This window comes from Oncorhynchus mykiss, chromosome 15, assembly GCF_013265735.2.
Source record: "Oncorhynchus mykiss isolate Arlee chromosome 15, USDA_OmykA_1.1, whole genome shotgun sequence".
NCBI classification, from domain to species: Eukaryota; Metazoa; Chordata; class Actinopteri; order Salmoniformes; family Salmonidae; genus Oncorhynchus; species Oncorhynchus mykiss.
Window position 1 is genome coordinate 12482711 of NC_048579.1, and position 72089 is coordinate 12554799.

The window sequence follows — 72089 nt, forward strand, 5'->3', positions numbered from 1 at the left end:
GACCCACAAACCACAAGGTGGGAGCCTAGCAACCAGCTGACTGGTTGGGAGAATTAGGTGAGGAGGTTAGCAGTTTGAGAGGTGTGTGTTTGGTCAAATGTGAGGCATGAGGGGTAATAGTGAATGCCAGTCAGAAGGCAGATGTTATTATGTGTTCACTCCCAGTGACTAGTGTTGTAAGACAAGGGATGATGGATATCTCAGACCACTGTTTGACAAATCCTGTGTGCTCTCTCTCTCTATCCCTACATCCTCTCTCTATCGTGGACAGTGTAGAGGTTTTTGCCTCCATTAGGATGGACAGACCAGAGGCCTTGTTCTGGCACAGAGGGAAATTACCAAAGGGTTCTCTCCTCTTTTAGGATGGACAGACCAGAGGCCTTGTTCTGGCACAGAGGGAAATTACCAAAGGGTTCTCTCCTCTTTTAGGATGGACAGACCAGAGGCCTTGTTCTGGCACAGAGGGAAATTACCAAAGGGTTCTCTCCTCTTTTAGGATGGACAGACCAGAGGCCTTGTACTGGCACAGAGGGAAATTACCAAAGGGTTCTCTCCTCTTTTAGGATGGACAGACCAGAGGCCTTGTTCTGGCACAGAGGGAAATTACCAAAGGGTTCTCTCCTCTTTTAGGATGGACAGACCAGAAGCCTTGTTCTGGCACAGAGGGAAATTACCAAAGGGTTCTCTCCTCTTTTAGGATGGACAGACCAGAAGCCTTGTTCTGGCACAGAGGGAAATTACCAAAGGGTTCTCTCCTCTTTTAGGATGGACAGACCAGAAGCCTTGTTCTGGCACAGAGGGAAATTACCACAGGGTTCTCTCCTCTTTTAGGATGGACAGACCAGAAGCCTTGTTCTGGCACAGAGGGAAATTACCACAGGGTTCTCTCCTCTTTTAGGATGGACAGACCAGAAGCCTTGTTCTGGCACAGAGGGAAATTACCAAAGGGTTCTCTCCTCTTTTAGGATGGACAGACCAGAAGCCTTGTTCTGGCACAGAGGGAAATTACCAAAGGGTTCTCTCCTCTTTTAGGATGGACAGACCAGAAGCCTTGTTCTGGCACAGAGGGAAATTACCAAAGGGTTCTCTCCTCTTTTAGGATGGACAGACCAGAAGCCTTGTTCTGGCACAGAGGGAAATTACCACAGGGTTCTTTCCTTCTCTTTCTATTATCATTATTTCTATTCTATCTTCCTCTCCAATCTTCCTTCGCTACCGTTGCTAAGGTGACATGAGACAGACGTTCTCTTGATTGGCCCCTGGGCATTTTTTTACGTTTCACCTGGAATATCAGTAAAATCTTTCACTCCGTGTACGGTGCTGCCCCTCCCAAAATACACCAGATAAGGCATGTAGCTGTACAGTATGATACAATGAGTGACAATAGAGGGAGAATATTTAATGTGGGTAAAAGTTGACATTTCTGGAACTGATTTCCCTGAATCGGTGAATGAAACTATTCTGTTAAATTCTCTGATCATCTTTCCCTCAGCTCTTTCTCTGTCTCCCCTCCCCTCCCATCCCTCTCTCTCTCTCTCCCTCCCTCCACCCTCCCATCCCTATGCTCCTCCTCCCTCCTCTTGACATGTGTGACAGTGCGCTGTGCGGCTCTGCTGGGATAACTTCCAGATTACACGCTGTAGTGTTTCTTTCCTGTAATATTAACCAGGAGAGCTTACAACATCAAAGCCCACTACAGAAACACACACACAGAGACACACACACACAGACACACACACACACAGACACACACACACACACACACACATACACACAGACACCAGCTGAAACACGGATACTATTTCTGTGATGTGGCTCCTTTGATCTCCCCTAGCACTCATAATTTCCCTGGTCACACACACACACACACACACACACACACACACACACACACACACACACACACACACGCACACAGACAGAGAGAGAGAGAGAGAGATCATAATTACTCAAGTGACATGCATAGACACACACACACACACACACACACACACATGCAAACACACACAATCGCACTGAAACACAGACATATATTAAAAAATAAGGCAGGGCAAACCATGAAATGGCTGCGCAGGGAGTCATTGACACCATCAATAGGGAGTCTGTAAATGTTAATTACACCACCAATAGGGAGTCTGTAAATGTTAATTACACCATGAGTCTGGAGTCTGTAAATGTTAATTACACCATTAGTAGGGAGTCTGTAAATGTTAATTACACCATTAGTAGGGAGTCTGTAAATGTTAATTACACCATAAGTAGGGAGTCTGTAAATGTTAATAACACCATCAGTAGGGAGTCTGTAAATTACACCATCAGTAGGGAGTCTGTAAATGTTAATAACACCATCAGTAGGAAGTCTGCAAATGTTAATTACACCATCAGTAGGAGTCTGCAAATGTTAATTACACCATCAGTAGGGAGTCTGTAAATGTGAATTACACCATCAGTAGGGAGTCTGCAAATGTTAATTACACCATCAATAGGGAGTCTGTAAATGTTAAGTACACCATCAGTAGGGAGTCTGTCAATGTTAATTACACCATCAGTAGGGAGTCTGTAAATGTGAATTACACCATCAGTAGGGAGTCTGCAAATGTTAATTACACCATCAGTCTGGAGTCTCTAAATGTGATTTACACCATCAATAGGGAGTCTCTAAATGTGAATTACACCATCAGTAGGGAGTCTGCAAATGTTAATTACACCATCAATAGGGAGTCTGCAAATGTTAATTACACCATCAGTAGGGAGTCTGTAAATGTTAATTACACCATCAATAGGGAGTCTGCAAATGTTAAGTACACCATAGCTCAAGTTATTATGTGTCGACTCATTGTGACTACTGTTGTGAGACAGTGAATGGAGATGTTATCATGTGTTGACTCCTAGTAGAGATAGATGTTATCATGTGTTGACTCCAAGTGGAGATAGATGTTAGTATGTGTTGACTCCTAGTGGAGATAGATGTTATCATCTGTTGACTCCTAGTGGAGATAGATGTTAGTATGTGTTGACTCCTAGTGGAGATATTTGTTATCGTGTGTTGACTCCTAGTGGAGATAGATGTTACTATGTGTTGACTCCGAGTGGAGATATATGTTATCGTGTGTTGACTCCTAGTGGAGATATATGTTAGTATGTGTTGACTCCTAAAACTTTCCACCCACTCCACTACTGTCCAGTCGATGAGGATAGGGGGCTGCTCCCTCTGCTGTTTCCTGAAGTCAACGATCATTTCCTTTGTTTAGTTGACATTGAGTGTGAGGTTATTTTCCTGACACCACACTCCAAGGGCCCTCATCTCCTCCCTGTAAGCTGTCTCGCCATTGTTGATAATCAAGCCTACCACTGTGGTGTCGCCTGCAAACTTGATGATTGAGTTGGAGGCGTGCATGGCCACCGAGTCATGGGTGAACAGGGAGTACAGGAGAGGGCTGAGAACACACCCTTGTGGGGCCCCAGTGTTGAGTATCAGCAAGGTGGAGATGTTGTTACCTACCCTCACCACCTGGGTGCGGCCCGTCAGGAAGTGCAGGACCCAGTTGCACAGGGCGGGGTCAAGACCCAGGGTCTCGGGCTTAATGAGGAGTTTGGAGGGTACTATGGTGTTAAAACTTCTTACGGGCAGGTGGGACGGTAGCGTTCCACATGGCCCACATCCGTTAAAATTGCAGAGGGCAAAATTGAAATGACAGAAATAGTCATATTTAACATTCATGAAAATACAAGTGTCATACATCAGAAAAAAGCTTAACTTCTTGTTAATCCAGCCTCTGTGTCAGATTTCAAAAAGGCTTTATGGTGAAAGCACACCATGCGATTATCTGAGGACAGCGCCCTATTTGATGAACAGCATTCTTACATAGGTATTCCTCTTGTCCAGCTGGGTTAGGTCAGTGTGCAGTGTGATTGTGATTGCGTCGTCTGTGGACCGATTGGGGCGGTTAGCAAATTGGAGTGGGTCTAGGGTGTCGGGTAGGGTGGAGGTGATATGGTCCTTGACTAGTCTCTCAAAGCACTTGATGATGACGGAAGTGAGTGCTACGGGGCGGTAGTCATTTTGCTCAGTTACCTTAGCTTTCTTGGGAACAGGAACAATGGTGGCCCTCTTCAAGCATGTGGGAACAGCAGACTGGGATAAGGATTGACTGAATATGTCCGTAGGATTGAGTGGAGATAGATGTTATTATGTGTTGACTCCTAGTGGAGATAGATGTTATCTTGTGTTGACTCCTAATGGAGATAGATGTTAGTATGTGTTGACACCTAGTGGAGATAGATGTTATTACGTGTTGACTCATAGTGACTACTGTTTTAAGACAGGGGATGATGGATATGTCAGACCACATGTTGACAAATCCTGCGTCCCGTTCCTTTTTAATCTCTCCTCCTCTCATCCTCTCTCCATCTTCATTTCCTCTCCTCCTCTCATCATCTTTCCTTTTCATTTCCTCTCCTCCTACCTCCCTCTGACTTTCTCCCCTCTCCACCAATGAGAAAACAGACATTTAAAGGAGTAATAGATCTGAGCAATCAGCTCAATAGCATAGAGTTGTACACAGGTAATAGTTTACTATTTAATAGCAAAGTATTAAACGATAAAAATGGTCATGTCGATAAGTGAATACGTGTCTGAACTCTGGACCAGCCAGATCGGTCTCTGTCTGTCCTTAGCTGCTCTGTTGGGGAGAATAGCATTACTGTATTCCTAAAACCATTAGAAAGCTATTGTAGTTGACACACACACAGACACACACACACACACATTAAAAAATACAAACACACACAATGAGTGCTCAGCCTTTCCCCTGTTTCTCAACCACAGCCCACCCAGTCGCCTCCACCCCTTTCCACAGTAAAACAAACAGTGAAACACAGTCTGTGGGTTTGAGGGTTTGGCTGGGACAACACACACTCAATAAATACAGTATGATCAGCAGCGTGTGTGTGTGCGTGTGTAGATCGTGTGGTGTAGTGGAGGAGGCGGACACGATTACGTAGCAAACTTTCCTTTGTTTATTTAATGGAGTGACTGTCAGAAACTGTGAGTGAGATTGGCCAGTCTAAGGTCCTACTGTGATTTTCAGATTGCTGTTGTCAAGCTGTGCTTCTCAATCACACCCAGGCTTTGAAGTATGGCAACAACCTACCATCTATCACCATCTATCTCCAACACCACACCCATATCACAAAAAATGTATACACACAGGCCAACAGACCAGGGATTGGAACAAGTTCAGGGAACAGAACCGAAAACCGGAAGAACCACATTTTGAGGAACAGAAACAGAACCGTAAAAGAATGTGATCTCTAGTGTTCCCGGAACAGAACCATTGTTTTACAAGCATGGGAATTGGTTAAGATTTTTCGCGCAGAAATACCATCGAAGCGCCTACGCAAAGCACTCACTCTTTCACTGAGACACTTCTCCTTCCAGTGTCTGCCTGCCAGCTATTTTTCTAGGCTAGTTCAGGAAACTATAGTTATCATAGATACATCCATTCCTACTGCATACCTAGAAACTGAGTGTACAAGATATTAGCAACACCTGATCTTTCCATGAAATAGACTGACAGGGGAATCCAGATTAAAGCTATGATCCGGTATTGGTGTCACTTGTGAAATCCACACAATCAGTGTAGATGAAGGGGACAGGTTAATTAAAGAAGGATTTTTAAGTCTTGAGAATATTGAGACGTGGATTGAAATGTGTGTGCCGTTCAGATGGTGAATGGGGAAGACAAAAGATTGAAGTGCCTTTGAAAGGGGTATGATAGTAGGTGCCAGGTACAACGGTTTGAGTGTCAAGAACTGCAATGCTGCTGGGTTTTTCACACATAAAGTTTCCTGTGCGTATCAAGAAAGGTCCTCCACCCAAAGGACATCCAACCAACTTCACATGACTGTGGGAAGCATTGAAGTCAACATGGGCCAGCATTCCTATGGAATGCTTTCAAAACCTTGTAGAGTCCATGCCCCGACAAATTGAGGTTGCAACGCAATATTAGGATTGTGTTCCTAATGTTTGTTATACTCACTGTATAGGCTATATTTGCATACACACAGTTGGGTAAACGCTGAGCAGGTCGAGATAACCTTTTGGAGAGCGAAGTAAATGCTACTAACAACGCACATTTTGGGAATGCTTAATAAATGCTTTACCCAAAAAGAGAATCTGTGCCTACTGTAAATTGTGCTTACTACTGAGATGTTCCCAATGTATCCACAAGATTAGTTCAATGTGGTTTCAAAACTTTTCTTTATGCCAACACTGTACTAATTTGGTATGTAAGGGAAAACCCCCCTGAAATGGACAAAAATGAATGGGAACATATTGGCAGTGTATGAAACACATACAGGATGGCAAATGCCACTCAATTGGATGCCAATTAATTCAAACCATATTGTAAATGGCATATGGCGAATGCCTAGTGTCATACAGCAAAAATCCAAAGGAGGGCTAGCGCGCTTCACCGTAAATGTTCATATTGCAAATGGACATCAAGTCAAGACCCAAGTGTCAAATTTTGAAAACATTTTCAAAAATGTATCACCCTCTAAAAAGTGCTGTCTGGACTGTTTTTCGAGATTCTTTCAATTTATTTTGTCAATTATACATATATAAGAATTGTATGGACATACCTTTGTCATATTTTATTGTCATGTTTTTTTTACTTGTCCATAAGGCATATGTTTTGTCCATTTCCAATATGATGTCATAGGAAGTCAAAAGTCGAAGTCAAACGTCAGTGAACCATGGCCAAATGCCATAAGAAATGTCCAAATGCAATATGAAAGCATTGAAAGTCGGTTTCCAAACCCAAAATTCAGTGAACCATGTCCAAATGACATTTTACTGCCCAAATTATGTATAGCACAATGTTAAGCCATGAGTCAACCTAGAAGGTCTATTTGTCATGTATGATGAGGGAGAAGTGGGACTATGTGGGATGATTTTTTTTAAACGTCCAAAATTACCAGGGGCGCCCCCTATTGGATGGGCACGGGTGGGGGGGTGCTCCCTACCCAACCATGGACCCCTTGCATCCCCCTAAAGGCATTAAAAACCATTTTAAAAATGTGCGAACGGCTGTCCATTTGCAATATGTTTCAATGGGCATTTACCATCACCAATTTGACATGCTCAAAAATACTGCAGAAATTGAAAATTGACTGGCCCGATGAACTCGGGATGGCTGAGCAGTGATTATTGAGCCTCTCCATCACTCGTTGTGTTGATTTCATCATGTCCATTTGGTGATATTTTTTCACAGTTGAATCTTATTGCAAATATACTGTCCATTTGCAATATGTTTCAATAAACATTTACCATCACGGATTTGAAATGCTCAAAAAATACTGCACGAATGCGAAATTGACTGGCCTGATGAACTCAGGATTTATTTATTTTTATAATTTTTTTATTTCACCTTTATTTAACCAGGTAGGCAAGTTGTGAACAAGTTCTCATTTACAATTGCGACCTGGCTAAGATAAAGCAAAGCAGTTCGACAGGTACAACAATACAGAGTTACACATGGAGTAAAACAAACATACAGTCAATAGTACAGTAGAAAAATAAGTCCATATACAATGTGAGCAAATGAGGTGAGATAAGAGAGGTAAAGGCAAAAAAAGGCAATGGTGGCGAAGTAAATACAATATAGCAAGTTAAAAAATAATAACAATAATTGGAAAAAAAAATGGATGGCTGGGCAGTGATTCTGGTTCCTCTCCATCGCTCGTTGGTGTTGATTTCAGAATGTCAATTTGGTGATGGTCTATCACTGTTTAAACATATTGCAAATGGACAAAAGTCAGCCAGCAATTCACCATCAGTCAATTAGATATCATTCTGACACCAAACTGATACAAACTGACACCACACCCACTTTTTCCAACTCGTTTAGAAGCAAACTATCATTCAGTGCAAGCCCAAAATTCATAGCGCACGTAGGTGCGGATCCAGCTCTGACATTATGTATAGGCCTAGCTGAGGCGACACCGAATGATTAAATCACACAGGCAAAATAGCAAATTAAAGCTACATTGTTGTGAATCCAGCCAACATGTCAGATTTCCAAAAAAGGCTTTTCGGCGAAAGCAAACGATGCTATTATCTGAGGATAGTACCTCCGTAAACAAAGAGAGAAAAGCATATTTCAACCCTGCAGGCGCGACACAAAATGCAGAAATAAAAATATAATTCGTGCCTTACCTTTGATGAGCTTCTTTTGTTGGCACTCCAATATGTCCCATAAACATCACAAATGGTCCTTTTGTTCGATTAATTCCGTCGATATATATCCAAAATGTCAATTTATTTGGCGTGTTTGATCCAGAAAAATACGGGTTCCAACTTGCGCAACGTGACTACAAATTATCTAAAAAGTTACCTGTAAACTTTGTCAAAACATTTCAAACTACTTTTGTAATACAATTTGAGGTATTTTTTTTACGTGAATAATTGATCAAATTGAAGACGGGATGATCTCTGTTCAATACAGGAGGAAAACAAAATGTAGCTAGCTTTCTGGTCACGCGCCTCTATCTAACAGTACACTACAAGTGACCCTTGTTCTGAACAGGGCTACTTCTTCATTACACAAGGAAAAACCTCAACCAATTTCTAAAGAGTGGTGACATCCAGTGGAAGAGGTAGGACCTGCAAGAAGGTCCCTTAGAAATCTGGATTCCTAACGAAAACAATTTTGAATAGAGTGACCTCAAAATCTCAATGGTTTGTCCTCGGGGTTAAGCCTGCTAAATAAGTTCTGTTATACTCATAGACATGATTCAAACAGTTTTAGAAACGTCAGGGTGTTTTCTACCCAAATCTACTAATAATAGGCATATCTTATCTTCTGGGGATGAGTAGCAGGCAGTTGAATATGGGCATGCATTTCATCCGGACGTGAAAATACTGCCCCCTGTCACCCAGAAGTTAATTACATTTCCCTACACTAGGATTTTATTAGAAAATTAACATTCAATGTGTAACAAAATATACTAAACAAAAATATAAACCCAACACTACATGTCCCAGGTTTCATGACCTGAACTAAAAGATCACAGAAATTGTCCATATGCACAAAAAGCTAATTTCTCTCAAATGTTCTGCACAAATTTGTTTACATCCCTGTTAGTGAGCATCTCTCATTTGCCAAGATAATCCATCCACCTGACAGATATGAAGAAGCTGATTTACTTCTTATGGCTAGGGGGCAGCATTTTCACGTTTGGATGTAAACCGTGCCCAAAGAAGATAAAGGTTAAATTAAAAAAAATGTTTTTAATTACTTGCGTTATCGTCTGAGACCAGCCACCCGGACATCTGATAAAACTGTGGGTTTGCACAACCACAGAACCTCTGCACAACTATCAGAAACTGTCTCAGAGATGGTCATCTGCATGCTGGTAGTCCTCACCAGGGTCTTGACCTGACTGCAGTTTGGCGTCGTAAGCGACTTCAGTGGGAAAATTCTTTCCTTCGATGGAAACTGGCACGGTGGAGAAGTGTGCTCTTCAAGAATGAATCCCGGTTTTAACTGTGCCAGGCAGATGGCACACAGCGTGTATGGCGTCGTATGGGCAAGCGGGTTTGATATCGTTAATGTTGTGAAAAGAATGCCCTATGGTGGTGGTGGGGTTATACTATGGGCAGGCGTAAGCTATGGAGAACAAACACAATAAAATGTTATTAATGGCAATTTGAATGCACGAGAAAACCTGTCTAGGACATAACCCTGAAATTGCAGGGCGCCAAATACAAATCAACAGAAATCTCATAAATCAAATTTCTCAAACATACAAGTATTAGGCACCATTTTAAAGATACAATTCTCGTTAATGCAACCGCTGTATCAGATTTTTTTTTAATTTACGGAAAATACATAATCTGAGAACGGCGCTCAGAGCCCAAAACCAGCCAGAGAAATATCCGCCATGTTGGGTAGTCAACATTATTCATAAATAGCATTATAAATATTCACTTACCTTTGATGATCTTCATCAGAATGCACTCCCAGGAATCGCAGTTCCACAATAAATGCTTGTTTTGTTCGATAATGTCCATCATTTATGTCCATTTATGTCCAATAGCTTCCTTTGTTAGGCCTTTGGTAAACATATCCAAAAGCGCGATCTGGTCCATTCGGACTAAATGTTCGAAAAGTTATATTACAGGTAGAAGAAACTTGTCAAACTAAGTATAGAATCAATCTTTAGGATGTTTTTATCATAAAAGTTCAATAATGTTCCAACCGGAGAATGTCTGTAGAAAAGCAATGGAACGAGAGCTACCACTCAAGTGAAATCGTATGACTGAAAACGAGGCTGTAGGCAGACCACTTAGTCAAACAGCTCCCATCCGGCCCCCCTTCACAAGAGAAGCCTGAAACAAGGTTCTAAAGACGGTTGACATCTAGTGGAAGCCTTAGGAAGTGCAAAATAACCCATATCCCACTGTGTATTCGATAGGGGTGAGTTCAAAAACTACAAACCCTACAAACCTCAGATTTCCTACTTCCTGTTTGGATTTTTTCTCAGGTTTTTGCCTGCCATATGAGTTCTGTTATACTCACAGACATCATTCAAACAGTTTTAGAAACTTCAGAGTGTTTGCTATCCAATACTGATAATAATATGCATATATTCGCATCTGGGACTGAGTAGGAGGCAGTTCACTCTGGGCACGCTATTCATCCAAAAGTGAAAATGCTGCCCCTATCCCAAACAAGATAACATGACTGTACCTTTATTCCCAGTCATTTGAAATCCATAGATTAGGGCCTAATGAATTTATTTCAGTTGACTGATTTCCTTATATGATCTGTAACTCAGTAAAATCTTTGAAATTGTTGCATGTTGCGTTTATATATTCGTTCAGTAAACCACAGCCACTGAGAGTGTTTAGCATTTCCATCTATCTATGTGTGAGCTAGCAACGCAGCATTGCGGCCTCGCTCAGTATGAGGTTTATCACAATCCAGCTAATTGGACAGGTGTTAACGGCCATTGTCATATTAACACGTCATTTCAGGCGATTAGCCTGAAACAGCAAGAAACCCAGGACCCGCCAAGCATTAGTGGTCTGTCTAAAATAGGCATGTCAGAATGGAGAAAGATGAGGGGATGTAGAGAGAAGGAAGATTGGGAAGAGAGCTTAGAGGGAAAGCTCCTTCAGTGCTCAGTAAACCAAGACAGACAGCTCCCTGTCACAGACCCCCTGTAGACTGCTGCTACACCCCTGGGTGGGGGGACTCGGTGTGTGTGTGTGTGTGTGTGTGTGTGTGTGTGTGTGCATGAGTGCGTGTGTGCACTGTTTCCCTGCCACCTGGGCCAGCAGAGAAACACTCAATGAATGGATCATCATTGATTTCACCTAAAAGGACCAATTCAACCTCTCAACTACTCCCTCCCTCACCCCTCTTCTCCTCTCTCTCTCCGTTTCTAACATGTACACACACAATCTGCCTCTTTCTCTCCCTCTCTCTATCTCTCTCTCACACACACACACACACACATACACACAGGCAGACTGCAACCACTCTGGCAGACTGCGACCACTCCCCCCATCCTAAATGACCCTGTGAAGGGATGTTAGACTCTTCAGTTTGAGACGATGGTAGAACACATGACAAATCTCCTGCTATCGATCCACACCACTAAAGGTCAATGAGGGAGAGTTTACACCAAACACACTGGTGAGCAAGTGACTAGATGAGCTAACATGCACACAAACACACACACACACACACTACAGTCAGGCAAGATAATGAAGGTCAGCTGATAGAGAAAACGGAGAGCACTCATCAACATCTTTCTCTCTCTCTCTCTCTTTATATTTATATGTATCTCCCTACATCTCTATCTATCTCTCTATCATCTCTCCATCTCTATCTATCTATCTCTATATCTCTCTATCTATCTCCCCATCTCTCTATCTATCTTCCTATACCTCCCTCTCTATCTATCTTTCCATCTATTTTTCACTCTCTCTTGCCTTGCAAAAGTATTCATCCCCCTTGCGCTCTTCCTATTTTGTTGGATTACAAACTTGTAATTTAAATTGATTTCAATTTGGATTTCATGTAATGGGCGTACACAAAATAGTCAAAATTGGTGAAGTGAAATTAAAAAAATAACAGGTTTCAAATAAATGATAATTAGTAAAAAAAAAAAGAAAAAAAAAGAGGTGCATGCATATGTGTTCACCCCTTTGCTGTGAAGCCCCTAATAAAATCTGGTGCAACCAATTACCTTCAGAAGTCACATAATTAGTTAAATAAGTCCACCTGTGTGCAATCTAAGTGTCAGATGATCTGTCACATGATCTCACCTGTTCTGAAAGTCACCAGAGTCTGCAACACCACTAAGCAAGAGGCACCACCAAGCAAGTGGCACCATGAAGACCAAGGAGCTCGCCAAACAGGTCAGGAACAAAGTTGTGGAGAAGTACAGATCAGGATTGGGTTATAAAAAAATATCCGGAAACTTTGAACATCCCACGGAGCACCATTAAATCCATTATTAAAAAGTGGAAAGAATATGGCAGAACAACAAACCTGCCAAGAGAGGGCCGCCCACCAAAACTCACAGACCAGGCAAGGAGGGCATTAATCAGAGAGGGAACAAAGAGGCCAAAGATAACCCTGAAGGAGCTGTAAAAGCTCCACAGCCGAGATTGGAGTATCTGTCCATAGGACCAAATTAAGCCGTGCACTCTGCAGAGCTGGGCTTTACAGAAGACTGGCCAGAAAATACTATTGCTTAGAGAAAAAAAATAAGCAAAAACATTTGGTGTTCACCAAAAGGCATGTGGGAGATTCCCCAAACATATGGAAGAAGGTACTCTGGGCTTCTGAGCTTTTTGGCCATCAAGGAGAACGCCATGTCTGACAAGAACCCAAAACCTCTCATCACTCCGAGAATACCATCCCCATAGTGAAGCATGGTGGTGGCAGCATCATGCTGTCGGGATGTTTTTCATCGGTAGGGACTGGGAAACTGGTCAGAATTGAAGGAATGATGGATGGCGCTAAATACAGGGAAATTCTTGAGGGAAACCTGTATCAGTCTTCCAGACATTTGAGACTGGGATGGAGGTTCACCTTCCAGTATGACAATGACACTAAGCATACTGCTGAAGCAATAATTGAGTGGTTTATGTAAGAAATTAGGCACATTCCCATGCTTACTACAGTATGTATTGTAGACTGCACAGTAGCCTAATAAACACATTTCGTTAATAAAATAATGAAAAAATAATTATCTGTCAAAATGCAGATGTTGATTTAGTTATGGATCCATAACGAAGTACTACGGGAATAAATATCACTGATTTACAGAAATTTTGGAACAAAGTTGTCTAATGATGGCAAACAATTTAGAATCCTCCAATCCTGTAACCTACTCCCGATCGTCATGTTGTACAGCGCCATATTTTCCATTCCATCCTAACGGAAACCCAGAGGTTTTGATTTTCGTTTTTCTCTGACTAGAAACACAATAATTTTAATCAAATGAATTTAGCTAAATTTCTTCAAATCAATCCCATATACTATGTTATTACAAAAAAGTTTTTAACTTCTCTGGTAATGCCCATACGGAATACTATCAAATTCTTCTCAAAGATGCCCTCTGGTGGTCAAACTAGCAATAATTTGGAGTAACAGAAGAAATGGCTGACAATGAAATGATGTGCCACAGAATGCTGCGGAAGCACGCATGGTGTGCCGCAGTATGACACAACTTTCAAAGAAGGAACCACTGTATCTCTATCAATCTATCTCTCAATCTATTTCTATCTATCCATCTATCTATCGCTCAATCTATTTCTATGTATCTATGTATCTATGTATCTATCTATGTATCTATCTATTTCTATGTATCCATGTATCTATCTATGTATCTATCTATCTATCTATCTATCTATCTATCTATCTATCTATCCATCTATCCATCTATCTGTGTACAGTGCCTTGCGAAAGTATTCAGCCCCATTGAACTTTGCGACCTTTTGCCACATTTCAGGCTTCAAACATAAAGATATAAAACTGTATTTTTTTGTGAAGAATCAACAACAAGTGGGACACAATCATGAAGTGGAACGACATTTATTGGATATTTCAAACTTTTTTAACAAATCAAAAACGGAAAAATTGGGCGTGCAAAATTATTCAGCCCCTTTACTTTCAGTGCAGCAAACTCTCTCCAGAAGTTCAGTGAGGATCTCTGAATGATCCAATGTTGACCTAAATGACTAATGATGATAAATACAATCCACCTGTGTGTAATCAAGTCTCCGTATAAATGCACCTGCACTGTGATAGTCTCAGAGGTCCGTCAAAAGCGCAGAGAGCATCATGAAGAACAAGGAACACACCAGGCAGGTCCGAGATACTGTTGTGAAGAAGTTTAAAGCTGGATTTGGATACAAAAAGATTTCCCAAGCTTTAAACATCCCAAGGAGCACTGTGCAAGCGATAATATTGAAATGGAAGGAGTATCAAACCACTGCAAATCTACCAAGACCTGGCTGTCCCTCTAAACTTTCAGCTCATACAAGGAGAAGACTGATCAGAGATGCAGCCAAGAGGCCCATGATCACTCTGGATGAACTGCAGAGATCTACAGCTGAGGTGGGAGACTCTGTCCATAGGACAACAAGCAGTCGTATATTGCACAAATCTGGCCTTTATGGAAGAGTGGCAAGAAGAAAGCCATTTCTTAAAGATATCCATAAAAAGTGTTGTTTAAAGTTTGCCACAAGCCACCTGGGAGACACACCAAACATGTGGAAGAAGGTGCTCTGGTCAGATGAAACCAAAATTGAACTTTTTGGCAACAATGCAAAACGTCATGTTTGGCGTAAAAGCAACACAGCTCATCACCATGAACACACCATCCCCACTGTCAAACATGGTGGTGGCAGCATCATGGTTTGGGCCTGCTTTTCTTCATTAGGGACAGGGAAGATGGTTAAAATTGATGGGAAGATGGATGGAGCCAAATACAGGACCATTCTGGAAGAAAACCTGATGTAGTCTGCAAAAGACCTGAGACTGGGACGGAGATTTGTCTTCCAACAAGACAATGATCCAAAACATAAAGCAACATCTACAATGGAATGGTTCAAAAATAAACATATCCAGGTGTTAGAATGGCCAAGTCAAAGTCCAGACCTGAATCCAATCGAGAATCTGTGGAAAGAACTGAAAACTGCTGTTCACAAATGCTCTCCATCCAACCTCACTGAGCTCGAGCTGTTTTGCAAGGAGGAATGTGAAAAAATGTCAGTCTCTCAATGTGCAAAACTGATAGAGACATACCCCAAGCGACTTACAGCTGTAATCGCAGCAAAAGGTGGCGCTACAAAGTATTAACTTCAGCGGGCTGAATAATTTTGCACGCCCAATTTTTCAGTTTTTGATATGTTAAAAAAGTTTGACATATCCAATAAATGTCGTTCCAGTTCATGATTGTGTCCCACTTGTTGTTGATTCTTCACAAAAAATACAGTTTGATATCTTTATGTTTGGAGCCTGCAATGTGGCAAAAGGTCGCAAAGTTCAAGGGGGCCGAATACTTTCGCAAGGCACTGTATGTCTCTATTTCTCTCTCTATCTATCTATCTTTCTCGCTATCTATATCCCTATCTCTCTCTATCCTTCTCTTTCACACTCTCTCTCTACTTCACTCTTTCTCTCTTTCTCTCTCTCTCTCTCACTTTTACTCTCTCTCTCATTCTCTATTTATTTCTCTCTCTCTATTTCGCTCTCTCTCTCGCCCTTTCACTCTCTTTTACCGTAGTGTGTGTGTGTGTGTGTGTGTGGGTGCCTGTTTTAGTATACTTCTGATTACCAGAAGTCCTCACAATAATAGTAAACCAAGGAGAATGCTGACAATGCTGATATGTTGCTGGTCTTCGTAAGGACAACAGCAATTTCAGGCTTAGGGGCTAGGTTAGGTTGAGGTTTAGGGTTACAATTAGAGTTATTGTTAGGGGCTAGGGGTTAGGTTGAGGTTTAGTGTTACAATTAGAGTTATGGTTAGGGGCTAGGGGTTAGGTTCAGGGTTAGGGTTATAATTAGAGTTATGGTTAGGGGCTAAGGGTTAGGTTCAGGGTTAGGATTACAATTAGAGTTATGGTTAGGGGCTAAGGGTTAGGTTAAGGGTTAGGGTTATAATTAGAGTTATGGTTAGGGGCTAGGGGTTAGGGGTTAGGTTCAGGGTTAGGGTTATAATTAGAGTTATTGTTAGGGGCTAGGGGTTAGGTTCAGGGTTAGGGTTATAATTAGAGTTATGGTTAGGGGCTAGGGGTAAGGTTGATGGTTAGGGTTATAATTAGAGTTATGGTTAGGGGCTAGGGGTTAGGTTGAGGGTTAGGGTTATAATTTGAGTTATGGTTAGGGGCTAGGGGTTAGGTTGAAGGTTAGGGTTATAATTAGAGTTATTGTTAGGGGCTAGGGGTTAGGTTCAGGGTTAGGGTTGTAATTAGAGTTGTGGTTAGGGGTTAGGTTCAGGGTTAGGGTTATTATTAGAGTTATTGTTAGGGGCTAGGAGTTAGGTTGAGGGTTAGGATTACGATTCATGTTAGGGTTATAATTAGAGTTATGGTTAGGGGCTAGGAGTTAGGTTGAAGGTTAGGGTTACAATATGGGTAAGGGTTAGGAAAAATATGATTTTGATTGGGAGTCAATTGTTCCCCAAAAAGTCCACTCGTGAAGACTCGTGTGTGTGTGTGTGTGTGTGTGTGTGTGTGTGTGTGTGTGTGTGTGTGTGTGTGTGTGTGTGTGTGTGCGCGCACAAATATGTATGTGTGTGTGTAGAACATTGTGCGTGTGTATGTCTGTGCTATTTGATTTGTGTGCCCTCATAGCTAGGCAGTCAAATATATTAAGGAACAACGTGACAGGTTTAATAGAGAAAGATTACTCCTCGCTACATCAATTTGATTTGAATTGAATGCATTTTCCACTACCAGCCGACCGGCGTTCTCGGATAGAGGAGCTGTGTGGATGTTTATGTGTGTGTGAGAGAGAGCGAGAGCGAGTGTTGTTGAGTCCTAATGTGTGTCTCCAGGTTGCTTGTCCTATTCCTTCTTCATATATGTAAGACCACAGAAATGAGATTTGTTTTCTTCCTGAACCACAGTGGTTTAATCAGAAAGGATATGTACACGGAATCAGGAAGCATTCTGGACAATAGGTCGTTATGAATAAAACATCACAATACGTTTCAGAGCTCTTCATTTGGCTGCTGGGGGGCAAGGAGACCCCCAGCTTCACTAAAACCATTGACAACTGAATGTGGTTTTCAAGGAATTGTTAAATAAATGTAAACTATTATGTTGTGATATCATCGCCTGTTAAAGAACATAGACAGAACTACACTGTTCCCATTATTCCACATTTAGCTCTATCATCAGAGTTATACAGCAAATAACTGCATGTTTTTCATGATCAATAAAACATCAATTGATCATGTAATTTCAGATATGTAAGGGTAGCCTATCAATTTGGCATGTAGCTAGTTAGCTAAGTAACAACGTTAGTCTTTTGGAAAGAGCTTTATATCAGCAAGTCCTCGTCCTGGTAAAGTTGTCAGTCTGACTACTGTCATCGCCACTATAGATGACAAGCAAATCAAACAATAATTGGATAAAGACATCTAGTTTATCCCCTGAAAGTTAACTTGTTAACTAGCCATATTGACTTGATCTGTAGTTAACTTGTTAACTAGCCATATTGACTTGATCTGTAGTTAACTTGTTAACTGGCCATGTTGACGTGATCTGTAGTTAGCTTGTTAACTAGCCATGTTGACTTGATCTGTAGTTAACTTGTTAACTAGCTATGTTGACTTGATCTGTAGTTAACTTGTTAACTAGCCATATTGACTTGATCTGTAGTTAGCTTGTTAACTGGCCATGTTGACGTGATCTGTAGTTAGCTTGTTAACTAGCCATGTTGACTTGATCTGTAGTTAACTTGTTAACTAGCCATATTGACTTGATCTATAGTTAGCTTGTTAACTAGCCATGTTGACTTGATCTGTAGTTAGCTTGTTAACTAGCCATATTGACTTGATCTGTAGTTAACTTGTTAACTAGCCATATTGACTTGATCTATAGTTAGCTTGCTAACTAGCCATGTTGACTTGATCTGTAGTTAACTTGTGGAAGAGTGAGAGAGTTTTGCTTCCTCTCTCCTTTCCATTCCCTGAACCCGAATACAAAGTGAGGCTGTGTAGCAGTATCTGAAATATGAGAAATATTAAATAACTACGCTATATGAGATTTAAGGTCAGACTTAAAGGGGAAGGAAGTTAAAATAACTTTACAAAGAACATCTATTCTTTCTAACAGTCAGATAATGTTGACAGAGGGTTTTTAGTTCATTCATAACTGCCGTTATGGAGAGGCAGAGAAGGGTTTATGAAGATACTATAGAGTAGTACTGCCATCTGGTGGTGGAGTTCTGTATATCAAGCTGTCTAAAGCCTGATCCTTTATCAACACAAAGCCCTGGGCTCTGAGGCACTGTGTGTAGAGCGGGAAGGATTGGAAATGTACAGCATAGGAAAGGATTGGATGTGTACAAATTATATGCCCAGGGGATATTAGCCAGGGGTTAATTTGAGATTGGGCAGGTTATAAACTGTAATTCTCTGCCATTGCCTTCATCATGACCATAACCACACAAAGAATTGATGTGTAGAGCAAATGAAAAGGCAAATCTGATTATTCCACGCCATTCCTCCCTCCCTACATCCTTCCTACATCCTTCCATCCCTTCATGTGCCTGCTGGGTGGTAATACAGAGCTGTCAGTCATGAGACGAACGGGGTGTGTGTGTGTGTGTGTGTGTGTGTGTGTGTGGAGGGGGGTGGGGGCAAGCGGGGTTGTCTGAGATGAGATATGTGACCAGAATTTTAACACACAGGTTTGTCTGCTACAGGAACCAGAATCACACACACACACAGAAACACACACACACACATACACACACAGAAACACATGCACACAAACACACACAGAAACACAGAAACACATACACACCATGCAATGTTGTTTCAACCTGACATGGTTTTCTACTTCATTATAGAGTTGATAGAGAGCCATGTTGATTTCAGACACCATCTTCTCCTTCCCACACACACAGAATGGAGTAGGACAGGCATCAGAGTAAACAAGGTTGGGAAGTAACGGATTACGTTTAAACAATTTTTTTAGTAATCCCTTACTTTACCAGCAAAAATATTGTATTCAGATTACAGACACTTTCGAAAAACTAAATGATTGCTTCTAGGATTATTTTTCAATTCAGAAAGGCTGTTTGTGGAAAACAAATATACATGACACATTTTGTTCAATGACATTCAAATTAGCATTGAAAGAAGTTTACGTCTGTTCCGCTTGAGTCAGAGACCACTATGATGACAAACCAATGCGTTTGATGGATTGTGAAAAAAGCAGGAATAGGCTTTTTTTTGCAGTCGCATCCAATTTGAATAAACGCCTGGGAGGTTAGGAGACAACAGCAGTGGACTACTGACAATACGGATATCACTTATTGTTGATATCTACATAGCACATTGACATGAATCACACTGCTGCTCTCTCATTTAGCTATTTGCGCATTACAGATTGTGGTTGTTGTGGATGTGTCACGTTCTGACCTTAGTTCCTTTGTTATGTCTTTCTTTTAGTATGGTCAGGGCGTGAGTTGGGTGGGTTGTCTATGTTCGTTTTTCTATAATTTGGCCTAGTATGGTTCTCAATCAGAGGCAGCTGTCAATCGTTGTCCCTGATTGAGAATCATACTTAGGTAGCCTGGTTTCACTTTTGAGTTGTGGGTGTTTGTCTTCCGTGTCAGTGCTTGTTGCCACACGGAACTGTTTCGTTTATTCACGTTTATTGGTTTGTTCCAGTGTTCTGTTGTGTTTTGATTAAACATTATGGACACTTACCACGCTGCACATTGGTCCTCCGATCCTTCTCGCTACTCCTCCTCAGTAGAGGAGGACGAGATCCTTTACAGGATGGCTGATCACAAATGTAAATGTGTATTTTAACCCAATAATGGTTGAATTTAAGAAGTTTACACTGCCTATCAATCATTTTTTTTGCGACCAGTGGACAGACAGTGAAAAGTGCACTCTTGCAAGAGCTGCATATTGAGGATCCCAGCCTTCAGTATGGAATAACAGTTTGAGGGAGTCTTCTCTTCTAAACTCATCCATATTGTGCTCCACGTACAATCTGATTTGTGCTGGTTAAAAAAAATCTCCACAGGCATAATGAACACTTCCTCAAACTTGCACACTTTTGATATATTTAAACAGTTGCATATTATCAAGATATCAAAGTGTCACCAACCTAAAGGTAAACAATAGGCCTATAGCAAATGCGGCATATGATCTTCATTTTTCACATGCAAATTGCATTACTCGAAGCAATGAGCCCAACCAGTCCTCCATTACAACATAATGAACAACAGTGTAGGCTACTAAACCGTTCGTTTTTGGATTACGCTCAGCTAAAATTATTAGGCTGATCTATATTTCCATATTTTCTGAGTCCTATTCTTGAAAATTAAAATGAATTGGAATGACTGGAAATCTGACAGACATACTGTAGTTTATAATTAATGTAAAGGAATAGACTAATCGTTGTATTATCTGTATTGAAGTAGAAAGCGATGGGTAAGAAGAAGCCTACATAACCCATAAAGTAAAATGCAACATTTATGGCTAGCTATGTAAACTCTAGCATTAATTTATCCCGCAATCATTTTGTTCAATTGGTAATATGTGGTCTTCTTCTAATGCATCTTAAGGGGAAAGTAATCTAAAAGTAACTAAAAAGTAACTAAAAGTAATCAGATTATGCTACTGATTTTGGGAAATCCTAAAGTTACTTGCTGAAACTGTAATGGGTTACATTTGGAAAGTAAGGGTTTATAGTAGGGTTTATATGGAGGCACATTTATTTCTAGACTATTTTTTGTGTTTTTCTCATTTTCTTTTAGATGAGGGGGCAAAATGAGCTTTCACTCAACTCACATCAACAAACAGAGCATAACCCAGACCAATCCAGCCATGGGCACACACCACGTAACCCAGACCAATCCAGCCATGGGCACACACCACGTAACCCAGACCAATCCAGCCATGGGCACACACCACGTAACCCAGACCAATCCAGCCATGGGCACACACCACATAACCCAGACCAATCCAGCCATGGGCACACACCACATAACCCAGACCAATCCAGCCATGGGCACACACCACGTAACCCAGACCAATCCAGCCATGGGCACACACCACGTAACCCAGACCAATCCAGCCATGGTCACACACCACATAACCCAGACCAATCCAGCCATGGGCACACACCACATAACCCAGACCAATCCAGCCATGGGCACACACCACATAACCCAGACCAATCCAGCCATGGACACACACCACATAACCCAGACCAAGCCAGCCATGGGCACACACCACATAACCCAGACCAATCCAGCCATGGGCACACACCACATAACCCAGACCAATCCAGCCATGGGCACACACCACATAACCCAGACCAATCCAGCCATGGGCACACACCCCATAACCCAGACCAATCCAGCCATGGGCACACACCCCATAACCCAGACCAATCCAGCCATGGACACACACCCCATAACCCAGACCAATCCAGCCATGGACACACCCCATAACCCAGACCAATCCAGCCATGGACACACACCCCATAACACAGACCAATCCAGCCATGGACACACACCACATAACCCAGACCAATCCAGCCATGGACACACACCACATAACCCAGACCAATCCAGCCATGGACACACACCACATAACCCAGACCAATCCAGCCATGGACACACACCCCATAACCCAGACCAATCCAGCCATGGGCACACACCACATAGACCAATAGAACATAGACAGGCATGCACATAGACCAATAGAACATTTATAAGAACAGTCGGGGAATTGTCATGGAGCAAATGAAATATGGAACCTATCTATACAATGAATTAATAACAAATATCTCACATACTTTCTCATCCTCTCTGACCATATTAACACCTTGGCCATCTAATGATTACAGAATTGATATGTCTAAACAAACCACATGGGGGAGCCAGTACCCTTCTTTTCTCTGCTGTGGGACAACGTGGTTGCTGGGTTCGTTCTATTACCTCTGTAAAAGGTTTTCCTCCTCTTCCTCTGAAGAGGTGTAGCAAGGATCGGACCAAGATGCGGCGTGGTAAGTGTCCATGGTTTTTAATATGAAAAAACTCAACATGAACACAAATACAAAATAATAAACGTGAACAAAACCGAAACAGTACCATGTGGCGAACAAACACAAACACAGACACGGAAACAATCACCCACAAAACAACAGTGAAACCCAGGCTACCTAAGTATGATTCTCAATCAGAGACAACTAACGACACCTGCCTCTGATTGAGAATCATACTAGGCCGAACACAGAAAACCAACCTAGAAACACAAAACATAGTATGCCCACCCAACTCACGTCCTGACCAACTAAAACAAACAAATAACACAAGAACTAGGGTCAGAATGTGACCCAAGGTGCAGACTCCGGCCGCAAAACCTGAACCTATAGGGGACGGTCTGGGTGGGCATCTGTCCGCGGTGGCGGCCCTGGCACTGGGCGTAGTCCACCATAGTCTTAGTCCACCTCTGTGGCCACCTAGGAACAGCAACCCTTGCCCCCGACCCTGACCTGGGAACCCTAATAAATAGGCCCACAGGACTGAGGGACACCCCTGTGGACTTAACAAATTCCTCCGGACTGAGGGGCAGCTCAGGACTGAAGGGTAGCTCAGGACTGAGAGGTAGCTCAAGACTGAGGGGTAGCTCAGGACGGAGAGGTAGCTCAGGACGGAGAGGTAGCTCAGGACTGAGAGGTAGTTCAGGACTGAGAGGTAGTTCAGGACTGAGAGGTAGCTCAGGACTGAGAGGTAGCTCAGGCTGGTTGATGGCTCTGGCAGCTCCTGGCTGGTTGACGGCTCTGGCAGCTCCTGGCTGGTTGACGGCTCTGGCAGCTCCTGGCTGGTTGATGGCTCTGGCAGCTCTTGGCTGACTGACGGCTCTGGCAGCTCCTGGCTGGCTGACGGCTCTGACAGCTCCTGGCTGGCTGACGGCTCTGGCAGCTCCTGGCTGGCTGACAGCTCTGGCGGCTCCTGGCTAACTGGTGGCTCTGGCAGCTCTTGGCTGACTGACGGCTCTGGCAGCTCCTAGCTGGCTGACAGCTCTGACAGCTGCTGGCTGGCTGACAGCTCTGACAGCTGCTGGCTGGCTGACGGCTCTGGCAGCTCCTGGCTGGCTGACGGCTCTGGCGGCTCCTGGCGGCTCCTGGCTGACTGGCGGCTCTGGCGGCTCCTGGCTGACTGGCGGCTCTGGCGGCTCCATGCTGACTGGCGGCTCTGGCGGCTCCATGCTGACTGGCGGCTCTGGCGGCTCATGACAGACTGCCGGCTCTGGCGGCTCAGGACAGACTGGCAGCTCTGGCGGCTCAAGACAGACTGGCGGCTCTAGCAGCACTGGACAGGCGGGAGACTCTAGCAGCTCTGGACAGGCGGGTGACTCTAGCAGCTCTGGACAGGCGGGAGAATCTAGCAGCTCTGGACAGGCGGGAGACTCTAGCAGCTCTGGAGAGAGGGAAGGCGCTAGCAGCGCTGGACAGGCGGGAGCACCTGTAGCCAAAGGATGGAGAGACAGCCTGGTGCGGGGGGCTGCCACCGGAGGGCTGGTGCTGGAGGTGGCACTGGATGGACCGGACTGTGAAGGCGTACTGGAGATCTTGAGAGCAGGGCTGGAGTATGGAGAGCTGACCCAGGTGCTATCAAATCCCCGACACGCTCCATCAGGCGAATGCCGTGCCTCATGCACCAACACAGCACCTCCCTCATAACTCTCTCTCTTCCAATTTCCCCATTAACTCCTTCACTGTCTCTGCTTCGCTCACCTCCAACACCGCCCTGACCGGCTCATGTTCCATCCTTGGCTCCTTACGGTAAACAGGGGGAGTTGGCTTAGGTCTGACTCCTGACTCTGCCACACTCTCCCTGTTCCCCCCCAATACATTTTTGGGGCTGCCTCTCGGGCTTCCAGCCGCGCTGTCATGCCAGTTCCTCGTGATGCCGCCTCTCTGCTTTCGCAGCCTCCAGCTCTGCTTTGGGTCTGCGATATTCCCCCTTCCTTTTCCATCCAACTCGTCCTCCCATGTCCATGAGTCTTGTGATGCTGGCCGCTGCTGCTGCTGCTGCTGCTGCTGCTGCTGCTGCTGCTGTTGCTGTTGCTGCTTCTCCTGCTGCACTTCCCCTGGCTTTGCCCAGGGTCCTCTCCCGTCTAGGATTTCCTCCCACGTCCAGGAGTCTTGTGTCTTCGGCCCGCGTTGCTGCTGCCCGTTACCACGCCACTTGGTCCTTGGGTGGTGGGTGATTCTGTAAAGGTTTTCCTCCTCTTCCTCTGAAGAGGTATAGCAAGGATCGGACCAAGATGTGGCGTGGTAAGTGTCCATGGTTTTTAATATGAAAAAACTCAACATGAACACAAATACAAAACAATAAACGTGAACAAAACCGAAACAGTACCGTGTGGCGAACAACTAAAACAAACAAATAACACAAGAACTAGGGTCAGAACGTGACAACCTCTGTATTTTTTCATAACTATGTCCATGTTCATGCAAAAGCAGACAAAAGCAGAGGCAACAATTCAATGAAAATAGTGTTCTGTCATAATCACAATACACATTGTCTAAAGTGTATACACCATTTGACAGTCTAAAGAAGTTCAATAAGATTCATTTGACAAATACAACTGAATTTAAACACCAAATTTGACAGTTTTCATACGATATCATATCATAACAGTAATCTCAAAAGACTTAAAGCCACTGCAGAGTTGATTAAGAACTAAATATATAGTGAGTTATATTATTGACAAATACATTATGCTCCAGTAAAGCACCACACCACAAGCAGCATGGCAACACGTGAACATCATGTGTTACAGACACAGTCCTGATCACTTTGAGAAACACATACTGTATATAATGTACACGGTGATAGCAAATCTCTCACTCCATCTTCAACGATGAGCCTATGGAAAGCTTAAATACATACGGTCATTTACACCATAATAACAGAGGCTCAGAGACTAGGAATCATCTAATGATTTATAGATGCTACAATTTACACAGATTACTCAATTTGTAAACTACTGAACTGGAGTGAAAACCTATGGCACTAAATAGGGTTGAAAACATCAAATATTTTACACCTTTACACACAGAGGGCAAACTCAGGTTTTGACACTACCATTGAATGCATGATTTACGAGTTACGCATGGAATGTATATCTCAAATGAGTATTTTGCCCATCGAACAGACTTTCTGTAGTTTTTTGTAGTTGTTATTCGCGGGTCGGGTGCTGTACACTCAGGGGGAGGGGGAGGGATATGCCTTTGTGGGAGGCGGAGCCAGCGGGAAGGAGGGGCTTGAAGTTGACTTGATAATCTATGGACCCTGAGGAGGAGATGGGATAGGAGTGTCTGGAGACGCTGTGAAGAGAGAAGAGGGAAAGAAAGGGGGAGATGGGGGGGAGAGGGGGAGAGAGAGAGAGATGAGCCACACCAGAGGGACAGAGGGAGAGAGAGAGAGAGAGAGAGAGAGAGAGAGAGAGAGAGAGAGAGAGAGATGAGCCACACCAGAGGGACAGAGAGGAACAGAACGAGACAGAGAGACAGAGAAAGAGAGAGAGAGAGAGATGTGCCACACCAGAGGGAAAGAGAGGGACAGAGAGAGACAGAGTGACAGAGAAAGAGAGAGAGATGAGCCACACCAGAGGGACAGAGAGGGACAGAGAGACAGAGAAAAAGAGAGAGATGAGCCACACCAGAGGGATAGAGAGGGACAGAGAGACAGAGAGACAGAGAAAGAGAGAGAGAGAGCCACACCAGAGGGACAGAGAGAGACAGAGAGACAGAGAAAGAGAGAGAGATGAGCCACACCAGAGGGACAGAGAGGGACATAGAGACAGAGAAAAAGAGAGAGTTGAGCCACACCAGAGGGATAGAGAGGGACAGAGAGACAGAGAGACAGAGAAAGAGAGAGAGAGAGCCACACCAGAGGGACAGAGAGAGAGAGAGAGAGACAGAGAAAGAGAGAGAGATGAGCCACACCAGAGGGACAGAGAGGGACAGAGAGAGACAGAGAGACAGAGAAAGAGAGAGAGATGAGCCACACCAGAGGGACAGAGAGGGACAGAGAGACAGAGACAGAGAGACAGAGACAGAGAGACAGAGAAAGAGAGAGAGATGAGCCATACCAGAGGGACAGAGAGGGTAATATGGAGCAGTCATGGTTGCTTGCGTGTGTGTGTGTGTGTGTGTGTGTGTGTGTGTGTGTGTGTGTGTATCTTACCTATCTGAGAAGTGTGTGTAGCAGGCATGGCTCTGATGACCAGTGCGTGTGTGTGTGTGTGTGTATCTTACCTATCTGCGAAGTGTGTGTAGCAGGCATGGCGCTGATGACCAGTGTGTGTCCAGTCAAAGGGTCCTGGGCTAACTGGGTGTGGCCTGGTTGGTGCAGGTGGGCGGACTCTGATGCCAGACCTGGAGACAGGCAGACAAACCAGCCAATCAGGACAACATATTTACCACTAAATGTACACACTACTACTCACCTCCAAGTAGCGTCATAACATCTATATTTCTGAACAATACTATTAATATGATGTTATCATACAGCCACCTCCCAGCAGCATCTCCTGCAGTAGGTTGTCTATCTTGGCCAGGCCACAGAGTTTAACAAACTGCAGTTGTTCTATCATCTGCCAGGTGATGGACTGTAGAGTAGGCAGCAGTAGCAGCAGCTCTCCGAACCTCCCTCTGGAGTCATACTGACGGTCGTTAATATAGTCCTCTAGACTCATCTGGACCTGCAGACGCATCGCCTTGATCTTAGACGGATCACGCAGAGACTTGGCATCTGGACAGAAGGAGAGATGGACGGATGAAGGGATGGATGGAGAAAATGTATTGATGAATGATATGAAATGAATGTGTGAAGACTTTTGGTGTCTGGGTGGAACAAAAAGAACAGAGAACAGTCACATGTCAATGATTAACAAAACCATTCAAATTAACTTTGTTCAGTTGAATAAATTAAGCTATTGTGTAGTGTCTGTGGTGTGTGTGGTGTGTGTGGGTGTGTGTGGCGGGTATGTGTGTGTGTGGTGTGTAAAAGTGTGAAAATACAGTATGGAAGGTTGCCTGGTTCGAGAAACGTTCAAGTGCTTTACCAGGGTCAAAGAAGACGAGTGCCTTGAGAGCAGCATACTCATTGTCGTCTATCTGGATGTCCTGGAAGGGCAGGACCAGCTCACCTAGAACACGGTTAGCTACGCGGCCGATCTCTGGCTCCGCACTGCTGCCATGGATCACACACCCATTACCTGGAGAGGGAGAGGGATCCGTGTGTGTTTTGGGAGGGGGGTTGAGTGTGTGTTTTGGGAGGGGGGTTGAGTGTGTGTTTTGGGAGGGGGGTTGAGTGTGTGTTTTGGGAGGGGGTTGAGTGTGTGTTTTGGGAGGGGGGTTGAGTGTGTGTTTTGGGAGGGGGGTTGAGTGTGTGTTTTGGGAGGGGGGTTGAGTGTGTGTTTTGGGAGGGGGGTTGAGTGTGTGTTTTGGGAGGGGGGTTGAGTGTGTGTTTTGGGAGGGGGGTTGAGTGTGTGTTTTGGGAGGGGGTTGAGTGTGTGTTTTGGGAGGGGGGTTGAGTGTGTGTTTTGGGAGGGGGGTTGAGTGTGTGTTTTGGGAGGGGGGTTGAGTGTGTGTTTTGGGAGGGGGGTTGAGTGTGTGTTTTGGGAGGGGGGTTGAGTGTGTGTTTTGGGAGGGGGGTTGAGTGTGTGTTTTGGGAGGGGGGTTGAGTGTGTGTTTTGGGAGGGGGTTGAGTGTGTGTTTTGGGAGGGGGTTGAGTGTGTGTTTTGGGAGGGGGGTTGAGTGTGTGTTTTGGGAGGGGGTTGAGTGTGTGTTTTGGGAGGGGGGTTGAGTGTGTGTTTTGGGAGGGGGGTTGAGTGTGTGTTTTGGGAGGGGGGTTGAGTGTGTGTTTTGGGAGGGGGTTGAGTGTGTGTTTTGGGAGGGGGTTGAGTGTGTGTTTTGGGAGGGGGTTGAGTGTGTGTTTTCCACGTGTTATAAGGGATGTACTGTTTGTGTGTGTCTGTTAGTGATTCGATTTTTTATTTATTTTTTTGGTTGACAGCTAGTCTTTCTAGGGTCCGACACATAACGAATAAAACATTACAGACAAAAGCCTATACAATTTACATACAGTACATTTAAACACATTAAAATGTAGTGTGTGTGTGTTTGTGTTTGTGTGTGCATCTGTCAGTTACACATACTGTACATGTCAGTACACACACACAACAAGTAGGTCACATGTCAGTACATACAGACAACAAGTAGGTCACATGTCAGTACATACACACAACAAGTAGGTCACATGTCAGTACATACACACAACAAGTAGGTCACATGTCAGTACATACACACAACAAGTAGGTCACATGTCAGTACATACACACAACAAGTAGGTCACATGTCAGTACATACACACAACAAGTAGGTCACATGTCAGTACATACACACAACAAGTAGGTCACATGTCAGTACATACACACAACAAGTAGGTCACATGTCAGTACATACACACAACAAGTAGGTCACATGTCAGTACATACACACAACAAGTAGGTCACATGGGGGAGAGCGTTGTGCCGTGAGGTGTTGCTTTATCTGTTTTTTAAAACAGGTTTGTTGTTCACTTGCGCTATGTGAAATGGAAGGGAGTTCCATGCACTCATGACTCTGTATAATACTGTACGTTTCCTTGACCTGGGGACTGTGAAAGACCCTTGGTGGCATGTCTGGTGGGATAAGTGTGTGTGTCAGTGCTGTGTGTAAGTTGACTGTACAAACAATTTGGAATTTCCAACACATTAATGTATATAATATATGTATGTTTCTTATTAAAAAACAAGCAGTGATGTAGTCAGTCTTTCCTCAACTCTCAGCCAAGAGAGACTGGTATTAATATCAGCCCTGTGATTACAATGAAGAACAAGTCGTGCCGCTCTGTTCTGGGCCAGATGCAGTTTAACTAGGTCTTTCTTTGCAGCACTTGACCACAAGACTGGACAATAATCAAGATAAGATAAAACTAGAGCCTGCAGGACTTGCATTTTGGAGTGTGGTGTCAAAACAGCAGAGCATCTCTTTATTACGGACAGATCTCTCCCCGTCTTTACAACCATTGAATATATATTTTGACCCTGACAGTTTACAATCTAAGGTAACACCAAGTCATTTAGTCTCCTCAACTTGTTCAACAGCCACACCATTCATTACCAGATTCAGCTGAGGTCTAAGGCTTATGGAATGATTTGTACCAAATACAATGCTCTTTTAGAGATGTTCAGGACCAGTTATGGTCAATGATATCAAAGACTGCACTGAAATCTAACAGTACAGCTCCCACAATCTTCTTATTATCAATTTCTTTCAACCAATCATCGGTCATTTGTGTCAGTGCAGTACATTTTGAGTGCCCTTCTCTATAAGCATGCTGAAACATTTGTGTCAGTGCAGTACATTTAGTCTGTTATTAATTTGTACAATGTGTGAGTGTTAGTACCTGCGTTGTGTGTATGTACCACCACTTACTAACTCGTTATCTGGATAGTTTTACCATCTACAAATCATCTGTAGGGGCAATCCATGTCTTCTATGTATTTTCATCTCTGATAAGAAGTGTTTAAGCCAGAGGCCTCCATAGATAAAGCCTTGGTCAATGATTATCAGGGTATATAACAGTCTTGCAGGGCAACGACCTGTTAGACTCAAAACAAGCTTGGCAAAGCAGTATGGCAGGTTTTGACTGGGTGTTACCTCAGTAACACGCATAAAGGAGAGGTGATTGGTCAGTTCTTACCAAGAAGCAGGAAGTCCTTATAAGGCATTGACCTCTTGGCGACCCCAAGTAGAAGGTGTTCCCCTGCATGAGCTCTGAGCAGACTCACCTGGACAAACACACACACACACACACACACGAAACAAAACACACACACACGAAACAAAACACACACACAGCATGAGAAACAAGGACATGAGTAACGAAACACCGGCTACAAACATCTCAGCCTCATTTGACTCTAAACCATTAGCTACGGACTGGAGCCAGAAACATTACTGTGTGTTTCTGGAAGGTCACAGGCACATTCAAAAGGCTTTAGTTGAGTCGTGGCAAAACTTTGACAACCACTGTTTTGTTTCAGTCCAGTGCCAGTCACTTCTTGGTAGTCATGTAGTTGTCCTAGCCTAGTCGGGTTGTGTACCTGGTCAGTCACTTCTTGGTAGTCATGTAGTTGCCCTAGCCTAGTCAGGTTGTGTACCTGGTCAGTCACTTCTTGGTAGTCATGTAGTTGTCCTAGCCTAGTCAGGTTGTGTACCTGGTCGTCCAGGGGCAGCTCTCCGAAGGCAGGAATGTACTTGGCCCATTCCACCAACACAAGCAGCTGTTGTCTCATGGAGTCACAGACATCCCCCACACCAGCTGACTTCTGTTCTGACACATCTACTGCACCCCTGGGACTGGATACATTGATCTAGAGAGAGAAGGAAGCTGTCATACAGATGAATGGAGACTCTCATGATGATTTTAACCACCTTCTACATGATTGCTTAGAGCAATTGTATTTGTCCTCTGTGTGTGTGTGCGTGTGCGTGTGTATGTGTGTGTTACATGTTGAGACAGGGACTCCGCCTGGGCAAGAACAGTGATAGGTAGGAGATCCTGATTGTCCTGAATGCTTCTTCTGGAGCTGATACGATCTCTTTCATTCTGAACCGCTGAAATACACACACACACACATACACACACACACACACACACACACACACACACACACACACACACACACACACACACACACACAGACATATCAGATGAGATATATCACTATGATATTACTGTGTTAACATTTCCCACAGCTAAGGTGTAAGACTAACAACCGCATGGATCTGGATAGATTCAAGTCCCCCCTGAATTTGCTGACACCATCCTAGAAAAAGAGCTGTGTAGAGAGGTGAAGTCAAACGTTAACCAATAGCAGCCTTGAACAACATGTCATTAAACTCTATGCCAAGGTTATAGGGCCCATAAACACACACACACACACACACACACACACACACACACACACACACACAATCCTTCTCTGATACACCTCATGAACACAGCGTTCTCTGAATAATTACTTCTGGTTAATAACATAGTTAGTTTCAGACTCCCAGACTCCCAGGGCTAGCTTCAGCCTCCCAGCATCCATAATTTCAGCCTCCTAGCCACCAGGAGTTACTTTCAGCCTTTCAGCCACCCAGAGTTACTTTCAGCCTCACAGCCTCCTAGCCACCCGGAGTTACTTTCAGCCTCACAGCCTCCTAGCCACCCAGAGTTACTTTCAGCCTTTCAGCCACCCAGAGTTACTTTCAGCCTCACAGCCTCCTAGCCACCCAGAGTTACTTTCAGCCTCACAGCCTCCTAGCCACCCGGAGTTACTTTCAGCCTCACAGCCTCCTAGCCACCCAGAGTTACTTTCAGCCTCACAGCCTCCTAGTCACCCAGAGTTACTTTCAGCCTCACAGCCTCCTAGCCACCCAGAGTTACTTTCAGCCTCACAGCCTCCTAGAGTTAGTTTCTATCTCCCAGCCACACAGTATCTATAGTTTCAGCCACTGAGCCTCCAAGAGTAGGTTTAATAAGACTCCCAACCAAGCAGCATCCATAGTTTCAACCTCCCAGTCACTCGTATCCATAGTTTCAGCGACCCAGAATCCATATTTCAGCCTCCCAGCCACACAGTATCCACATTTTCAGCCTCCCAGTCACCAAGCATCCATCATTTCAGCCTCCCATCCACCCAATATCCATAGTGTCAGCCTCCCAGCCACCCAGCATCCATAGTTTCAACTTCCCAACCACCAAGTCTCCATCGTTTCAGCCTCCCAGCCACCCAATATCCATCGTTTCAGTTTACCAGCCAGCAAAGCATCCATAGTTTCAACATCCACCACCCAGTAGCCTCCCAGCCACCCAGGTTCCTTCATATCAACCTCCCAGCTACCCAGCAGCCATAGTTTCAACCTCCCAGACACAAAGTATCCATAGCTTCAGCCTCCCAGTCATGGAGCATTCATAGTTTTAGCATCAAATCCACCCAGTATCCAAAATGTAAGCTTCCCAGTCACCAAGCATCCACAGTTTCAACCTTCCAGCATCCCAGCATTCATATTTTCAGCCACCCAGCATCCATAGTTTAAACCTCCCTGCCACCCAGTAAACATGGTTTCAGCCTCCCAGCCACCCAACATCCATAGTTTCAGCCACCCAGAATCCATATTTTCAGCCTTCCAGTCACCCGGCATTCTAAGTTTCAGCCTACCATCCACCCAGTATCCATAGTTTCAGCCTCCCAGTCACCAAGCATTCATAGTTTCCAACTCTCAGCAACCCAGCATCCATAGTTTCAGCCACCCAGAATCCATATTTTCAGCCTTCCAGTCACCCGGCATTCTAAGTTTCAGCCTACCATCCACCCAGTATCCATAGTTTCAGCCTCCCAGCCACCAGCATTCAAAGTTTCAGCCTCCAATCCACCCAGTATCCATAGTCTAAGCTTCCCAGCCACCCATCATCCATAGTTTCAACCTCCCATCGACCCAGTATCCATAATGTCAGCCTCCCAGCCACCCTGTATGCATAAGTTCAGTCTCCCAGCAGCCCAACATCAATAGTTTCAGCCAACCAGAATCCATACTTTCAGCATCTCAGTCACCAAGCATCCATCGTTTCAACCTCTCACAACCCAGTATCCATAGTTCAGCCTCCCAGCCACCCAGAATCCATTATTTCAATCTCCCAGCTAACCAGCATCCATAGTTTCCACCTCCCAGCCACCCAGAATCCATTATTTCAATCTCCCAGCTAACCAGCATTCATCGTTTCCACCTCCCAGCCATCCAGCATTCATAGTTCCAGCCTCCCATCCACCCAGTATCCAAAGTTTAAGCCTTCCAGTCACCAAGCATCCATAGTTTCAGACTCTCAGCAACCCAGTGTCCATGGTTCAGCCTCCCAACCAACCATAATCCATATTTTCAGCCTCCCAGCAGCCCAGCATCCAAATATTCAGCCTCCCAGCCACCCAGCATCCATAGATTCAACCTCCCAGCCACCCCAGCATCCACAGTTTCAGCTTCTCAGCAATCCAGTATCCATAGTTCAGCATCCCAGTAACCCCTTGTCCATAGTTTCAGCCTCCCAACCACTCAAAATCCATAGTTTCAGCCTCCCAGCCACCCAGATTCCATAGTTTTAGCCACAAAGCATTCCATAGTTTAAGCCACCCAGCATCCGTAGTTTCAGGCTCCAAGCCACCCGGTATACATATTTTCAGCCTCCCAGTATCCCAGCTACACAGTATACATAGTTTCAGCCTCCCAGTATCCATCATTTCAACCTCCCAGCCACCCAGCATCCATAGTTTCAACATCACAGCCACGCAGTATACATAGTTTCAGCCTCTCTCTCAGCCTCCCAGCATCCCTAGTTTCAACATCCCACCCACCCAGTATACATAGTTTCAGCCTCTCAGCAACCCAGAATACATAGTTGCAGCCTCCAGGGATCCATTGTTTTAGCTTCCCAGCCACCCAGCATCCATAGGTTCAACATCCCAGCCACCCAGTGTACATAGTTTCTGCCTCCCAGCCACCCAGCATCCATAGTTCCAGCCTCTCAGCAGCCAGTATCCATATTGTCAGCCTCCCATCATCCATCATTTATACCTCCCAGCCACCCAGCATCCATAGTTTCAGCCTCTCAGCAACCCAGTGTCCATAGTTTCAGCCTCCCAATCACACAGAAGCCATAGTTTCAGCCACCAAGGATCCATAGTTTCAGCCTCCCAGCCACCCAGTATCCATAGTTTCAAACTCCCATCCACGCGGCATTCATAGTTTCAGTCTCCCAGCCACCCAGTATCCATAGTTTCATCCACCCAGCATTGATAGATTTAGCCTCCTCCCAGACACCCAGCATCCTTACAGTGGTTCCTCCTTTAAAAGTTGCGTTATACTGCAGTACACCTTGTAGGCTGCGGCAGCATTCTGTGGCATATTATTTGATTTTTCAGCCATTGATTCTGTTAATAGGTTAAACATTTCACTTTAAATTCCACGTATCCTGAAAATGACAGCTGCTGCTTTAGATTGAACTGTCATATCTCAGTTATTGTTTTCATAGATACAAAAAATAAGCTATTTTATTTACTTTCAGAGTGCGAGCTGATCAAGGGGTCAAAACTTTAGATATTGCCAGATGTATGTTCATTGTCTGAGGGAACAGGCCGTGGAAGCTTTATTGCTGGCAAAAGTGTCCATAACCAGAAGTAAACTGTTCAGTGTTCTTTTTCTCTCGTCTTGTTGTACATGGAACTTGTTTCACACTCATTCATTAAAAAACCTTAAGATGTCAGCTGCTAATTTTCAGATTTACACCACATAAACACTCCATTTTCACTGAACTATCAAGCCCCTGTTGCTTCCAAGTCATCATTTCCCTGGGGGTTAACCTTGCAACAACCAAGTGGTGAGACACAACACAACGCCCTCTATGTTTTAATGTTTCAGGTACACTCAGATAGGTGTCTGCGTCACATACAGTCAGTACCCACTCACAGAGGCACACACAACTTGCATTTCTATAAACTCATTTCTATAAACCCCCCCCCCCCCAAAAAAAAAAAAACCTTTTATTTCTCTATTAGGGTGGAACGCTTATGGAGAGATGTTTGGAGTGCTGTGACATATCAGTACTACAACTTGCTGCACAGTTTGGAGGAAGAAGGCTACCTTGACCTGTTGAATTCCATCCCCATCTTCTGTGTGGGACATGTGTTCTTACCTCGTCTGTGGGCAGATCTGCAGCATTTCACAGAGAGTTTGAATAATCACCCTTTGAGTATAGAGGCGAACCTGACACCTCACCAGCTGTTGCCTTAGCACTACACAACTGATTCAAATGATCAAGTCATCATCAAGCTTCAAGTGATATTTATGTATTCATCTGTGATCTGATAATGTAAAAGTCTAGTAATGATATTATCTTATACTGTTTGTCCTCGTGTGTCTGTTTTTCAGCATAAAGTACTCTGTAGCCACTTAGTGTGGACACCAGGTGAGACTTCACACACACAGATTCCTGTTGAACTTTAACTACCTTATTTTCTCAATAACAGTCTCTCTCCTTCACTTCATCCCTCTCCCCCTCTCCCTAAATCCACTAGGTTATATCAGCTGTGTTGGTGAACCCCTCCCGCATCTGAACTGGCGGACACGGAGGGCACAGCATGATCATAGGTGAGAGGTCACTTTGTCGGGTCAACAGGAAGTGTAATTAAAGAGATGCTTTACATTGACACACAGATAGAGATGTAGTAGTCCCAGCGTTAATGATCCAAGGTCAGTTTTGCATTTCACCTCCTGGTGATTATGATTACTGACTGTGTTAGAATAAAAAATATAAAAAGCTTAATCATGCCCTCTCTCTATCCATCTGTCTCTTGTCTGCAGGTATGTTTTGATGTGAGAGAGGATGCCAACCCCCAGTCCCGTCATCGCCACCTCACCCGCTACTAAGATAACCTTCGGGCCAACTGGGAGCCCCGGGCTGGTTAGGAGACACCACTAGAGACACTATTATATAATTGTGATGAACTGAGAGAATAATAGGGTAGCACTGTGATTCATTAATCATATGCTGTCTTCCCTGTTCCTCTGTTTTACCTCTTTCCTTTCCTGTCTTCTACACCCCCCTCTCCTCACCTCCTCTTTCTTCCTCTTGTGTTTATAATGCACACCATATGTGCATTGAAGTACAGATTGAACTTGTATTTATAATATAATATTACAATTATAATATTTATAATGCATTTATTATGTATTTATAACACCTGGATAATGAACTTCTTTCAATAAAGCGTTTCACAGTATCACATTGAAATACTATCCTGTGTCCTCAGATTAATGCAGATGAAGGGAGTTAGATATGTATAGGAAATGTAGTGTACTGATTTTATCTGTATATATGAATTACAAATCAGCCTTTACTTAAATCATGTTTCTAGTCTTTTGCATATTAATAATGTTTACACTGTTGAAGTGTATCATTGTAATACATACTGTACATGCAGACACAGCATCATTCAAAGAATGGAGTTTGATTCACCTGGTATTGGATATGACTGAAAAAAGAATGTCTCACAGAGATTCATACCTGAACCACACCTTTATTTGCCAAGGAAGAGTACATGATCAGTGAATATATTCAATGCACAGGCTACAATGTGGGGATCTCATGTGTGGTAATGAAGCCGTGACGCTGGACGCCTCTAAGTCCCGCGGTGTAAGCTTGCAACTTTTAAAGGAGGAACCACTGTAGTTTCAGCCTCCCAGCCACCCAGTATCTTTAGATTCAACCTCCTAACCACCCAGCATCCATAGTGTCAGCCACCCAGCCACCCAGCAACTATAGTTTCAGCCTCCCAGTATCTATCGTTTCAGCCTCCCAGTCACCCAGTATCTTTAGATTCAACCTCCCAACCACCCAGCATCCATAGTTTCAGCCACCCAGCAACTATAGTTTCAGCCTCCCAGCCACCCAGCATCCATAGTGTCAGCCACCCAGCAACTATAGTTTCAGCCTCCCAGTATCCATAGTTGCAGCCTCCAAGTCACCCAGGATCCATAGTTTCAGCCACCCAGCATCCATAGATTCAGCCTCCCAGCCACCCGACATCCATAGTTTCAGCCTCCCAGCCCTGATTCCCTCCTCACACTGACTGCTTCACTTTTACTCTTGTAATATGTTGAATTTGCAAGTACAGAGTTAGTGCTGGGCTGGAACAAAAGTCTGTATTGATATTCAGTAGTACTGGTTTGATGTGGCCCACCTTCTTTCTTCATGCCAGCTCTGAAACACTGGTGGAGCCTGCAGAACCGACACTGGTTCCTCTTGTCCTTGTCCACCACACACTGACGGTTAAACCTGGAGACGCACAGACAGATACACATACAGGATCCAACACTATGGGCCTTCCTTGTAGTTCTGTACATTCCAGCATTACCAACTAGTGACTTCTCTACTTGCAGCAGCGTAAGGATTACTGTGACGTTAACATCTCATATTATGTCTGTTGTTATCATAGACATAGGCTCTGGTGAATGCAGCTGTAGGCTGAACACACACACACACCTACCTGCAGGAGTAGATGTGGTTCTTGCGTATGGAACGTCTGAAGAAACCTTTACATCCGTCACAGCTGGAGGCTCCATAGTGTTTCCCTGTAGCTTTGTCTCCACAGATAGCACAGTTACCGTTCACTACATCTGCCTGGGACAGGCCCGGCTCCGCTGGCATACTGTCTAGAACACACACATTACCCAAAGACTGGGTTAGTTTGCTGAGCTTAAGTCTAGGTGTTAGTGCAGGGGAGCTAATGTACATTTTATGGTCACAGTAAAGGTTGCACGCACGAGCGCATACACACACATCCTTCTGGCATCAGAAAAACCTCTTCAGTTCAAATAGGGAAATCAGTCGTTTTGTGCATGGGAAATCAAGGCGTCTTGGCAGAGGAAGAGAAGGACAGGGACTCTATAGCGTTGTGCTAGCTGTCTGCTATCTGCCTATTACAGTATGGGGGACAGTGGGAACTAGTTTAGGACAGCTTTGGGTGCTTTCATCTGGTTTATTTGTTGATATTGTGGTGTTGAAGTTGTGCCTAGTGGTTAGTGGTTATTTTTTTATTCTTCTTGTTTTATTTGTAATGTACATTTATCTTCCTGTTTGTGTGAAAATGTTTGTACTCAGGGCACTATTGGGAATGACACTCTGGTCTCAATTGGGCTACCCTAAATAAATAAAAGTTAATATAAAATCTGAGATAAATGTGAAAGACAGCAATCATTTTAAACCACATTCCAAAACCATGTTATCTAGGTTTTTTGTATCTACATGGCATCATGTCAAATCAAATCAAAGTTTATTTGTCACGTGCGCCGAATACAACAGTGAAATGCTTACTTACAGGCTCTAACCAATAGTGCAAAAAAGGTATTAGGTGAACAATAGGTAAGTAAAGAAATAAAACAGTAAAAAGACAGGCTATATACAGTAGCGAGGCTATAAAAGAAGCGAGGCTACATACTGACACCGGTTAGTCAGGCTGATTGAGGTAGTATGTCCATGTAGATATGGTTAGTGGCTATGCATATATGAGATACGAAGTCAAGAGAAGGGGCCTCAAAACTCTAGAACCAGGCCAAGTAACAACCCCTGCATACCCAGACTGAGAACAAGAACCAGTATATTGAGACAAAGACCAAGGCCACATGTGGTCTGAAGTGTTCTCAAGACCAAACCCATCAGATCACATTACAACAAAGATAACAAACTCAGGAATATATCTAATCTAAAGTAATCTGTGCATTCATATCTCTACTCACACCAGACATATTCCTGCATACACCAACCATGTCCAAGGTGGAAGAATACATATTGACAATGCCAAAGAGAATAAAGTAAATGTTTGACCAACTTCCCTTTAATATTCCTTTTATCAGTCGTGTTGAGATGACATCAGTGGATGTCCCAACTTCTTTTCATATTGTAGGCCCACAATAAACCTGTCTTTATGACACTGCAGATCCCTATCGAAACAGACCTCTTATCATTCATGGATTATGAATGAATGGATAAATGCAATATTCAACTGTTTTTTTTAAGTGCATTAGGGATTGTGAGTGTATAAGCAGAATGACAAATGACAATCATCAATGTTATTCAGACAGGTGAAGCTGCTCTAATTTAGCCCCATGGAGCTGAATGGAAAAAATAATTGTGTGCATATTTTGCCAATTTGATTGTGTTCTCCACACCGCATTTCTCCACACCGCATTTCTCCACAACGCATTTCTCCACACCGCATTTCTCCACATCGCATTTCTCCACACCACATTTTAAGCCATCAGTGTGCGTTACAGAGCAATTATCTATGGAAATACAGCCATGGAGCTGGTTGGCGGCCATATTGGAAAACTGCCGCCCTAGAAAATCAAATCACATTGTATTTATCACACGCTTCTTAAACAACAGGTGCAAATGCTTACCTAATTAATGCTTACATCCCAACACTGCATAGAGAAAAAATATGAGGAATAAATACACAATGAGAAATTATAAGTTGGCTATTTACACAAGGTACCAATACCGAGTCGATGTGCATAGGTACGAGGTAATTGAGGTAATATGTACTGTACGTGTAGTTAGAGGTAATGTCACTCACTATACACAGATAATAAACCGAGAGTAGCAGCGGCTTATAAATGGGAGTGGGGGGGTCAATGCAAATAGTCCGGGTAGCCATTTGATTAGCTGTTCAGGAGTCTTATGGCTTTGGGTAGAAGCTGTTAAGAAGCCTTTTGGACTTAGACTTGGCGCTCCGGTACCGCTTGCCGTGCGCTAGCAGAGAGAACAGTCTATGACTAGGGTGGCTGGAGTCTTTGGCAATTTATAAACATCGGCTGGTATAGAGGTCCTGGATGGCAGGAAGCTTGGCCCCCGGGATGTACTAGGCTGTACGCACTACCCTCTATAGTGCCCTAAGGTCAAGAGGCCAAGCAGTTGCCATACCAGGTGGTGATGCAACCAGTAGTCCTCTCAATGGTGCAGCTGTAGAACATTTTGAAGATCTGAGGACTCATGACAAATCTTGTCACTTTCCTGAGGGGGAATAGGCTATTTCGTTCCCTATTCACGACTGTCTTGGTGTGTTTGGACCATGATAGTTTGTTGGTGATGTGGATACCAAGGAACATGAAGCTCTCAACCTGCTCTACTTCAGCCCGGTCGATGAGAATGCCCTCCTTTTCCTGTAGTCCATGATCATCTCCTTTGTCTTGATCACCTTGCACCACACTGCCAGCTCTCTGGCCTGCTCCCTATAGGCTGTCTCATCGTTGACGGTGATCAGGCCTGTTGTGTCATCAGCAGTCCTGTAGCTTAGCATCTGCGTCATCTGACCACTTCCGTATTGAGCGAGTCACTTGTACTCCTTGCTTTAGTTTTGCTTCTAACCAGGAATGAGGAGAGTAGAGTTATGGTCAGATTTGCCAAATGGAGGGAGAGGGAGAGCTTTGTATGTGTCTCTGTGTGTGGAGTAAATGTGGTCTAGAGATATTTTCCCTCTGCTTACACATGTAACATGCTGGTAGAAATGAGGTAAAATGGATTTTAGCTTCCCTGCATTAAAGACCTCGGTCACGTGGAGCGCCGCCTCTGGATGAGCATTTTCTTCTTTGCTTTTGGCCTTATACAACTCTTTGAGTGCGGTCTTAGTGTCAGCATTGGTTTGTTGTGGTAAATAGACAGCTACGGAAACATTTAGATGAAAACTCTCTTGGTAAATAGTGTGGTCTACAGCTTATCATGAGATAATCTACATTAGATGAGCAAAACCTCGAGGCTTCCTTAATATTAGATTTCTTGCACCAGCTGTTATTGACAAATAGATACAGACCGCCACCCCTTGTCTTACAGCTCTTCTATCTTGCCGATGTACGGAAAACCCATCCAGCAGTATGTTATCCATGTCATTGTTCATCCACGACTCGGTGAAACATAAGATATTATATTTTTTTATTTCCCGTTGGTTGGATAGTCTTGATCAGAGCTCATTCAGTTTATCCAATGATTGCACGTTGGCTAATAGGACTGATGGTAGAGGCGGATTACCCATTTGCTGTCGGATCCTTACAAGGCACCCCGACCTACATCCCCAATATCTTAGTTTCTTGTTCATGTGAATTTGGGCTTTGTCCGGTGTCTGAATTAAATCCTTTGCGTCTGGCTCGTTAAAGCAGAAATCTTATTCTAGTACGAGGCCTACCACGTTGTGCCGTCAGCAAACTTAATGATGGTGTTGGAGTCGTGCGCTGTCGCGCAGTCGTGGGAGAACTGGGAGTACAGGAAGGGACTAAACATGCACCCCTGAGGGGCATCCGTGTTGAGGGTCAGCGTGGCAGATGTGTTGTTGCATACTCTTAACACCCTAGGGGTGGCCCATCAGTAATTCCAGAATCTAGTTGTAGAGGTAAGGGTTTAGTCCCAGGGTCCTGAACTTAGTGATGAGCTTGGAGGAACAATGAGCTGAGGTCAATTAATTGCATTCTCATATAGGTGTTCCTCTTGTCCAGGTGGTAAAGGGCAGGGTGGAGTGTAAAAGAAATTGCATGGATCTGTTGAGGTCGTATGTGAATTTGAGTGGATACAGGGTGTCTGGGATTATGGAGTTGATGTGAGCCATGACCAGTCTTTCAAAGCATTTCATGGCTAGAGATACAATTTAAGTCGGAAGTTTACATACACCTTAGCCAAATACATTTATACTCAGTTTTTCACAATTCCTGACATTTAAGACATAGTATTAATCCCCTGTCTTAGGTCAGTTAGGATCAACACTTTATTTTAAGAATGTGAAATGTCAGAATAATAGTAGAGAGAATTATTTATTTCAGCTTTTATTTGTTTCACCACATTTCCAGTGGGTCAGTGTAACGGCTGTTTGAAAAAGAGGACTAAGGTGCAGCGTGGTACATGTTCATGATTTTTCATAAAACTGAACACTAAAACAAAAAATAACAAAGCAGAACAAACGAAACAGTTCTGTCTGGTGCAGACACACAAAAAAGAGAAAATAACTACCCACAAAACACAGGTGGGAAAAGGCTACCTAAGTATGGTTCTCAATCAGAGACAACAATTGACAGCTGCCTCTGATTGAGAACCACACCTGGCCAAACACAGAAATAGAAAACATAGAACACAAAACATAGAATGCCCACCCCAACTCACGCCCCCTGACCAAAACAAAATAGAGACAAAAAGGATCTCTAAGGTCAGGGTGTGACAGTCAGAAGTTTACATGATTTATTTTAGCTTTTGTTTATTTCATCAAATGGGTCAGAAGTTTACATACACTCAATTAGTATTTGATAGCATTGCCATTAAAATTTTAGCCTGGTTCAAATGTTTCGTGTAGCCTTTCACAAGCTTCCAACAATAAATTGGGTGAATTTTGGCCCATTCCTCCTGACAAAGCTGGTGTAACTGAGTCAAGTTTGTAGGCCTCCTTGCTCGCACACACTTTTTCAGTTCTGCCCACAAATGTTCTATGTGATTGAGGTTAGGGCATTGTGTTGGCCACTCCAATACCTTGAATTTGTTGTCCTTAAGCCACAATTGTGGAAGTATGATTGGGGTCATTGTCCATTTGGAAGACCCATTTGCGACCAAGCTTTAACTTCCTGACTGATGTCTTGAGATTTTGCTTCAACATATGCACATAATTTTCCAACATCATGATGATGATCTATTTTGTGAAGCGCACCAGTCCCTCCTGCAGCAAAGGACCCCCACAACATGAAGCTGCCACCTCCGTGCTTCACAGTTAGGATGGTGTTCTTCGGCTTGCAAGCCTCCCCCTTTTTCCTCCAAACCTAATGATAGTCATTATGGCCAAACAGTTCTATTTTTGTTTCATCAGACCAGAGGACATATCTCCAAAAAGTACGGTCTTTGTCCCCATGTGCAGTTGCAAACCGTAGTCTGGCTTTTTCATGGCGGTTTTTGAGCAGTGGCTTCTTCCTTGCTGAGCGGCCTTTCAGGTTTTGTCAAGATAGGACTCGTTTTACTGTGGATATAGATACTTGTGTACCAGCATCTTCACAAGGTCCTTTGCTGTTGTTCTGGGATTGATTTGCACTTTTCGCACCAAAGTACGTTAATCTCTAGGAGACAGAACACATCTCCTTCCTGAGCAGCATGACGGCTGCGTGGTCCCATGGTGTTTATACTTGCGTACTATTGTTTTTACAGATGAACGTGGTACCTTCAGGCATTTGGAAATTGATTCCAAGGATGAACCAGACTTGTGAAAGTCTACAATATTTTTTTCTAAGGTCTTGGCTGATTTCTTTTGATTTTCCCATGATGTCAAACAAAGAGGCACTTAGTACACCTCCAATTTACTCAAATTATGTAAATTAGCCTATCAGAAGCTTCTAAAGACTTGACATCATTTTCTGGAATTTTCCAAGCTGTTTAAAAGCACAGTCAACTTAGTGTATGCAAACTTCTGACCCACTGAAATTATGATACAGTGAATTATAAGTGAAATAATCTGTCTGTTGTTAGATTAGTTGTGTTGAAATTAGTTGTGTCGTGCACACAGTAGTTGTCCTAACCGACTTTCCAAAACTATGGTTTCTTAACAAGAAATTTGTAGAATTGTTGAATTGTTGAAAACGAGTTTTAATGACTCCATCTTAAGACTATGTAAACGTCTGACTTCAACTGTACACCTGTTCTGAAAGGCCCCAGAGTCTGCAGCACCACTAAGCAAGGGGCACCAGTGGAGATTGGAGTATCTGTCCACAGAGCTGGGTTTTACGGAAGAGTGGCCAGAAAAAAGCCATTGCTTAAAGAAAAACATAAGCGACATGGTGTTTGCCAAAAGGCATGTGGGAGACTCCCCAAATCACTGTATTTAACTTGTAAAAAGATACTTTGAAAGTGAAAATATTCAAATTTTACTGCCATTTCCGTTGATGTTTTTTCATCATTGTTGTGCTCATCAAGGTAAAAACAAAGACTATTTGTTTTTTTGTTGTTGACCAAATTTGCTCCTCTAAAACCAATACAAAAATGTTAAGCTATTTGAAGCCATGTAGACCCAACACAAGGGAAGCCATGACCCAAAATGCATTATCACCATCGACCTTTAAGGCCGACGCAAGCCTTTGCTGAAATTACACTATATCAGGTTTTGTTCAGCAAGACAAATTATGCAGGTGTGCCAATTTTTACGCTTTTATACCATATTGAACAATATAGTATTTTTTGGGAGCTTATCTACTGGACTAAATGTACAATATCACATTTGAATGTTTATATTCAAGCTTACAAGGAAAAAGGTCAAGTTGACTTTAGGCTTTTTACTGAAGTCAGAATTCAGATATTGTATTTCTACTAATCATTTATTGACTGCTGGTAGAGGGATCAGGATGAAGCATATCTGACCTTACATTTCAGAAGACACAAAATGACCACACAGATATGTTGCTAGCACCTGTTAACTTGTCATTTTAGCAGACCGTGTGTGTGTGTCCAGTCCACTCACCTCTCCTACCATAGAGGATGTCAGCGTGTTCGAAGCCCAGGCTGCTGTACGTTGGGTCCAGTCCCTCACTGTAGTTGGCTACATCCATGTCCAACAAGGAGTTACTCACTGACACAGACGGATACTTCAACCCTCACTTTCTATCCCTCTGTCACTGTTCTTCTCTCTCCCTCTTTCTCTCTCTAACTCTTTCTCTCTCTAACTCTTTTCCTCTGCATCCCTTTTTCTCTGTCTCCCTTTAATTTGTTCTAATGTATTTTCCTAGCACTATTTCTATTCCTTTACCACTTCCTGTCTGCCTCGGTCTCCCTACCCTTCTCTTCCTCTCTCTTTTTCGTATTCCTCTGTCACATTCAGTTCTTCCACCGTCTGGAGTGTAGAAGGTAAACTAAGTTCCCTGCCATTTGATTGGTACTTTTTTAAGAAAGTGGGTGGGGCCTTGGCAAAGACTTCTCACCTTATCGCTTCTTATTTAATCTCTCCTTCTTTCCCTCACTTATCACAGGGATGGAGAGATAGATATTCCCTTCCCTCTCCATTCTCTCTCTTTTCCTGAGGCATATTGGCAAGTTTGACAGGGTGGAGACGATGTCATGAAGAGGGTGTGTGGGCATGCGTGTGTTAGTGTGTGTCGCCAGTAGGCTGTGGCCTACATAGTCTGCCTAATCAAATCAATAGTCAAGCAATAGAACAGCCTCTACCATGATCACATCTAATCTTCAGGGAGGCAGAGCACAGAGAAAAACACCACTGATAACTTCCATTGATTAACTTCCATTGATTAATCAGACTCTCTAAGTGAAACTAGGGAATACCCATTGACTCCCATTAACTTCCCTCTATGCAAGCCACTGATCAAATCCTTCTGTACAGACAACACACTACTCTTACTACCAGTTACAAAGTTTCACTGCACTAAATACAGTGCCTTGCAAAAATATTCACCCCCTCGCATTTTTACAATTTTGTTGCATTACAATCTGTAATTTAAATACATTTTTATTTGGATTTCATGTAATGGACATACACAAAATAAACTGGTGAAGTTAAATCAAAAAAATTACTTGTTTATAAAAAAAGTGGTGGGTGCATATGTGTTCACCCCCTTTGCTATGAAGCCCCTAAATAAGATCTGGTGCAACCAACTACCTTCAGAAGTCCCATAATTAGTCCACCTGTGTGCAATATAAGTGTCACATGATCTCAATATATGTACAAATGTACAGATGTACATTTGTTCTGAAAGGCCCCACAGTCTGCAACACCACTAAGCAAGGGGCACCACCAAGCAAGCGGCACAATGAAGACCAAGGAGCTATCCAAACAGGTCAGGGACAAAGTTGTGGAGAAGTACAGATCAGGGTTGGGTTATAAAAATATATCCGAAACTTTGAACATCCCACAGAGCACCATTAAATCCATTATAAAAAAAAGGAAAGTATATGGCACCACAACAAACCTGCCAAGAGAGGGCCGCCCACCCAAACTCACAGACCAGGCAAGGGGGGCATTAATCAGAGAGGAAACAAAGATATCAAAGATAACCCTGAAGGAGCTGCAAAGCTCCACAGCAGAGAGTGGAGTATCTGTCCATAGAACCACTTTAAGCCACTTTAAGCCATACACTCTGCAGAGCTGGGCTTTACGGAAGAGTGGCCAGAAAAAAAAGCCATTGAATGAGAAAAAAATAAGCAAATACGTGTGGTGTTAGCAAAAAGGCATGTTGGAGATTCCCCTAACATATGAAAGAAGGTACTCTGGTCAGATGAGACAAAAATTGAACCTTTTTTGCCTTTGAGGAAAACGCTATGTCTGGCGCACACCCAATACGTCTCATCACCCCGAGAACACCATCCCACCATGTTTTTCATCGGCAGGGACTGGTCAGAATTGAAGGAATGATGGATGGCGCTAAATACAGGGAAATTCTTGAGAGAAACATGTTTCAGTCTTCCAGAGATTTGAGACTGGGACGGAGGTTCACCTTCCAGCAGGACAATGACCCTAAGCATACAGCTAAAGCAACACTGAAGTGATTAAAGGGGAAACAGTTAAATGTCTTGGAAATGCCTAGTCAAAGCCCAGACCTCAATCCAATTGAGAATCTGTGGTATGACTTAAAGATGTCTGTACACCAGTGGAACCAATCTAACTTGAAGGAGCTGGAGCAGTTTTCCATTGAAGAATGGGCAGAAATCACAGGGGATAGATGTGCCAAGCTTATAGAGACATACCCCAAGAGATTTGCAGCTGTAATTGCTGCAAAAGGTGTCTCAACAAAGTATTGACTTTGGGGGGGTGAATAGTTATGCAAGTTTTCTGTTTTTTTTTTGTCTTATTTCTTGTTTGTTCCACAATAAAAAATATTTTGCATCTTCAAAGTGGTACAGTGTTGTTTAAATCAAATGATACAAACCCCCCAAAAACATATTTTAATTACAGGTTGTAAGGCAACAAAATATGAAAAATGCCAAGGAGGTGAATACTTTCACAAGGCACTGTAGCTGTTAGAGAATATATGCAATCTGATTGAGGTACTATAATGGACATAAAATAATTGAATGACCTGCATCATTCAGTTTATGAGTGGGGCAAAAGGCATGAGGGTAGTGAGTAAAGTGTAGGGATATATAGCTGATTGCTGTGCAATTAGTTAAGAGCGAGTGAGAGAGAGCGTGAGTGAGAGAGAGAGAGAGAGAGAGAGATAGAGAGAGAGAGAGAGAGAATGAGAGAGAGAGAGAGAGATAGAGAGAGAGAGAAAGAGAGAGAGAGAGAGAGAGAGAGAGAGAAAGAGAGAGAATTCGAAAACATAAAAAAAAAAAAAGCATAAGGACCTTATCTTTCATATCGACGAGAAATCATTTTCAAAAAGACTAAGGTTAAATTGATACACACCTTTATAGGGTTAGGGTTCCAACACGGCCCTATCTCCATGTTACAGAGCTTGTTTACGGAAAACAAACGGAAGACAGTCCTGTGCTAATTAGGAATACCACCCCTACCTTGTCACAACACAACTGATTGGCTCAAATGCATTAAGGAAAGTAATTCCACAAATTAACTTTTAACAAGGAACATCTGTTAATTGAAATGCATTCCAGGTGACTACCTCATAAAGCTGCTTGAGAGAATGCCAAGAGTGTGCAAAGCTGTCATCAAGGCAAAGGGTGGCTACTTTGAAGAATCTCAAATATATAAAAAATGTTGATCTGTTTAACACTTTTTTGCTTAATACATGATTCCATATGTGTTATTTCATAGTTTTAATGTCTTCATTATTATTCCACAATGTAGAAAATAGTAAAAATAAAGAAAACCCTGGAATGAGTATGTGTCCAAACTTTGGACTGGTACTGTATATACAGTGCATTTGGAAAGTATTCAGACCTCTTGACTTTTTCCACATTTTGGTGTGGAAAACATCAGCCTTATTCTAAATTTTATTCAATTGTTGATTTGTTCACTCATCAATTTACACATGATACCCCATAATGACAATGCAAAAAATGATTTTTAGAATTTTTGACATATTTAAGTATTCAGACCCTTTACTCAGTACTTTTTTTAAGCACCTTTCGCAGTGATTACAGCCTTGAGTATTCTAGGGTATGATGCTACAAGCTTGGCACAGCTGTATTTGGGAAGTTTTCCCATTCTTCTCTGCAGATCTGCTCAAGCTCGGTCAAGTTGGATGGGGAGCATTGCTGCACAGCTATTTTCAGGTCTCTCTAGAGATGTTTGATCGGGTTCAGAATGGGTCACTCAAGGACATTCAGAGACTTGTCCCGAAGCCACTCCTGAGTTGTCTTGGCTGTGTGCTTAGGGTCGTCGTTCTGTTAGAAGCTGAACCTTCGTCCCAGTCTGAGGTCCTGAGTGCTCTGGAGCAGGTTTTCATTAAAGAGCTCTCTGTACTTTGCTCCGTTCATCTTTGTGCTGTTGTCTGTGCACAACATTGGTGTACCATGTTTTGTGCTTGCTACCATGTTGTGTTGCTACCATGTTGTTGTTATCTTAGGTCTCTCTTCATGCAGTGTTGTGTTGCTTCTCTTGTCGTGATGTGTGTTTTGTCCGATATTTATATATATATTTTTTTAAATATTTAATCCCACGTCCAACAGGAGGCCTTTTGCCTTTTGGTAGGCCGTCATTGTAAATAAGAATTTGTTCTTACCTTACCTAGTTAAATAAAGGTAAAAAAAAGAATATATATCTTTCCCTCAATCCTGACTCGTCTCCCAATCCCTGCTGATGAAAAACATCCCCACAGCATGATGCTGCCACCACCATGCTTCACCGTAGGGATGGTGCCAGGTTTCCTCCGGACGTGACGCTTCGCATTCAGGCCAAAGAGATCAATCTTGATTTCATCAAACCAGAGAATCTTGTTTCTCATGGACTGAGAGTCCTTTAGGTGCCTTTTGGTAAACTCCAAGTGAGCTGTCAAGGCCTGATTGGTGGAGTGCTGCAGAGATGGTTGTCCTTCTGGAAGGTTCTCCCATCTCCACAGAGGAACACTGGAGATCTGTCAGAGTAACCATCGGGTTCTTGGTCACCTCCCTGACCAAGGCCCTTCTCCCCCGATTGCTCACTTTGGCCAGGCGGCAGCTCTAGGAAGAGTCTTGGTGGATCCAAACTTCTTCCATTGAAGAATGATGGAGGCCACTGTGTTCTTGGGGACCTTCAATGCTGAAAAACATTTTTGGTACCCTTCCCCAGATCTGTGCGCCGACACAATCCTGTCTCAGACCTCTACGGACCATGCCTTTGACCTCATGGCTTGGTTGTTGCTCTGACATGCACTGTCAACTGTGGGACTTAATAAAGACTGGTGTGTGCCTTTCCAAATCACGTCCAATCAGTTGAATTTACCACAGGTGGACACCAATCAAGTTGTAGAAACATCTCAAGGATGATCAATGGAAACAGGATGCACCTGAGCTCAATTTCGGGCCTCATGGAAAAGGGTCTGAGTACTTGCAGTATGTAAACAAGGTATTTCAGTTTTTTTTTTCTAAAACATTTCCAAAAATTCAAAAAACTTATTTTTGCTTTGTCATTATGGGAAATTGTGTGTTGATTGATGAGGGGAAAAAACAATTTAATACATTTTAGAATAAGGCTGTAACGTAACAAAATGTGGAAGTCAAGGGGTCTGAAATACTTTCCGAATGCCCTGTATGTGACAGACATTTGTTGGTCTGAGCCTCTGCAGTCACCAGAAGAGTGCATATTAATCCCCTTCACATTGAGTTTATATTTTAAAGCTACAATATTAAACTTTTTGGGAGCCCAAATCTAAGAAGTGGCAGATCTGTTCTGTGTGTGCTATTTATATGCTTTCCATTCTTAAGATTTATTATTTTACTTTAGGTTTTGTACCCGTTTCAAACAGCTTGAAAATACAATATTTTTGCTTATAGAAAATACATTTCACAGCGGTTTACATGGTACAAAGATTATCTACACTATATTTGCATGTTTTGTCACAAACTGAAATTAGACAAACTATCAGAATTGTAGCAACCAGGAAATGGTTGAGCAATTTCTGCATAGCGCATCTTTAAAATGGTTACGGTAAGAGTTAAGGTTAGGGTTAGGTAAGGGTTATGGTTAGGGTAAGGGTTAAGGTTAGGGTTAGGTAAGGGTTATGGTTAGGGTAGGGGTTAAAGTTAGGGTTTAGGGTTTGGTAAGGGTTATGGTTAGGGTAAGGGTTAAAGTTAGGGTTTAGGGTTAGGTAAGGGTTTATGGTTAGGTTAATGGTAGGGGTTAAAGTTAGGGTTTAGGGTTAGGTAAGGGTTATGGTTAGGGTAAGGGTAGGGGTTAAAGTTAGGGTTTAGGGTAGGGGTTAAAGTTAGGGTTTAGGGTAGGGGTTAAAGTTAGGGTTTAGGGTAGGGACGTCCCAAGGATCCCTGATAACACGACTAATTCATTGCGGCCGATAGGTCAAAAGAAAAAAACAATATGAAAAAGTCACAGAACCATATAAGATTTAGGCAACAAACATCATATGTTAATTATTTATTATTTCAAAGGAGACCGCTTACCTTTCTCTTGGTCCGTCAGCGATGTGCATTAATCCAACAGGACGCTAGTCCACCTGTAAACTAGCCACCAGTTCTGCCACTTGTCCCCCTTGTCACCACACAAAATGAGAGAGTCGTGGGCGAGGAGTTGCAACAACACACGGAGGTTTGGAAAGGGAAGCTATGGGCCTGTAATTCATTGAGCGACACATTGGATGGTGCTGGCTTCGGTTGTCATTAGATCGATTTACTAAACAAACTGAAAGTAGGGTGGGGACGTTAAACAGTAACTAGCCTCCATAAAACTGAGAGGGGAAATAATATAGGTGTGTGTGTGGTCAGCCTTGCCTATGCTGTCGAGACGGGGGTAAAGGGTGAGGAGGAGGTAATGCTTCACAGAATAATAGTAGAACAGTAACATTTTAGCCATTTATTTATTTATTACAATATTTACATACTCTGTAGCCTTACACAAAGTTTTTTCAAAGATTGAAATCGACATATTGAGAGAAATGTCATTGGCACGGCTTACTGTATTTTAAATTCCAATATGAGAGCAAATACATTTTAGTTCAGTATAGTCAAACTGCAATAGACCTACAGTACAGTAGACTATGTTGTGTAGCTATATAAACAAGCAGATGGTGCTAAAGTACTGTTTAAAAGGGAAGCAATATTACAGCGAGGTTTTGGCTCTGAGTTCATAGTTCAGGTAATGTGAGAAGAGGTCACACATACGGCAGTGTCCCCTCCCTAGGAAAGTAAACATGTCGAGACATTTGAGAGCCGTGAGACTGAGGAACACCTCGTTAGTGTGCTCCAGCTGCTGCAGGTGTTCCAGGTAGTAAATCCTGAACATGTGATAGGGCATTTCTCACACCAGCAGCACCACAGCAAAACACAGGCTCTTCAGCTGAGCCCAGAATTCCTGGTGAAACATGCAGTCTAGCTCGTACTTCCTGGTCAGAAGGCTCATGACGTGACACTGCAGTGCCGTCTGCACACAGGCCATGATAACGATCACAGAGCTCATGACGTAGTTCAGCTTTTTCACGCCAGTGATTTTTCAGGTGGCTGCCGAACTGGAAACAGTGAGAGTCATTGGAGGCCATTTTGCTTGTGTGGTTGTTGTTGGTGTCTTCATGGACTTCCTTGCCGTAGTTGAAATAGAGGATTGGGAAAATGACCACAAAGGTCACCACCCACACCGCCACGCTGGCGATTAAAGCAACTTACTGGAAAAGAGCAAAGAAGAGAAGAGAACTTCAGTGATTTTGTGAGAAACTGATATTTGCCTTTCCCATTCTATATGCCATGACACACATTGAGAGGTGTATGGTCCAACCGTCTAACCTCTACTTCTAGAACACTGTCAACTACAAGTATAACATGGACGGTTAACTACCTGTAGAACAGTCTATATCTAAGTAATAAAATAAAACAATTCCCATAAAAAATCCATCAGTTTAAATTAGAGATATACATTTATTTTGCATGGGCTGCGTGTCAATCCACCGCATCCGCCCTTGTCGAATGGAGGTAGTTTAGGACTCGTCTGAAGGTAACCCATACTAACGAATGGAGGTAGTTTAGGACTCGTCTGAAGGTAACCCATACTAACGAATAGAGGTAGTTTAGGACTCGTCTGAAGGTAACCCATACTAACGAATGTAGGTAGTTTAGGACTCGTCTGAAGGTAACCCATACTAACGAATGGAGGTAGTTTAGGACTCGTCTGAAGGTAACCCATACTAACGAATGGAGGTAGTTTTGGACTCGTCTGAAGGTAACCCATACTAACGAATGGAGGTAGTTTAGGACTCGTCTGACGGTAACCCATACTAACGAATAGAGGTAGTTTTGGACTCGTCTGAAGGTAACCCATACTAACGAATGGAGGTAGTTTAGGACTCGTCTGAAGGTAACCCATACTAACGAATGGAGGTAGTTTAGGACTCGTCTGAAGGTAACCCATACTAACGAATAGAGGTAGTTTCGGACTCGTCTGAAGGTAACCCATACTAACGAATGGAGGTAGTTTAGGACTCGTCTGAAGGTAACCCATACTAACGAATGGAGGTAGTTTAGGACTCGTCTGAAGGTAACCCATACTAACGAATGGAGGTAGTTTAGGACTCGTCTGAAGGTAACCCATACTAACGAATGGAGGTAGTGTTGGACTCGTCTGAAGGTAACCCATACTAACGAATGGAGGTAGTTTTGGACTCGTCTGAAGGTAACCCATACTAACGAATGGAGGTAGTTTAGGACTCGTCTGAAGGTAACCCATACTAACGAATGGAGGTAGTTTAGGACTCGTCTGAAGGTAACCCATACTAACGAATGGAGGTAGTTTAGGACTCGTCTGAAGGTAACCCATACTAACGAATGGAGGTAGTTTAGGACTCGTCTGAAGGTAACCCATACTAACGAATGGAGGTAGTTTAGGACTCGTCTGAAGGTAACCCATACTAACGAATGGAGGTAGTTTTGGACTCGTCTGAAGGTAACCCATACTAACGAATGGAGGTAGTTTAGGACTCGTCTGAAGGTAACCCATACTAACGAATGGAGGTAGTTTAGGACTCGTCTGAAGGTAACCCATACTAACGAATGGAGGTAGTTTAGGACTCGTCTGAAGGTAACCCATACTAACGAATGGAGGTAGTTTAGGACTCGTCTGAAGGTAACCCATACTAACGAATGGAGGTAGTTTAGGACTCGTCTGAAGGTAACCCATACTAACGAATAGAGGTAGTTTAGGACTCGTCTGAAGGTAACCCATACTAACGAATGGAGGTAGTTTAGGACTCGTCTGAAGGTAACCCATACTAACGAATGGAGGTAGTTTAGGACTCGTCTGAAGGTAACCCATACTAACGAATGGAGGTAGTTTAGGACTCGTCTGAAGGTAACCCATACTAACGAATGGAGGTAGTTTAGGACTCGTCTGAAGGTAACCCATACTAACGAATGGAGGTAGTTTAGGACTCGTCTGAAGGTAACCCATACTAACGAATGGAGGTAGTTTAGGACTCGTCTGAAGGTAACCCATACTAACGAATGGAGGTAGTTTAGGACTCGTCTGAAGGTAACCCATACTAACGAATGGAGGTAGTTTAGGACTCGTCTGAAGGTAACCCATACTAACGAATGGAGGTATTTTAGGACTCGTCTGAAGGTAACCCATACTAACGAATGTAGGTAGTTTAGGACTCGTCTGAAGGTAACCCATACTAACGAATGGAGGTAGTTTAGGACTCGTTTGAAGGTAACCCATACTAACGAATAGAGGTAGTTTAGGACTCGTCTGAAGGTAACCCATACTAACGAATGGAGGTAGTTTAGGACTCGTCTGAAGGTAACCCATACTAACGAATGGAGGTAGTTTAGGACTCGTCTGAAGGTAACCCATACTAACGAATGGAGGTAGTTTAGGACTCGTCTGAAGGTAACCCATACTAACGAATGGAGGTAGTTTTGGACTCGTCTGAAGGTAACCCATACTAACGAATGGAGGTAGTTTAGGACCCGTCTGAAGGTAACCCATACTAACGAATGGAGGTAGTTTAGGACTCGTCTGAAGGTAACCCATACTAACGAATGGAGGTAGTTTAGGACTCGTCTGAAGGTAACCCATACTAACGAATGAAGGTAGTTTTGGACTCGTCTGAAGGTAACCCATACTAACGAATGGAGGTAGTTTAGGACTCGTCTGAAGGTAACCCATACTAACGAATGGAGGTAGTGTTGTGCCAACAAAAATAAAGGGTCAAATATGTTTACAAAAAAACTTAAATATTTCCTGAGACTTCTTATATCTCCTAAATATAGGACAGCCACTTTACCATTATTATTTTCCATGAACATGGTTATGCCTAAGCATTAGATCAGAACCTTGATACTGTTTGATGTCTAAGTTTGAACATTAGTAATGAAGATTAGGCTATTTAGTTTGTCCGGTTGACCAGATATAGACAGAGCCTTGGGAGTTCCAAACTTCTTCCATTTAACAATGTTCTTGTGGGGGACCTTCAATGCTGCAGAAATATGTTGGTACCCTTCCCCAGATCTACGCCTCGACACACTCCTGTCTCGTAGCTCGACGGAGAATTTCTTCGATCACATGACCTTGGTTTGTGCCTTTCCAAATAATGTCCAGTAAATTGAATTTACCACAGGTGGACTCCAATCATGTTGTAGAAACATCTAAAGGATGAGCAATTGAAACAGCATGCACCTGAGCTATATTTCGAGTCTCATAGCAAAGGGTCTGAATACTTATGTACAATGCCTTGCAAAAGTATTCATCCCCCTTGGCATTTTTCCAGTTTTGCTGCATTACATATATCTAAATATATTTTTATTTGGATTTCATGTAATGGACATACACAAAATAGTCTAAATTGGTGAAGTTATTAAATGAAGAAATTCAAAAAAAATGTACAACTGAAAAGTGGTGCGTGCATATGTATTTACCCCTTTTGCTGTGAAGCCCCTAAATAAGATTTGGTGCAACCAATTACCTTCAGAAGTCACATAATTAGTTAAATAAAGTCCACCTGTGTGCAATCTAAGTGTCACATGATCTGTCACATGATCTCCGTATATATACATCTGTTCTGAAAGGCCCCAGAGTCTGCAACACCACTAAGCAAGAGGCACCACCAAGCAAGCGGCACCGTGAAGACCAAGGAGCTCGCCAAACAGGTCAAGGACAAAGTTGTGGAGAAGTACAGATCAGGTTTGGGTTATAAAAAAAATATCAGAAACCTTGAACATCCCACGGAGCACCATTAAATCCATTATAAACATTTTGAAAGAATATGGCGCCACAAAAAACATGCCAAGAGAGGGCCGCCCACCATAACTCACGGACCGGGTAAGGAGGGTATTAATCAGAGAGGCAACAAAGAGACCAAAGATAACCCTGAAGGAGCTGCAAAGCTCTACAGCGGAGATTGGAGTATCTGTCCATAGGACCACTTTAGGCCGTACACTCCACAGAGCTGGGATTAACAGAAGAGTGGTCAAAAAAAATCAATTGCTTAAAGAAAAAAATAAGCAAATACATTTGGTGTTCACCAAAAGGCATGTGGGACTCCCCAAACATATGGAAGAAGGTACTCTGGTCAGATTAGACAAAAATTGAGCTTTTTGGCCATCAAGGAGAACGCTATGTCTGGCACAAACCCAATAACTCTCATCAACCTGGGGAAGTTTTTCATCGGCATGGACTGAGAAACTGGTCAGAATTGAAGGAATGATGGATGGCGCTAAATACAGGGAAAACCTTGAGAGAAACCTGTTTCAGTCTTCCAGAGATTTGAGACTGGGACGGAGGTTCACCTTCCAGCAGGACAATGACACTAAGTATACTGCTAAAGCAACACTGAAGTGGTTAAAGGGGAAACAGTTAAATGTCTTGGAAATGCCTAGTCAAAGCTCAGACCTCAATCCAAATGAGAATCTGTGTTAAGATTTAAAGATGTCTGTACACCAGAGGAACCCATCTAACTTGAAGGAGCTGGAGCAGTTTTGCCTTGAAGAATGGGAAAAGAACCCAGTGGCTAGATTTGCCAAGCTTATAGAGACATACCCCAAGAGACTTGCAGCTGTAATTGCTCCAAAAGGTGGCTCTATAAAGTATTGACTTTGAGGAGATGAATAGTTATACACACTCAAGTTTTCAGTTTTTCTGTCTTATTTCTTGTTTGCTTCACAATAAAAACATATTTTGTATTTTCAAGGGGGTAGGCATGTTCTAGAAATCAAATGATATAAACCCCCCAAAAATCTATTTTAATTCCAGGTTGTAAGGCAACAAAATATAAAAAATGCCAAGGGGGTGAATACTTTTGCAAGCCACCGTGAAAAAAAGGTATTTCTGTTTATTTTTTATAATTTTGCAAACATTTCTAAAAATGTGTTTTTGCTTATTCATTATGTGGTACTGTGTGTGGATTGATGTGGAAAAACATTTATATAATCCGTTTTAGAATAAGGCTGTAGCGTAACAAAATGAAGAAAAGTCAAGAGGTCTGAGTCCTTTCCGAAGGTGCTGAATGCACGCAGGCAAAATCGATCACGCTGCAGGCATGTTTACAACTGATTATTGATGGCATGGTGCAAGAATGAATGCAATTCATTGATCATTGAATGCTATGATGGTCACAGCCAGTGGTGTAATGGAGGGTAGACGCAAGTATATACCGTATAACCACTTCTTTTGCAGTGGGCATTGTGTATACTTCTACTACTTCTTATAACCCACTGATAAGTATCAAAGTAGTGGCATTGGAAGTATACGCCGCATAAATTAACAGGGTTGATGGAACAGATCGGAATGTTGATAAAATATTATTTCTTAACTTTTTAGGTGCAGAAATGTATACACGGCAGTAGGCCTACGCTTCAATGTCTCTCAATGCAATTTGTGCGAAAACACAGTTCTAAAATGAGCACCGCACAGGTAAGTGGGTTTCTGGACAGAGATGGAAACATCTTCTAGAAAGAGGGGGGATTTGAAGATGCAACAAATATCAATGCTTGCTAATATGATTAGGATAATGCCTTTGGCTGCTAGACAATTAACCAAAGTGGAAAGAAAACCAATAGAACAGGGGAATGCATCTGAATACGTCTTTATATATATATATAAAAATCCACTGTTTCTATGGTGGGATTGTGGCTATAGGCTACTTTGAATCAAGGTAAGACATACCTCATAATATGAAGTAAAACGTCCAGGTTTCAAACAATTCAGGAACAGGAAAAATATAGTGATGCTAATGACAGACCTAACCGTCTTCTGGTAGATGGAAAGACTGGGCATCGAGCCCAAAAACCTTCTCTATCAATAAACTAGCTACAAAGTAGCCTATTTCTTCCTGTCAGAATGATATCATGATTATTTGCATCAATCCAGCAGCCATTTGTTTTTGCAAACTCCATCTCATGTGCTACATCAACACTGCAAGCCAACCAACAGTGCTAGGTGCATGCCAAGGGGAACTAAAGGGTAACTACATTCCAAAATCAAATTGCCCAATTTTTTTATCATTGATTTAATCCATTTTAGAATAAGGCTGTAACGTAACAAAATGTGGTTATTTTGAATGGGTCTGACTGTTTTCCAAATGCAGTGTATTGGCAAGGGTGTTGCTAGGCTTGAGACAACAGGTTATCAACATATTCAAATAATGATTGACATTTTCATTAAAAAAAATAATATTTTGATGAATTTATTCTTACTATTTCATCCTTCCACAAGATATAGTCCCGACACAAATCAAGGGTTGCTACCCAAGCCAGCTGGTCGTTCGTTTTATCGGTTCGGTTGCCAGAGACACGACCCAGTCGTTAAGTCTTTTTGTTCTGAATCTATCCCTTGCTTGGTAGCTAGCCAGCTTTTGTTAACACAGTCACATCAAACAGTGCAGCCAGAATAATAGCAAAGTAGCTGGATTTGCATTTGTTTAAGCTGTTTTCTCGTGACATTTATTTGGATAACAATGGGCTAATGATGAGTGATTTCGCCTGGCATAGAAAATGTGCTCTCTCGTCAGTACACTGTTGTTCAGAGGAGCTAGTCTGTATATATCCATAAAGATTATGCTGATTCATGATTTTGACTGGCTGAGAAAAGCTGACTGCTTGTCTGTCTCCTCCCGACTCCCACCCCTCGCCTTCATTACTATTGGACACCTGGAGATTGAATTTCAATATTGAAACAATGTTGCAAATGTCAGAGCCCCAGACAGCAAGGCTTATACAAATCTCTGCTATTGAAAACCAATTGCTAGTCTAAAAGAAATGGGGGGTGATGTCTAGATGCGGTTTACAGTGGAGATCAAGTTGATAAATAGTCTGTCTGGGCTGATGAGACAGTAGATTGTGCAATGAGATGGAACAGAGTAAGTAGGCATTTCAACATCATAGCTTTAGCCGGTGGTAACTTGTGGAATAGACACCGACTGGAATCGGGTTTTCACCAATCAGTATCCAGGATTATACCGACCAATTGTATAACTGCCTGTAGAACATGGCTAACTACCTGTACAACACAGTTAACTACCTCTAGAACATGGTGATCCACCTAGAGTACACAGTTAACTACCTCTGAACACAGTTAGCTACCTATAGAACATGGTTAACCACCTGTAAAACACAGTTAACTACTTCTAGAACATGGTTAACTACCTGTAAAACACAGTTAACTACCTCTAGAACATGGTTACCTACCTGTGGAACACAGTAAACTACTTCTGAACAGAGTTAACTACCTGTAGAACACAGTTAACTACCTCTAGAAGGTGGTTATCTACCTTTAGAACCCAGTTAACTACCTCTAGAAGGTGGTTAACTACCAGTAGAACACAGTTAACTACCTCCAGAAGGTGGTTAACTACCTGTAGAACACAGTTAACTACCTCTAGGTGGTTAACTACCTGTACAACACAGTTAACTATCTCTAGAAGGTGGTTAACTACCTGTAGAACACAGTTAACTACCTCCAGAAGGTGGTTAACTACCTGTAGAACACAGTTACCTACCTCTAGAAGGTGGTTAACTACCTTTAGAAGGTGGTTAACTACCTGTAGAACACAGTTAACTACCTCTAGAAGGTGGTTAACTGCCTGTAGAACACAGTTAACTACCTCTAGAAGGTGGTTAAATACCTTTAGAAGGTGGTTAACTACCTGTAGAACACAGTTAACTACCTCCAGAAGGTGGTTAAATACCTGTAGAACACAGTTAACTACCTCTAGAAGGTGGTTAACTACCTGTAGAACACAGTTAACTACCTCTAGAAGGTGGTTAAATACCTCTAGAAGGTGGTTAACTACCTGTAGAACACAGTTAACTACCTCTAGAAGGTGGTTAAATACCTGTAGAACAGGTACCTCAGCTACCTCTAGGTGGTTAACTACCTGTAGAACACAGTTAACTACCTCCAGAAGGTGGTTAAATACCTGTAGAACACAGTTAACTACCTCTAGAAGGTGGTTAACTACCTGTAGAACACAGTTAACTACCTCTAGAAGGTGGTTAACTACCTGTAGAACACAGTTAACTACCTCTAGAAGGTGGTTAAATACCTCTAGAAGGTGGTTAACTACCTGTAGAACACAGTTAACTACCTCTAGGTGGTTAACTACCTGTAGAACACAGTTTTTTTTATTGTTTATTTTTTTATGTTACCTCTATTTAACTAGGCAAGTCAGTTAAGAACAAATTGTTATTTTCAATGACAGCCTAGGAACAGTGGGTTAACTGCCTAGTTCAGGGGCAGAACGACAGATTTTGTACCTTGTCAGCTCGGGGATTTGATCTTGCAACCTTTCGGTTACTAGTCCAACACTCTAACCGCTAGGCTACGCTGCCGCCCCCCCAAATCTATTATCCCTTATCCCACTATCCCTTATCCACTAACCCTTATCCACTATCCTTTATCCACTATCCTTTATCCAACTATCCCTTATCCACTATCCCTTATCCACTATCCTTTATCCAACTATCCCTTATCCAACTATCCCTTATCCAACTATTCCTTATCCAACTATTCCTTATCCAACTCTACAGTTTTACAAGTCCAGTGCACATGAAAAGTCAGTCCACGTCATCTTGGACAAATATCTCAATGAATTACATTTCAGCCCATATCAACATAATAAAATAGTCATAACTGCTTTGCAATACATGAGGAGAGAGAGACAGAGACAGAGACAGAGAGAGAGAGAGACAGAGACAGAGACAGAGACAGAGACAGAGACAGAGACAGAGACAGAGACAGAGACAGAGACAGAGACAGTGAGAGTGAGAGTGAGAGAGAGAGAGAGACTAACACATACACACGCTAATGTACTGACGTTACCATAGGTTACTGTACTGTGTTAGGGAAGATTCAGAATTTGTTGGTAACATATGTAAGATGTTTTATATTCATCAAATGTGTGTAAGTTAATTCTCATCAGAATGGTATTTTTGTGTTATTCTGTGGTGAGGGTTGCAGTATCTGTTCTATGTCAAGACTAAGTTGCATGGCCGCTGAGAGGGGAGAGGTCAAAGTGTCATCATGTGTAAACATATCTTTCACTCTCTACCTTTCCCATAGTGGGGAAAGGAAGGTTGCAGTGTCTGGAATCATTCTATGCTCCCTTTTATGTTGTTTCTATCTTAACCTATAGCCTCACCCTCCTCTCCGTGAGTTTGTCCAGGAGTTTGTATTTAGAGTGGGTTGTATCTAAATGACAATTTGATATATGCCTGTTGTAATGGAGGATTGGTTTATGGTTTGGGAAAGGAGACAAAGCTGAACGATGAGTTATGTCTATGCTGTCTGACTATGTGGGTCTTTGCTATTAAAGGAACTCAGTTGCATTGTAAGGGGGCTCTCAGAGGATTCACTGGGAGACACTGAATCAATCTGAGAGTCACAGGGTTGTGATAGAGCTCATATAATTAAAGATGGACTTTTATAACTAACTCTGACTTGTGTGTGTGGTTTGCTCCCATGATTTGGTAAATAGAGGAAATTTCCACGACAACTGACGTTACCATAGGTTACTGTACTGACGTTACCATAGGCTACTGTACTGATGTTACCATAGGCTAATGTACTGATGTTACCATAGGCTACTGTACTGATGTTACCATTGGCTACTGTACTGATGTTACCATAGGCTACTGTACTGATGTTACCATAGGCTACTGTACTGACTTTACAATCGTGATTCAGAAGATCGGGAGAGAGATTTTTATTCGCTAGAGAGAAATGGATTAACTTTTCATTGCCAGTTAATATACTATAGGCTTTGTTATCACATTTAATGTTGGATTTATTAACTACAAAAAGGTAAGACTTGTTAATTCTGGTGAAGCTCTGCCAACACAGGCTACACTGAACAAAACGTAACATTAAACAATTTTAAAGATTTTACTGAGTTACTGTTCATATAAGGAAATCAGTCAAATGAAATAAATTCATTAAACTCTAATCTATGGATTTCACATGACTGGGAATTCAGATAAGGTCACAGATACCTTAAAAAAAGTAGGGGTGTGGATCAGAAAACCAGTCAGTATCTGGTGTGACCACCATTTGCCTCATGCAGCGCGACACATCTCCTTTGCATAGAGTTGATCAGGCTGTTGATTGTGGCCTGTGGAATGTTGTCCCACTCCTCTTCAATGGCTGTGCGAAGTTGGTGGATATTGGCGGGAATTGGAACATGTTGTCGTACACGTCGATACAGAGCATCCCAAACATGCTTAATGGGTGACATGGCTGCTGAGTATACAGGCCATTGAAGACCTGGGACATTTTCAGCTTCCAGGAATTGTGTACAGATCCTTGCGACATGGGGCCATGCATTATCATGCTGAAACATGAGGTGATGTACTGGTGAATGGCATCACAATGGGCCTCAGGATCTAGTCACGGTATCTCTGTGTTTTCAAATTTCCATTGATAAAATGCAATTGTGTTTGCTGTCCATGGCTTATGCCTGTTGTGGCAGACCAGGGGGTTTGATCTAGACTTTTACACAGATCAGACATGGACACAAGTGTGATAACTCAGTTTCAAGAGTGTTTATTTAAAGCGATAAAGGAAAAGAAACAGGTCTCCTCCAGGAGACCTCTTCCGGGTTACCGCCGGGGAATGCTGTCTCCACTGGGGTAGAACACAGAGCACATCTGTTCGAGCAGACCGTGAGGACGTCACGAACCGCCTGGACCTTCCTCTCCTGGGGCTTGATGTTCCCCTGTCCAGCTTGCATTTCTTGGAGTTTGCTGTCAACCTGGCTTGCCTGAGCATGTCCAGTACTGCCTGGCGTCAGTGGCTTTCCCAACCTTGGCTGTGGAGGATGATGTCATCCAAATAGGCCACTGGAACTGTTGGTGGGGTCGGAGGACTCGGTCCATCAGGAGCTGGAACGTGGGTGGGGCTCCAAGTAGACCGAACGGGAGGACTTGGTATTGATATTAGCCGTCCAGTGTCGAGAATGCCATCGTCTCCCAAGCGGAGAAGGGTACCTGCCAATATCCCTTGGTCAGGTCCAGGGTGCGGATGTACCAGGCCTTTCCCAACCGGTTGATGAGCTCGTCCACTCTCGGCATGGGGTAGGAGTCGAACAAAGTTATGTTGTTCACCCACTGCACCATTTTCTGTGTGGAATCCTCAATGACTCCCATCCTCAGCATGAATCAAATCAAATCAAATGTATTTATATAGCCCTTCTTACATCAGCTGATATATCAAAGTGCTGTACAGAAACCCAGCCTAAAACCCCAAACAGCAAGCAATGCAGGTGTAGAAGCACGGTGGATAGGAAAAACTCCATAGAAAGGCCAAAACCTAGGAAGAAACATAGAGAGGAACCAGGCTATGAGGGGTGGCCAGTCCTCTTCTGGCTGTGCCGGGTGGAGATTATAACAGAACATGGCCAAGATGTTCAAATGTTCATAAACAGCAAGGAGTCATCATGCCAGGTAGTCCTGAGGCATGGTCCTAAGGCTTAGGTCCTTTGAGAGAGAGAAAGAAAGAAAGAGAGAAAGAGAGAATTAGAGAGAGCATAGTTAAATTCACACAGGACACCGGATAAGACAGGAGAAATACTCCAGATATAACAGACTGACCCTAGCCCCCAAAACATGAACTACTGCAGCATAAATACTGGAGGCTGAGACAGGAGGGGTCAGGAGACACTGTGGTCCCAGTCTGACACCCCCAGACAGGGCCAAACAGGCAGGATATAACCCCACCCACTTTGCCAAAGCACAGCCACCACACCACTAGAGGGATATCTTCAACCACCAACTTACCATCCTGAGACAAGGCCGAGTATAGCCCACAAAGATCTCCGCCACGGCACAACCCAAGGGGAGGCATCAACCCAGACAGGAAGACCACGTCAGTGACTCAACCCACTCAAGTGACGCACCCCTCCTAGGGATGGCATGGAAGAGCACCAGTAAGCCAGTTTCTCAGCGCCTGTAATAAGGTTATAGGCAGAGAATCCCAGTGGAGAGAGGGGAACCGGCTAGGCAGAGACAGCAAGGGCTGTTCGTTGCTCCAGCGCCTTTCCGTTCACCTTCACACTCCTGGGCCAGACTACACTCAATCATATGACCCACTGAAGAGATGAGTCTTCAGTAAAGACTTAAAAGGTTGAGACCGAGTCTGCGTCTCTCACACGGGTAGACAGACCATTCCATAAAAATTGAGCTCTATAGGAGAAAGCCCTGCCTCCAGCTGTTTGCTTAGAAATTCTAGGGACGATTAAGAGGCCTGCGTCTTGTAGAGTACGTGTAGGTATGTACGGCAGGACCAAATCAGAGAGATAGGTAGGAGCAAGCCTATGTAATGCATTATAGGTTAGCAGTAAAACCTTGAAATCAGCCCTTGCCTTAACAGGAAGCCAGTGTAGGAAGGCTCGCACTGGCTCACACTGGAGTAATATGATACAGGATTCTAGCAGACGTATTTAGCACTAACTGAAGTTTATTTAGTGCTTTATCCGGGTAGCCAGAAAGTAGAGCATTGCAGTAGTCTAACCTACAAGTAACAAAAGCATGGATTATTTTTTCTGCATCATTTGGAAATAATTATTTATTTATTTTTTACTCGTTATTGTTATTCACTGTGTATTTATTTCTCATGTCCCTATTTTATATTTATTTTGTCATCTTTAACCCTGCATAGTTGGAAAAGGACCCATAAGTAAACGTTTAACTGTTAGTCTACACCTGTTGTCTACGTGACAAATACTATTGAGAATGGATGAGTTGACTATCACCAGGATTAAACTAGCATCACCTAACAGGTTACAGGTTATTAACAGACATAGCAGTGTCACCTGGGAAAAAGACTCAGAGAAGTTGGATCTTCTGATGTCATCCAGCTTCAGTTGTCTGAAGTCAAGGGTGGACAGCTGAAAGACAATGACATACATTCATTTCATAATAATAATAAAGCCACATTGATGTAATGCAGTGTAACACTGCACCGTAAAAGGCTAGACCAGACATTCTACACCAATAGGGTTTTTCCCTACACTCAGAGGATAAACCATGGCATTATGCCGAGCAGAGGAACTAGTGGTTACCTTGTTTACCAGGAAGTAGCTGTATTAGATGGGGTGATTAACATGATACTGACACTTGATAATGTGGCAGTGCATAGAGGTTGTTGTGTACAGTATAGTCACATTTCTGTTTGCAACGATTCTGAAAGGACAAGATGGCGCCGACAGAGAGGGCGGCCTCACTTCTAGTCCTTTGGAAACTTTGCAGTATTTAGATTTTTCATGTATTATTTCTTACATTGTTAGCCCAGAAAATCTTCAGTGTTATTACATACAGCCGGGAAGAACTATTGGATACTTTTACAAGCATTTCGCTACAATCGCAATAACATCTGCTAACCATGTGTATGTGACCAATAACATTTGATTTGATTTGATATACATGTAGATTCACGTTTATGTTTCAGGCGTATTTCAGTCATTTAGCACTCAGTCTTATCCAGATCAACTTGCAATAGGAACATTCAAGTAAAGTGAAGAACAAAACAGTACTAAACAGTCAACAGTGTAAAGGTAAGTATCTCCTGTCTCCCAGAGATGCCCTGAGAGTCCAAGGCTTCCTGCTTTATGTTGATCCACAGCCTCAGACCGGACTCACACACACACACACAGGCACATGTACACGCAAACCATACACAGAATTAGTATGGTGCTCGACTTGATACTGGATCTTTGAAAAGCGTTTATGGCTAGCTATGGACCTAGCTAGAGAACATATTGACGTCTGGAGTATGTAGAATGTAAGGGTTAGTGTGTAGAGTAAATCTCTTACCCAGTACTCAGTAGTAGGTAGGTGGCTGTGAGACAGTGGTGTAAAGTACTTAAGTATTGCTTTAAAGTATTTTTACTTAAGTACATTTTGGGTATATGTACTCTACTATTTTATATTTTTGACAATTTTTACTTTTACTTCAATGTATTCCTAAATATAATGATGTACTTTTTACCCCATACATTTCCCCTGACACCCAAAAGTACTCGTTACATTTTGAATGCTTAGCAGGACAGGAAAATTGTTAAATGAACATACTTATTAAGAGTAAACCCTGGTCATCCCTTCTTCCTCCGATCTGGTGGACTCACTAAACAGAGAACATCCCTGGTCATCCCTTATTCCTCTGATCTGGTGGACTCACTAAACAGAGAACATCCCTGGTCATCCCTTCTTCCTCTTATCTGGTGGAATCACTAAACAGAGAACATCCCTGGTTATCCCTTCTTCCTCTTATCTGGTGGAATCACTAAACAGAGAACATCCCTGTTTATCCCGTCTTCCTCTTATCTGGTGGACTCCCTAAACAGAGAACATCCCTGGTTATCCCTTCTTCCTCTGATCTGGAGGACTCAAACCCAAATGCTTCCTTTGTAAATCATGTCTGAGTGTTTGCTATCCATACATTTTAAAAACAATAAACGATGCCGTCTGGTTTGCTTAAAATAAGAAATGATTTATACTTTTCCTTTTTTTTAGCTTTTACATTTAATTTTGATACTTAGGTATATTTAAAACCAAATACTTGTAGACTTTTACTCAAGTAGTATTTTACTGGGTGACTTTAACTTTTACTTGAGTCATTTTCTATTAAGGTTATCTTTACTTTTACTCAAGAATGACAATTGAGAACTTTTTACACCACTGCTATCATGGATCAGGATGAGACCCAGATGCAGACACAGGAGGCGGATAGTTTGAATCTCAGACATTTATTATAAACACAAGGGGCAGGCAAACAGCAGGTTGAGGGCAGGCAGAGGATGGTAATCCAGGGCAAAGTCAGGCAGGTACCAGACGGCACTCAGGATTGCAAGCTGGCTCAGGCGGACTCAGAGTCAGGACAGGCAGGATCGGGACAGGCAGGCTCAGGACAGGCAAAAAGGTCAGAACCAAGAAGACTAGAAACAAAACTTGAGAACAGGCAAACTGGAAACACTCTGGTACGACAAGACAAACTGGAAACACTCTGGTACGACAAGACAAACTGGAAACACTCTGGTACGACAAGACAAACTGGAAACACTCTGATACGACAAGACAAACTGGAAACACTGATACGACAAGACAAACTGGAAACACTGACACGACAAGACAAACTGGAAACACTCTGATACGACAAGACAAACTGGAAACACTCTGGTACGACAAGACAAGACAAACTGGAAACACTCTGGTACGACAAGACAAGACAAACTGGAAACACTCTGGTACGACAAGACAAACTGGAAACACTCTGGTACGACAAGACAAACTGGAAACACTCTGGTACGACAAGACAAACTGGAAACACTGATACGACAAGACAAACTGGAAACACTCTGGTACGACAAGACAAGACAAACTGGAAACACTCTGGTACGACAAGACAAGACAAACTGGAAACACTCTGGTACGACAAGACAAACTGGAAACACTGATACGACAAGACAAACTGGAAACACTCTGGTACGACAAGACAAACTGGAAACACTCTGATACGACAAGACAAACTGGAAACACTGATACGACAAGACACACTGGAAACACTGATACGACAAGACAAACTGGAAACACTCTGGTACGACAAGACAAACTGGAAACACTCTGGTACGACAAGACAAACTGGAAACACTGATACGACAAGACAAACTGGAAACACTCCGGTACGACAAGACAAACTGGAAACACTCCGGTACGACAAGACAAACTGGAAACACTCTGGTACGACAAGACAAACTGGAAACACTCTGGTACGACAAGACAAACTGGAAACACTGATACGACAAGACAAACTGGAAACACTGATACGACAAGACAAACTGGAAACACTGATACGACAAGACAAACTGGAAACACTCTGGTACGACAAGACAAACTGGAAACACTCTGGTACGACAAGACAAACTGGAAACACTCTGGTACGACAAGACAAACTGGAAACACTCTGGTACGACAAGACAAACTGGAAACACTCTGGTACGACAAGACAAACTGGAAACACTCTGGTACGACAAGACAAACTGGAGACACTGATACGACAAGACAAACTGGAAACACTGATACGACAAGACAAACTGGAAACACTCTGGTACGACAAGACAAACTGGAAACACTCTGATACGACAAGACAAACTGGAAACACTCTGGTACGACAAGACAAACTGGAGACACTCTGGTACGACAAGACAAACTGGAAACACTGTTACGACAAGACACGACAAACTGGAGACACTCTGGTACGACAAGACAAGACAAACTGGAGACACTCTGGTACGACAAGACAAACTGGAAACACTGGTACGACAAGACAAGACAAACTGGAGACACTCTGGTACGACAAGACAAACTGGAAACACTCTGGTACGACAAGACAAGACAAACTGGAAACACTGGTACGACAAGACAAGACAAACTGGAAACACTGGTACGACAAGACAAACTGGAAACACTCTGGTACGACAAGACAAACTGGAAACACTCTGGTACGACAAGACAAACTGGAAACACTCTGGTACGACAAGACAAACTGGAAACACTCTGGTACGACAAGACAAACTGGAAACACTCTGGTACGACAAGACAAACTGGAAACACTCTGGTACGACAAGACAAACTGGAAACACTCTGATACGACAAGACAAACTGGAAACACTGTTACGACAAGACAAGACAAACTGGAGACACTGGTACGACAAGACAAGACAAACTGGAAACACTCTGGTACGACAAGACAAACTGGAAACACTCTGGTACGACAAGACAAACTGGAAACACTCTGGTACGACAAGACAAGACAAACTGGAAACACTGATACGACAAGACAAACTGGAAACACTCTGATACGACAAGACAAACTGGAAACACTGATACGACAAGACAAACTGGAAACACTGATACGACAAGACAAACTGGAAACACTGATACGACAAGACAAACTGGAAACACTGATACGACAAGACAAACTGGAAACACTCTGGTACGACAAGACAAACTGGAAACACTCTGGTACGACAAGACAAACTGGAAACACTCTGGTACGACAAGACAAACTGGAGACACTGATACGACAAGACAAACTGGAAACACTCTGGTACGACAAGACAAACTGGAAACACTGAACGACAAGACAAACTGGAAACACTCTGGTACGACAAGACAAACTGGAAACACTCTGATACGACAAGACAAACTGGAAACACTCTGGTACGACAAGACAAACTGGAAACACTCTGGTACGACAAGACAAACTGGAGACACTGATACGACAAGACAAACTGGAAACACTCTGGTACGACAAGACAAACTGGAAACACTGAACGACAAGACAAACTGGAAACACTCTGGTACGACAAGACAAACTGGAAACACTCTGATACGACAAGACAAACTGGAAACACTCTGGTACGACAAGACAAACTGGAGACACTCTGGTACGACAAGACAAACTGGAAACACTGTTACGACAAGACAAGACAAACTGGAGACACTCTGGTACGACAAGACAAACTGGAAACACTCTGATACGACAAGACAAACTGGAAACACTGGTACGACAAGACAAACTGGAAACACTCTGGTACGACAAGACAAACTGGAAACACTCTGGTACGACAAGACAAGACAATCTGGAAACACTCTGGTACGACAAGACAAGACAAACTGGAAACACTCTGGTACGACAAGACAAACTGGAAACACTGATACGACAAGACAAACTGGAAACACTGGTACGACAAGACAAGACAAACTGGAGACACTCTGGTACGACAAGACAAACTGGAAACACTCTGGTACGACAAGACAAGACAAACTGGAAACACTGGTACGACAAGACAAGACAAACTGGAAACACTGGTACGACAAGACAAGACAAACTGGAAAAACTCTGGTACGACAAGACAAACTGGAAACACTCTGGTACGACAAGACAAACTGGAAACACTCTGGTACGACAAGACAAACTGGAAACACTCTGATACGACAAGACAAACTGGAAACACTGTTACGACAAGACAAGACAAACTGGAGACACTGGTACGACAAGACAAGACAAACTGGAAACACTCTGGTACGACAAGACAAACTGGAAACACTCTGGTACGACAAGACAAACTGGAAACACTCTGGTACGACAAGACAAGACAAACTGGAAACACTGATACGACAAGACAAACTGGAAACACTCTGATACGACAAGACAAACTGGAAACACTGATACGACAAGACAAACTGGAAACACTGATACGACAAGACAAACTGGAAACACTGATACGACAAGACAAACTGGAAACACTGATACGACAAGACAAACTGGAAACACTCTGGTACGACAAGACAAACTGGAAACACTCTGGTACGACAAGACAAACTGGAAACACTCTGGTACGACAAGACAAACTGGAGACACTGATACGACAAGACAAACTGGAAACACTCTGGTACGACAAGACAAACTGGAAACACTGAACGACAAGACAAACTGGAAACACTCTGGTACGACAAGACAAACTGGAAACACTCTGATACGACAAGACAAACTGGAAACACTCTGGTACGACAAGACAAACAGGAAACACTCTGGTACGACAAGACAAACTGGAAACACTCTGGTACGACAAGACAAACTGGAGACACTGATACGACAAGACAAACTGGAAACACTCTGGTACGACAAGACAAACTGGAAACACTGAACGACAAGACAAACTGGAAACACTCTGGTACGACAAGACAAACTGGAAACACTCTGATACGACAAGACAAACTGGAAACACTCTGGTACGACAAGACAAACTGGAGACACTCTGGTACGACAAGACAAACTGGAAACACTGTTACGACAAGACAAGACAAACTGGAGACACTCTGGTACGACAAGACAAACTGGAAACACTCTGATACGACAAGACAAACTGGAAACACTGGTACGACAAGACAAACTGGAAACACTCTGGTACGACAAGACAATCTGGAAACACTCTGGTACGACAAGACAAGACAAACTGGAAACACTTTGGTACGACAAGACAAGACAAACTGGAAACACTGGTACGACAAGACAAACTGGAAACACTCTGGTACGACAAGACAAGACAAACTGGAAACACTGGTACGACAAGACAAGACAAACTGGAAACACTGGTACGACAAGACAAGACAAACTGGAAACACTCTGGTACGACAAGACAAACTGGAAACACTCTGGTACGACAAGACAAACTGGAAACACTGGTACGACAAGACAAGACAAACTGGAAACACTCTGGTACGACAAGACAAGACAAACTGGAAACACTCTGGTACGACAAGACAAACTGGAAACACTGAACGACACTGAACGACAAGACAAACTGGAAACACTCTGGTACGACAAGACAAACTGGAAACACTCTGGTACGACAAGACAAACTGGAAACACTCTGGTACGACAAGACAAACTGGAGACACTCTGGTACGACAAGACAAACTGGAAACACTGTTACGACAAGACAAGACAAACTGGAGACACTCTGGTACGACAAGACAAACTGGAAACACTCTGATACGACAAGACAAACTGGAAACACTGGTACGACAAGACAAACTGGAAACACTCTGGTACGACAAGACAAACTGGAAACACTCTGGTACGACAAGACAAACTGGAAACACTCTGGTACGACAAGACAAGACAATCTGGAAACACTCTGGTACGACAAGACAAGACAAACTGGAAACACTCTGGTACGACAAGACAAACTGGAAACACTCTGGTACGACAAGACAAGACAAACTGGAAACACTGGTACGACAAGACAAGACAAACTGGAAACACTCTGGTACGACAAGACAAGACAAACTGGAAACACTCTGGTACGACAAGACAAGACAAACTGGAAACACTCTGGTACGACAAGACAAACTGGAAACACTCTGGTACGACAAGACAAACTGGAAACACTGGTACGACAAGACAAACTGGAAACACTCTGGTACGACAAGACAAGACAAACTGGAAACACTGATACGACAAGACAAACTGGAGACACTCTGGTACGACAAGACAAGACAAACTGGAGACACTCTGGTAAGACAAGACAAACTGGAAACACTCTGGTACGACAAGACAAACTGGAAACACTCTGGTACGACAAGACAAACTGGAAACACTGGTACGACAAGACAAGACAAACTGGAAACACTCTGGTACGACAAGACAAACTGGAAACACTCTGATACGACAAGACAAACTGGAAACACTCTGATACGATAAGACAAGACAAACTGGAGACACTCTGATACGACAAGACAAACTGGAAAAACTGATACGACAAGACAAACTGGAAACACCCTGATACGATAAGACAAGACAAACTGGAGACACTCTGATACGACAAGACAAACTGGAAACACTGATACGACAAGACAAACTGGAAACACTGATACGACAAGACAAACTGGAAACACTCTGGTACGACAAGACAAGACAAGACAAACCGGAAACACTCTGGTACGACAAGACAAACTGGAAACACTCTGATACGACAAGACAAACTGGAAACACTCTGATACGACAAGACAAACTGGAAACACTCTGATACGACA

The 72089-nt window shown here is 43.0% G+C and overlaps 1 protein-coding gene across 5 annotated transcripts; it reads right to left on the minus strand.

Annotated features, from left to right (window-relative positions):
• Nucleotides 1-24604: 24604 nt before the first annotated feature.
• On the minus strand, nt 24605-50733 carry LOC110489593 (hepatocyte nuclear factor 4-gamma). 5 transcript variants are annotated; one of them, XM_021562330.2, is made up of 10 exons: nt 50463-50733; nt 37438-37599; nt 37132-37226; nt 30864-30970; nt 30571-30726; nt 30054-30141; nt 27370-27522; nt 26814-27056; nt 26561-26680; nt 24605-25627 (listed from the first exon to the last, which is right to left on the minus strand). In XM_021562330.2, exons 1-10 carry the CDS (start codon nt 50489-50491, stop codon nt 25584-25586), a joined length of 1197 nt encoding a protein of 398 aa, XP_021418005.2. In that variant the 5' UTR covers nt 50492-50733; the 3' UTR covers nt 24605-25583. The 5 variants fall into 5 exon arrangements, with proteins under 5 accessions (XP_021418005.2, XP_021418003.2, XP_021418004.2 ...); XM_021562328.2 differs by lacking the exon at nt 50463-50733 and adding an exon at nt 44419-45072 and having other exon boundaries at nt 37438-37603; XM_021562329.2 differs by lacking the exon at nt 50463-50733 and adding an exon at nt 44419-45068 and having other exon boundaries at nt 26820-27056; nt 37438-37603.
• Between the last annotated feature and the right edge of the window lie 21356 nt (nt 50734-72089).

What these genes read in the sequence shown, in the direction of transcription:
- LOC110489593 (XM_021562328.2), bottom strand. Translation starts at nt 44,506, where the DNA reads ATGGATGTAGCCAACTACAGTGAGGGACTGGACCCAACGTACAGCAGC. An exon ending in CATCCTCTATGGTAGGAGAG is followed by an intron (nt 37,604 to 44,418) that starts GTGAGTGGACTG and finishes TGTGTGTTCTAG; the next exon opens with ACAGTATGCCAGCGGAGCCG. An exon ending in AGCTGGCATGAAGAAAGAAG is followed by an intron (nt 30,971 to 37,131) that starts GTGGGCCACATC and finishes TGTGTATTTCAG; the next exon opens with CGGTTCAGAATGAAAGAGAT.